The sequence below is a fragment of the Pleurodeles waltl genome, chromosome 6 (genome assembly GCF_031143425.1).
Source record: "Pleurodeles waltl isolate 20211129_DDA chromosome 6, aPleWal1.hap1.20221129, whole genome shotgun sequence".
Taxonomy (NCBI): Eukaryota; Metazoa; Chordata; class Amphibia; order Caudata; family Salamandridae; genus Pleurodeles; species Pleurodeles waltl.
In genome coordinates, this window is record NC_090445.1 from 722521250 (window position 1) to 722593338 (window position 72089).

A 72089-nucleotide genomic window follows, 5' to 3' on the forward strand; every position below is an offset into this window, starting at 1 on the left:
GTGCATGGAGCTATAACTAAAAATGGCAACACAACAGGAGAATGACTCCAGATCCAGACAAGGTGTAAACGCTGTCATCCACTTGCACCTCCCACAAGATGTTACCATGCTGCAATCCCTTCTAGGCATGGCCAGTTACTGCTCAAGATACATTTGTAATTTTGCCACAGTGAGTACACCATTGAGTGACTTGACAAAGTGGAATGTTCATTTTCAGTGGTCTCCTGAATGCAATCAGCATTTCAAAGAAATTAAACATGCAATTAAAAATGCAACTGAAATTGCCTGATTTGTCCCCAAACTGCATACTGAGGTCACAGTAGATGCAAGCCTGGTGGGGCTAGGGACAATCGTTGCTCAAAACAACAGCCATCCGAATGCTCAGAGACACATTGTAGCCTATGCCAGTCAAAGCCTGTCTGAAACAGAATGTGCCTAATCTCAGTCAGAGGAGAAGAGTATGGCAGTGGTGTTGGCCTGCCAACATTGTTGTGTATTCCTGTATGGGAAACAATTTACTGCCAAGCGGACCAGCAGGTGTTGCTCACTATTTTTGGAAACCCAAAGGCTAAGATGCCTCTTCGCATCAAAAGATGGGGGTTGAAGCTGCAAGTATACATCTGAGAGATTATGCATAAACCTGGGAGGGATCAGAACCCAGCAGATTACTTTTCACAAGCGCCGCTACATCATCCTAGTTCAACATCCAGGGCGGCCGAAGAATATCTTATTTTTTTTGCAAAGTCCAGCACACCTGCATCTCTGTCTGTGGATCAAATCATTGCTGCCACCAATACTGACTATGGCATGACTATCTTCAAAGAACTCATTAAGACGTGCAGAGCTCTTGGTCTGAGTAATACATTTATTAAAGCACTGTTAAAGGTTCAAATAGAGGAATCATGCAGGTCAAATGCAGCAAAACAAATACACTTCCAAAAATGATCACAGCAGTAGAATATTAATGATCATAGAAACAAACAATGAAAATACACTACTTTAATCACGGATTAAATATCTGCATATACAGTAAATATAAAATTATTCACAACGCAAAGTTAAAAATAAGAATTAAAAATGTATCACCATGGGGTGAAGTGAAGACATCATCTCTTTGCTGGGAACCCAGACGACTACAAAAGAGAGAACTGCCCTCAATGGGAATGAACCAGGCAAAGGCTCCTGGAATGAGTTTGATCTCTAACCCCAATCGTCAGATTTCCCTCTTAAATACCTTAAACAAGCTAGAGAGGAGAATTCTAGAAACTCCCCCCTCCCATATTGTGAGTTGCTGTTCAAACGCTGACTGTACCAGTTTGTTTAGAAAGAGGACGTTAGAGATTTGGCCACATCCAAAGGTGAGCTCCCAAGACGGAGCTGTGACCTATTGTACCATAAACATTCTTCTGGTACATCCTTATCTTACCCTCACTCCTCCATGTTATGTACCTACCCTTGGTGAGAAAGAGCACGTAGAGTGAAAACATGAGCGAAAAACATGTTGCAAAAGTTGTGCACATAAAAATACCTGCATCACCAATGTGACGGTGTTTGAAGCTAAGTTAAGCACAAAATGGAGTCAGTGGTCAAGATAGAGTAGTGGTTAAATACAGATATTACACCATCACAGAAGATGCAATACTGAGAGGCTTGAGAAGCGTCTGGCAACAAGTCATCAAGTTGGCCCATTAAGAACATTTTGACATTGTAGCCACAAAAGAGCACTGAGAGACAGTGTGTGGTTCCCTTGACTAGATGAGTTAGTGTCTGACCTCCCTGCCTATGCGTGGGAGAGAGTCACTGTTGACTTCTTCAGACTATTAGAAGGTGAACAGCATCTCATGGTAATCATAGACAAATATTCCCATTTTCCTTTGGTGGAAACACTGTCCTCTGCAACTCATGATAAGGTCACAGAAAGGCTTGATTACATCTTTGCAACTTGAAGAATCCCCAAGATCCTCAAATCCGCAGATGGCCCACACTTCAACAGCAAAAGGTTCAAAGAGTTTCTTGTACAACTCAACATCAAACACCAAAAAAGTACAACCCTCTGGCCCCAAGCCAATGGTATAGTCAAAAGATTTATTGGCAGCCTCAAGAGGGTAATTCAGTGAGTGTCCATGAAAGGAATCGATTTGAGCAAAGCTATGTGCCAGGCCCTTTGGGCCTATTGATCAACTCCTCACTCTACAACGGTTGAGAGCCCAGCTACCTTGTTCTTTGGGAGAGCCCTCAGAACAAAATTACCTCAGTGGACATCAGATCAACAAGTGAATGCTGACAAACTTCGTGACACCGGTGCTACTCATGAGAGAAAAATGAAAGCGTATGTTGATCAGTGCTGCCACTAGCAAGAAACAGTCTTTGACAAAGGCAACGGGTACTGGTAAAGCAGACACAGAATTGAAAGACAGACTCCCCTTTCACCACTGACCCTTTACAGGTGGTGGCGTGCAAGGAGCACATGGAGACAGCACATCATGCACACTTTAAACACTGACCTCAAACCTCCCCACCCCATGAAATGTGTTAGAGGCAAGCACACGCTGAGGTCCGGGGCCTGAGCCTATACTGCTTTTGCCTGCTATGGATGGACCTCGATCAACTTGGATAACCTGAACTAGCAGACAAGAATGAGCTCCTAACAAACTGACTGAAGAAGTGTGATTTCAAATGATGCCTGCCACCTTTTCATTTAGTGAATGAGGAGATGTAGCATACTGATCCTATACACACTAGGACCCTTGTGGTTCTGGGTGGACTGTGAACAGGAACTACATGATACACGAGAAGGTGTCCGGGTGTAGTTCTGGGAAGTATAACATAATGTGCAGTGTGTGAATGGATGTTGGAGAATAAAGATATGTTCAACCATGTACAGTGTAATCTATTTACATTCTCCAGGGCTGGGGTAGATGCTATAATTACCACTCACCAAACTTAGCTCTGTTCACTAGAGCTTCGGTCCAGTTGATGGCAATGCTGTCCATACATGTATTCTTTCTTGCATTCCTCCCCTGCAGGATAGTCATGCCATCCCCAGCCTTCTGGTTACTAACCCAGGTCCTATCTTCGCTGCTTTGGGGAGTTTCTTGCCACCTTACTGAAATAGGCTAGCTACGTAGGAGGTAAATAGGTGGCGATTCCCTAACTTTTGATATAATCGTTTCCATGCACCAATTGACGTCTGGTCTGTTGAGAACATTAGGTTGTAATAATAAATGAATGGGTTCTTGCATTGTGTGGTTACAATCCTTGCCTAAATTATCATTTCTACATGAGTGTGTGTCACACTTGCTTGCACACAGGTGCAAGTACCGAGTATATATATATTGTGGACCTATTATAGAGACTTGAATTGAGACTGACACATCTCTTCTAATTCTGAAAATGTCACACAGTAATTCTAATACTATTACTGATCTCACTTCGGATGGCACTGAATGATTTGTGTTCCCTAGAGATAGGTCAACCCTTGACTAATCCATTCAAAATTATGTCAGCAAGTCAGTGTCCTCCTCCTAGCTGCGCCTCACTAGCACAACAGCTAAGACCTTATTTTCTATTTTCCTATTCCCTCCTGCCCCTGCCTTTCTGCCTTCTACCTCATAGGGCCCCCCTTGGGTAAAGAATATCATTCAAAAACAAATAAATTAAGGCAGTCACCTGAGAAAGACTAAATAAGCATATCTCAATTCTTTGCCCCATACTTCTGAAGAGGAGACAGAGACCTACTCTGATGAACCTGTGGGACATGTCATTGATGAGGGAGATTTGGTTGCTTATGAAAGCAACTTAGAACATCATTGAGTTCTCAACCATAATACAATAGGCTGCAAGAGGATGCTAAAGAAGGTCCTTCTAATGCCCCCCTCAGCGTCCCAATCTTTTGCTTAACACCCTTGGCCCTGAGAAAACCATCCACCCTTGTTCCTCAGAATGGCATTCCTCAGCCAAAACTGAAGCCTATATCCAGTCTAGGCTCCGGAATCCTTTTCCAAAAGGAATATGAAACTGACTCAAAATGGAATGTTGCCAATACCCCAAAAATCTATCCTATGATTTCCTCTTTCCTGGGCAAATATGTCAAATAACCGAAGACAGGTATCAACAGGTCCTGGTGAGCCTGTCAAGAAAAACTGCTTGACCTCTCAGGACTCTTCCCCAAACTCTTGGACCTGGCCTTCTCAGACAAGGAACAGGCGACTTCTATTTACACTAACCTTCTGACAAATTGAGCCCAACTGTCCATTTGCTTGTTGGGGAATGTAAACTGTGCTCTTTCTACGGACACCCAGGATGATTTGCCTGTGTATAGGACCAAAACTATGTGATTTAGCAACTAAGGAGGGAGGTCAGGCTGCTGATGGTCTTCTACTGGGGAAGCCCCTTGTCAAGGTACTGACAACGTTTTTCTGTGCCTTTACTTCATGGGATACAGTGCAAGCAGCCCTCACAAATGGTGTCCAGCAAACTTTTTAATAAGGTTAGCAGCACAAGCAGGTGCTCTACTGGCCGAAACCCTTTCTAGTCCCATGTCACATTTTGTCCAGTGAAGCAAAGCACCTGGGGAGACGATCAATGGGAAGATGTCTTTTTCCCTTCTGGAGCAAGACCATTCAAAGGGCGTAGATACAGTGGTAACACCAGAGGACAACCATCCACCTCCACTTTCACAGGTGAGATCCAGCATTTCTTCCCCAACAGAACTAAGCAGCAAAGTTGCCTGTTCTTTCAGAACTGGGCCCACATAACTCAGGACTCTTAGCTTCTCCAGACTGCTCTGAGATTCCGTCTAGAGTTTTACAACACACCGTGTCAGACTTCTTACCCAAAATCGCTTCCTTTTACTTTAGAGAAGCAAATATTTATAGAGCAAGAGATCCAATCTTTACTCCAAAATAACACGGCCTGCCGCATACCACAATATCCCAACGGCTTTGTCAGCAATATCTTCATTGTGGACAAAAATGAGGAGGTTCAATCCACTACAGGTGTACAATTTTAAAGCTCCCCGAGTAACTCAGGGGAGGCACTTAGATATACAGGGTGCAAGCAGAGGCCTAAAGCAGGGACCAGTTCAGGTCCAGCTGCCACTGGTTAGTTGGGTAGTTGTAGGTAAAGGCCTCTTGTAGCTTGCTGAGTCATAGTGGCTTTAACAGGAGGCCAGCCTTATAACCCTTACATTCTGTAGGGTTCTTCTCAGGTTGCAGACAGCACGTTCAGTCTTTAGCAGCCTTTCATTTGTGTTCAGTTAGGCGCAAGAATATCGTGAAGGGTGACGACTCAGATACTTACCTGTCGGTTGGACCACTATTCTTGGTCCACTACCACAGAGGATATTTACCTGTCTTTTTTCTGATGTGGTACACATCATTCACTAAGTATCATTTTTTTTAGAGTGTCTCCCTTCTGTCTTGATGAAGACCCAATCCCAAATCATGTTTAAAAGTGTCAAAACCTCAACACCTATATATTTTAATGACTGATTAAATACAGTGACAAATGGGCATAACATCAACTGCTTGCCAATTAACATTTAGTTTGTATCATTGTATAGCAAGCACTTGTTTGCTTTTCTTAACTGTTTTTGTGTACTTGTCCCAAGTCACTTTCACCTTCAGGAGCACTACTCTGCTATAGCTCACCATTAGGAAAATCCTTATGTGATATATGCAATGTCTTGCTTAAGAAAATAGACTCAGGACCAGATTTAGAGATTGGCAGAGGGATTACTACGTCATAAATGTGACAGACATCCCGTCCGTCACATTACAAGTTCCATAGGCTGTAATGGAATTGTAAGACCGCCGACGGGATATCTGTCACATTTGTGTTGGAGTAATCCCCTACGCTAAACTCTAAATCAGGACCTCAGTCTTTTACTAAACCTAATGTCTGGCAGACATCATTCCTGCTTCATTAGAGTTGTCTAATGCTCTGCCTGCTTATTTCTAGGATAAGATATGGAAAATCTATGAGGACCTCGATTGATTGTCTGAGCCTCCATGTAACTGTGATCGATATGGCCATCCACCTACAAACTCACCTGACCAGTTGGGAATTTTTAATCCTATCGACCATATGGAGGTTCAGGAGCTGTTTTCTAAACTTAAGTCGGAGTCACCAGACCCTTTTAAAGCTCATATAGTTTTCTCCCTGGCCCCTCATTTCGTTCCTCACTTTACTGGCATAGTTAATATTTCCTTAAAAACAGCCAAACTACCTAAAGTCTGAAAGTTTGCATGTGTTTTGCGGATTTAAAAACCTTTGGCTAATCCGGCCTACTCCTGGCTCATTACCTTATTGCCGTTCCCCATTAAAGGTTTGGAGATAGTGGTTAATAATTAACTCTGCAGATATATTGAGGACAAACATATACTGGGTCTCTCACAGTCAGGCTTCAGAGCAACTCACAGCATGGAAACAACTCTATTAGCTGTCACGGACTCTATTAGGTCTACCCTGGACAAGTGTATCTCAGTGCTACTTATTTTATTTGATCTTTATGCTGTGTTTGATAAGGTGTTGCGTGCAGTGCTGATTGCCAGTCTTTATGCCATGGAGATGCATGTGTGTGCCTTGGCTTGGTTTAGAGAATTTTTGGATGGTCATTCCCAAGTAGTTTCTATTCCTCCCCGCAAATCCAAGAAGAGTAACGATTCCTTCAGGTGCTTCAGGGATCCTCCCTGAGTCCTATGCTATTTTAAACACCTATGTGACTCTGGCTAAGGTTGTTAGGTCCTTCAGCATTGAGATATTATCCTCTGCAGCTGACAACAAATTGGTGCTGTTCCTTGGTCAGGACATGGACCTTATGAATGCCAGATTTGGGGACTGCATGTGTGTCGTGGCTACATGGATAAAACAAAGTTTTCTCCAACTTAATGGAGGAAAAACTGAAATTTTGCTTTTTGGGCAAGCATCTCAAAACTGGTTGGAAGACTGGTGCCCCTGGAACTAAGCAATCTGTTTTGCTCAAAAAACAGGGGTAAACAAACCTTGGCATTTTAACAGATGACAAGCTTTTGATAGTAAGCTAAGTCAATGCAACCTGTGGCACCTGTTTTGGTATTTTTCGCATTCTGAGGGAGGTTTTTTTATTGCTGCTTTTGAACTGTAGGAAGATAGTTACATAGGCATTTATAACTAGTTGTCTGGACTATGGAAATGCATTGCTGGTTTATATGAATCAACCCCTCATGGCTCGACTACAGGTGGTTCAGAACATGGCAGCACGCTTGGTTTGTCACCTACCTGCAGGCTCTCAAATAGGTCCAGTGCTGAGATCCTTGCACTGGCTCCTGGTTAGGAAACAGTATATTTTTATTCTTCTCTGTCTTACTCATAAAGCTCTGCAAGGGGTGAGTTCACTTTACCTTAGTTCCAGAATTAGCTTTTACCAAACAGTCAGGACTGAGATTGTCGGATACAGCACTCCCCAAGCCACTGGTATGCTCTGAAGGGCACATTTGGTGCCCTCCTTGCATAAACTGCTTTGCATCAGTCCAGGGACCCCCAGTCCTTGCTCTGGCGTGAAACTAGACAATAGACAGGGGAGTGACCACTCCTCTGTCCATCACCACCCCAGGGGTGGTGCACAGAGCTCCTCCAGGTGGCCACTTGTTTCTCCCATCTTGAATCCAAGGTGGGCAGAGGCCCCTGGGAACATCTGAGTGGCTAGGTCAGGCAGGTGACATCACACAGCCTCTTGATAGGTGGCCACCCTACTAGATGACCAGTCCCCCTTTCTGGGCTATTGAGGGTCTCCCTCCAGAGTGGGTCTTCAGATTTGACGTGCAAGATTCCAGCAGGACTCCTCTGCATTGTTTACTTCATCTTCTGGCCACCAGGACTACAACTGGACCCTCCAGGAACCCACAATCTGCAACTCCTGCGACGACTCCGCTCTGCAACATTGCTTATCCGGCACCTACCAGCAACTGCAGCTTTTCCCTGGCTGTGCATCCTCAGAGGGGGACAAGTCTTCAACCCACACAAGAAGTAAGAAGCAATCTCCCTTGGAGCGAAAGAGTCACTCCCCTGCATCTGCAGGCACCAACTGCAACGATGTCCAGCTGCGTGGATCTTCTCTGCAAAACTGAGCGGATCCTGCAACACAGGTGGTGGTCTGGAGTGGTCCCCTCGTTCCTCTCTACCAACTTTCTAACTTGGCAGACAGTAAGTCCTTGCCTCTCCGTGCAGGACAGTATCCCTGTGCACAGAGACTCTTGCAGCTACCAAGGCTTGTTGGCTCTTCTTCCAAGGGATCTTCAGGCTCTGTGTAGCCCAGGCCTCCAGTACTCTTCCCTGCAAAGCAGAGTCTCCTGCCTGCTGCTCCAACGATGTGGGACTCCTCTCCAGGTGTGCTGAGTAAGCCTCACTGTGACTCCTGTGCCTGCTGCCTGTGAGTTGCCTGCGGAGGCTGCATCCTCGTTTTCCAACTCTCCTCACTGCTGAGGGTCACCTGGTACTCCCCTCCTTGGGTTGAGTCCCCCTGGACCTCCTTGGTCCCTGGCAGGTCTGCAACTCTTCATCTGCAACTCTTGCCTTTGCCAAGGCTTGTTGGTGTTTTTTCCACAACACTGACTGACTGAAACTCTTGTACCAACGTGAGACATTGTCTGCAACACTACTCCTGTGCTGATTCCTTGTCACACCATGAAACTGGTCCTGCATCTCTAGAAGGGTGGGTAGTGGCTCCTGCCCCAACCGGACACTGCAACTTGAACTGGACTTGGTCCCCTTCATTTGCAGGTCCTCTTCTGTCAGGATCCACCTTTTGTCTCTTCCAGGCTTGAATGGGTTTTTCACACCTAAACACTGGCTGGCAGATGTGGTAGAGCAAATGCAAATTTAGCCTCCTGGATCTTCAGGAAGGTAAAGGGTAACTTTCTAAAATGCATGTTTCCAAATTATTTGTATTAAAACCTGACTAATAACTATTAAAAATAGATGTTTAATTTTTTATAGCTAATCCCATTCCCGAGATGCAATATTAGGATTTTTAATCTGTACTCTGGTTTATAAAAGAAGCTTGCTAAATCTGCCACAATGAAAAATAGCCTTTGGATGCTAGTCACATAAAGAATATTAAAATTGAGTTCCCGCATACCCCACTTTTAAATATGGTGGATCCTGCCTTCTGGGATGACAAGGTCTACATAGGGATGACTTGTTAGTATTTAAAAGGGAGGTTTTAACTTGTCAAAAAAGGTTATTTTCACAGGGTAAATTGCGGTGTTTAAACTGCCAGAGTCAGTCTACAATGGAAGGCCTGGAGCCATGTTTTACACTGTCACTGCAGTAAATGATGCAATAGGTGCTGCAGTCTACTAGAGACATTTAACCTGCAGGCCCTGGGTACATTTTGTACCATATACTAGGAACATATATAAACATGTAGCAAGGGGGTCCATCCTTTTTGGATACTTACAAGGAACATGGACCCGTCTGTCACTTGTACTCCGCATCAGCACCACCTAATGGAGAAAGAAAAGCAAAACACCAGAGGGGAGGAGAAACTGACATTGTCCATCCTGCCAACAAAAGTGAAGACAGACTTTTTCCCAGGAACGTAAGGCGGAGACAAGGCCAATAAAAGTAAAGAGGAGCTTGAAAGGAGCTGTCTCTCACAACCTGGAAAGACGCCACCTGTAGTGAGGAGCGCCAAGTGAAGGAGACCGACATTGCTACTTCAGAGATGACCAAGCAAGGAAAAGCCCCTGTGAGCCTCGTGGAACCAGTGACAGGAGAGTGAGGAGCTGTAGAACAGACTGGGAAAGACCCCGACGAATGGAGTGAGGACAGATGGATGCTGCAAGCCTTCGTCTGCTAGCCCTTCACAACTCAGGAGAATTGTGGCTACTCGGGTGAGTGGTTCGGGCGTAAACCTCCTGGTGACATTACAGTACCCAGAGCCCTATCCAGAGCACTGATAGCTCTCTTTTCAGGCATCTTATTATTTGTTTATTTTTTTAAATATCATGGTGGTCATTACAACCCTGGCGGACGGCGTAAAAGGTGCGGTAATACCGCAAACAGGCCGACGGACAAAAAAAGGGAATCATGACCCTGGCGGAAACCGCCATCAAAGACAGCCACTTTAACACACCGCCCTCCACGGCGGTACAGACAAGCAGCGCGGCGGTTACCGCCAACAGACAGGCGGAAGACAATGTACCGCCCACACCATTACAACCTGCCAATCCACCACGTTTTCCGGGGCGGTTTTCACCGTGGATAAAAACACGGCGGAAACAGCTTTTGCTATGGGAAAACGCTCACCTGAACACATCCCACGAGGAACGAGGACTCCATGGAGCCGGAACTCCAAATACTACCTGCCCTTGTCTTTCTGCTCATTTACGACCAACAGCGACGTAGGCGCAGAAGATACCGGTGAGTACTGCATCTACGACACGGGGAGGGGGCAGGCAAAAGTTAGGGGGACACCCACCAAACACCCCCACCCTCGCATATTAAAACATACACACCAATGCAGTAAAAAATATCACATTAACAACCCACAATCCCCCCGGAAGAATGCAAAGACAAAGCGAATTTCGGTCAAACATTGTAATGTGCCAATATACATGTCATAAAAAAATATACAGATATATATCTCTTAATCACTCATAATTATATATACAATACAAGAAGTAGTGCAGATATGTACACAACAATGTCCGTGCACCAACAGTCCAAAAATGCATGGGCGAGGCCCACAATAGATATCTGACCAAAATCCGAGAGAACACTGCTGGGGCATCAGATAGAAACACTACAGGCACCTCAGGGGGAAGGGAAGGGGGGGCACCTCAGCCACATGAATGCGGAGCCAGATCCACGACGGAGCTCTATGCCCATTGATGTATCCTGGGGAGTGCAAAGCCACAGTCTCTCAAGTCTTTACAGTGGGTGGTTTGCCCACTGTGCCATCCTGGGGAGTGCAAATCCACAGTCTCTCAAGTCTACAGTGGGTGGGTTGCCCACTGTGCCATCCTGGGGAGTGCAAAGCCACAGTCTCTCAAGTCTTTACAGTGGGTGGTTTGCCCACTGTGCCATCCTGGGGAGTGCAAAGCCACAGTCTCTGAAGTCTTTACAGTGGGTGGTTTGCCCACTGTGCCATCCTGGGGAGTGCAAAGCCACAGTCTCTCAAGTCTTTACAGTGGGTGGTTTGCCCACTGTGCCATCCTGGGGAGTGCAAAGCCACAGTTTCTCAAGTAGATGCAGGTCTCCACTGGTTCTGGAGGGGGACTGGTGCCCAGACTGGATGAGTCTCCCTGTGAAAGTTCCTGTCCTTTCACTGTCCCAGCTGCACATGGGATAAGGATGCCTGATGTGGCGGTCCATTCATTCCTACACGGTGCATGCCCTGTTCAGCGGTGCTTTGCCCTGGCGGTCTTTGCCCTGTTCAGCGGTGCTTTGCCATGGCGGTTCAGGACTGTTCAGCGGTGCTTTGCCATGGCGGTTCAGGACTGTTCAGCGGTGCTTTGCCATGGCGGTCTTTGCCCTGTTCAGCGGTGCTTTGCCATGGCGGTTCAGGACTGTTCAGCGGTGCATTGCCATGGCGGTTCAGGACTGTTCAGCGGCGCTTTGCCATGGCAGTCTTTGCCCTGTTCAGCGGTGCTTTGCCATGGCGGTTCAGGACTGTTCAGCAGTGCTTTGCCATGGCGGTTCAGGACTGTTCAGCGGTGCTTTGCCATGGCGGTCTTTGCCCTGTTCAGCGGTGCTTTGCCATGGCGGTTCAGGACTGTTCAGGGGTGCTTTGCCATGGCGGTCCAGGACTGTTCGCCGTGCTTTGCCATGGCGGTCTTTGCCCTGTTCAGCTGTGCTTTGCCATGGTGGTTCAGGATTGTTCAGCGGTGCTTTGCCATGGCGGTCTTTGCCCTGTTCAGCGGTGCTTTGCCATGGCGGTCTTTGCCCTGTTCAGTGGTGCTTTGCCATGGCGGTTCTGATACTGACATTGGTGTGTGGCATGACGATCTACACACTGGACATTGGTGTGTGGCATGACGATCTGCAAACTGGACATTGGTGTGTGGCATGACGATCTCCACACTGGACATTGGTGTGTGGCATGACGATCTCCACACTGGACATTGGTGTGTGGCATGACGATCTCCACACTGGACATTGGTGTGTGGCATGACGTTCCATCATTGGCCAGCGGGGCTGTGGCATCCTGTCCCCTCCTGGGCTGTGACTCTGGCGGTGGTCTCCTGACCAGTAACGATACTTGGGCCCTCCTGGGCTGTGACTCTGGCGGTGGTCTCCTGACCAGTAACAAGACTTGGGCCCTCCTGGGCTGTGACTCCTGTGGTGGTCTCCTGACCAGTAACAAGACTTGGGACCTCCTGGACTGTGACTCCGGCGGTGGTCTCTGGACCAGTGACGATGGTGCTGGCGGTTGTGTCTGCACCGCCGGAAATGATGGTGCACTTCTCCGCCGTGACACTCACAACAGGCTGGGGAGACTTCCTCTGGACCTTCCCCACCTTTTTTGGAGTTACAGCTGACTCACCAATCCCCTTCGATCCCATTTCACTTGTTGTCCCACCAGGAGTCTTGACACGGTCCCGTCGTCCACTCTCCAATTTCAGAGCCTTTACAAGGGGTGGGCTACCAGTGCCTTGGCTCCGGGTCCTACTGCCTGCCCTGGTGGACGGTGCACTCCAAAAACCTGGAACACGCACCACCGGTACTGGAGGCTTTTTGGCTGAGGCGCTACGACGGGACTGATGAATTGGAGGGGGGGGGGCAAAAAGGTCAATTTGACATAGGGACAGTTTCTGACGGACAATGGGATGGGTAGCTGGAGGGGGTCTGGGAGTGGAGGAAGAGGAGGTGGTTGTAGGAGGTGTTACTTTAGCTGTTTTGGGTGCAGGTACTGGAGGCTGTCGTGAGGTGGATGGATGTTGGGTGAGTGATTGCCGGCGTTTGGGTACTTTGGGAGGGGGCGTCACAGACACACTGGGAGAGGACACAGGGGACGTGTAAATGGCAGTGGAGGTGGTGAGTGCAGGTGAGCGGCTTGTGGTGCTGGGTGTCCTGGTGCGAGTCCTAGTGCCTGTAGATGTGGTGCATGCAGGTGTGTGTGTATACGAGACTGGGAGGGAGGAGGGAGAAGAGGAGGAGGGGGACACAGTGGAGACAGTGGATGTTGCTGTGTCTGTATGAGTGTGATGCTTGTGTGAGTGCCTGTGGTGTGTGTGGTGCCTATGTTTGCTTGAGCTACTTTTGGGTGTTGACTTGTGTGCAGGATGGTCTGTAGGTGTGCTTGGGATGGGTTGGGGTACAGGGGATTGGGTCTGGGTGGAGGAAGTTGGAGGGGGAGGCTGGACACAGGGACAATGGCTGCCATCAGTGCTGAGGCCAGAGAGTGCAGGGTTCGCTGAAGGGCAGCCTGACCAGAATGAATGCCCTCCAGGAATGCATTACAGTGTTGCAACTCTCGTTCTACACCCTGGATGGCATTCACAATGGTAGACTGCCCAACAGTGAGTGACCTGAGGAGGTCAATGGCCTCCTCACTGAGGGCAGCTGGGGTGACTGGGACAGGGCCTGAGGTGCCTGGGGTGAAGGTGATGCCCACCCTCCTGGGTGAGCGGGCACGGGCGTATGCTGCGGGGCTGCTGGTAGGGCGGTGCTGGTAGGGGAGGTGGCGGCTGTACCTGTAGAAGTGGTGCACACAGATGGTGCCTCCACCACAGGGGAGCTCCCATCGGTGGACGAGTCCGTGTCGCTGGTGGGTGATCCGGTAGCCGACGTGAAGCTCCCATCGCCCTCCGTCCCACTGGTGCATTCAGAGTCTGTGGTGTGGCCCTCCATGGCCATGTGGGATGCAGCTCCCTCGTGCTCCAGTGCCACTGTACCTCCGCCTGATGATGCTGATGTACAAAAGGACAGGGAGAGCAGGAAAAGGGGGGGAGACAGAAGAAAGAGAGTTTTAGTGCATGGCATACCGCTGCAGTTGGCGGACAAGACAGACGCAGCAGCCCCATGCCTAACGCCATGCTCCTGGCCTCTGCACATGCAATTTCTGGGAAAAGGCCTACATGGCAATGGTGGAAATCTCAGCACATGGATGCCACAGGGGCAACTATACCTCAACTTGCCACTCTTCTGAGGTGGGGTAGAGTGCCACATGGCCTACATTACGGAGGGGCCTTGCCTACCGAACTCGCCCTGGCCTAGGGACACCCACAGCCCACCTCCCCCACCCAGACACCTCCACTGCACGCAAAGTCCGCAGAATGAGGTTGTACTCACCCCCTTGTGTCTGCTGTGATGTCCTTAAGCGCCCATCCAACTCCGGGTAGGCCACCGCCAGGATCCGGAACATCAGGGGGGTCATGGTGCGACGGGCACCCCTCCCACGTTGGGAGGCCATCCCCAGCTGAGCCTCCGCCGTCTTCTTGCTGCAGCAGCGAATGTCCTCCCATCTCTTCCGGCAGTGGGTGCCCCGTCTCTGGTGGGCCCCCAGGGTCCGGACGTCCTTGGCGATGGCTCGCCAAATGTCCCTCTTCTGGTGGGCGCTGACCTACATGACATGCACAAGGGAAGAGGAACAGTCATTACCAACTGCACCATCAATGTGAGTGCCCCCCTCCCTACTCTGACCATGAGGCCCATTTATTCGCATGCTTTACTGTAGTATGAACTCTGGCCCCTTCCCTCTTCCACCCAGCCCTCTCCACCCAGGCCTAGCCCATACAACGTGCTCCTTGTGTACTAACCTGTTGGTCTGGAGGACCGTAGAGTAGCATGTACTGGGGGAGGACCCCATCCACAAGTTTCTCCAACTCATGTGCAGTGAAGGCAGGGGCCCTTTCCCCAGACGCAGCAGCCATCGTCGTTTCCAGACCGAGGTCACAGCAGCACTAGCAGTGTAGGTCCTCTCCTGTCGAAGGTCAGGTATCTAGTGATTGAAGAGTCAGAAAATGGCGGTGACATCTGCGGCGGTGACGTCCGCGGCGGGGCGCATCATCACCGCCGGCGCACCTGTTCATTGGCTCCTGGGACCCATAGGGTCCAATGTTAACCAATGCAGCATTGCACCACGGTCTACGACCGCCTACCGCAACGGTGTGCAACGCCAGCGCAGTTACCCACAATCCCATTGTCCTAGTTTAGAGGTCAGGCAGCCGCCATTTCAGGGGCCCACATGGCTTCAGTTACTACTGCGTCACACATAGCTAGGCCTATACTCAACAAACATACAGGAAGGGTTTTGTGTTTGGTGCCGTGTTCTGTGTGACTGTGGGTACATACCTGGAGGAATAGTGACTGTTTCTTCGCTGTTGTCCTTCTTAGGCACCATCAGCTGGGACATATGAGAAGATGGCGGAATCCTCCAGTGTACCGACCCCTGGTGGACCTGTTGACAATGGAAGAGAGACATTTAATCGTCACCTACAGGTTTGACCGCGCCACAATCCAGGAACTATGTACCCAGTTGGAGCCAGACCTGATGTCACCAATCTGCCATCCGACTGGAATCCACCCTGACGTGCAGGTGCTGTCAGTGCTCCATTTCCTTGCAAGTGGGTCTTTTCAGACAACAGTGGCCATGGCATCAGGGATGTCCCAGCCTATGTTTTCCAACGTGTTGTCCAGAGTGTTGTCTGCCCTGCTGAAACACGTAAGGAGATACATCCTTTTCCCTGAGGTGGAGGATTTGCCTACAGTGAAAGGTGACTTCTATGCCCTTGGACATATCCCCAACGTCATAGGTGCCATTGATGAGACCCATGTAGCTCTGGTCCCCCCCGCGCAGGAGTGAACAGGTGTATAGAAACCGGAAGAGTTATCATTCGATGAATGTCCAGATGGTCTGTTTGGCAGACCAGTACATCTCGCAGGTAAATGCTATGTTCCCTGGATCTGTGCATGACGCCTACATCCTGCGGAATAGCAGCATCCCTGATATGATGGGTCAACTCCAGAGGTACCGTGTATGGCTATTGGGGGACTCTGGTTACCCCAACCTTTCCTGGCTATTGACCCCAGTGAGGAATCCCAGGACCAGGGCAGAGGAACGGTACAATGATGCCCATGGGCGGACTAGGAGGGTTATCGAACTCACCTTCGGCCTCCTTAAGGCCAGGTTCAGGTGCCTCCATATGACAGGTGGATCCCTATTCTACTCACCGAAGAAGGTGTGCGACATCATCATCGCCTGCTCCATGCTCCATAATTTGGCATTGCGACGCCAGGTGCCTTTTCTGCAGGAGGATGATCCAGATGACGGTGTTGTAGCTGCTGTGGAGCCTGTGGAGCCTGTGGACAGTGATGAGGATGAAGCTGAGGAAGAAGAAAACGACAACAGGGAGTCAGTCATACAGCAATATTTCCAGTGAAACACAGGTGAGTACATTTTCAGGTTTAACATTACATTAACTTTCACACGTCTACCTCTATCCTGTACCGACATTTCACTCAGTATTTGTTAACTGAGTTGTCCCCTTCCATTTCAGTTTCACAAATGTGGTAACCTATGTGTCAACTGCTTGCATCCTTGAAGGGCTTGTGATGTGTGACATTGGTATGTTAGCCTTCCAATGGGTAACCCATTATGACACTGTAATTGATAATACAAAATGACACATCATAGACTGACTCCATTTTTTTGTGTGTTTCAAGGGTGTTTATTCAAGTGCTAAAAAATGAAGGGGGGTTGTAAAATGGCGATGGGGGAAGGTGGAGGAATGTCCATGGCAGAGTCCAGTCTATTAGTCTCACAGGTACATTGCACATCTGCCCATTGGAAGTGGAGCTGGGGCAGTTCCGATTTGGACAGGGTAACAAAGTGGGACAGTGGGAGAACAATCAGGGTGGTCTTATTTCCTGGCGGGGTCTTGCCATCTTGCTCTGTCCTGTTCCTGGATCTCAGGGCCCGCTTGCGTGGTGGTTGTCCGTCTGCACGGGATGGGGTGGTGGTGTGGAGGTCCTGTGGCGGGGCGTCCTGTCCACTAGCGGAGGTGGTGGGCAGTTCATCGTCGTGGCTAGTGTCAGGGGCCCCTTGGAGTGCCACGGTGTCCCTCAAGGTCTTTTGAATGTCCGTCAGCACCCCTACGATGGTGCCCAGGGCGGAGCCGATGGTCCTGAGCTCCTCCCTGAACCCCAAATACTGCTCCTCATGCAGACGCAGGGTCTCCTCAACTTGTCCAGGACCGTGGCCATCGTCTCCTGGGAGTGGTGGTATGCTCCCATGATGGAGGAGAGGGCCTCGTGGAGAGTTGGTTCCCTTGGCCTGTCCTCCCTCTGTCGCACAGCAGCCCTCCCAGTTCCCCTCTGTTTGTGTGCCTCCGTACCCTGGACTGTGTGCCCACTACCACTGCCCCCAGGTCCCTGTTGTTGTTGGGGTGGTGGGTTACCCTGGGTGCCCTGTAGTGGTGGACACACCGCTGATTGACCTGTCCTGGGTAGGGAGGTTTGGGCCCTCTGGGTGGGTGCTGTGCTGGCGTTACCAGAGGGTGGAATTTCGGTGTTGGGCTGTGGCTGGGCAAGGGGAACCGACTGTCCTGAGGCCCACGATGGCCCGGGCTGGTCATCAAGATCCAGTAGGGCAGAGCTATCATCACTGTGGGCCTCTTCTGGGGGTGGAGTGGTGTTGTCTGGACCCTCTGGTGTGGTGACGTTCCTTCGGGTTCCTGCAGGGGTATAAGAACATGATTATTGCATGTGTGTGTTTCATGGTGTGCAATGGGTGGGTGTGCGTGAACCCCAGTGCAGGCATTCCTGTGTGGGGGCTTGTGTGCTGATGGTTGGGGGGTGTTCTGGGTATGTGCAGTGGGCATGCTTTAGTGATGGGTGTCATGCAGGGCTTGGTGTTGGGATGGGTAGTTTGTGTTATTTGTACATTAGTGAGGAGTTTGGGTGATAGGGGAGGGTGGGGGTGTGTGATAGCATGCAGGTAGGGTGGGGGATGTGATATTTAAGATTTGACTTACCAGTGTCCGTTCCTCCAACAACTCCTCCGAGGCCCTCAGGATGCAAGATGGTCAAGACTTGCTCCTCCCATGTTGTTAGTTGTGGAGGAGGAGGTGGGGGTCCGCCGCCAGTCCGCTGTACCGCGATGTGGTGCCTGGAGACCGTGGAACGCACCTTCCCCCGTAGGTCGTTCCACCTCTTCCTGATGTCCTCCCTATTTCTTGGGTGCTGTCCCACTGCGTTGACCCTGTCCATTATTCTTTGCCATAGCTCCATCTTCCTGGCTATTGATGTGTGCTGTACCTGTGAGCCAAATAGCTGTGGCTCTACCCGGATTATTTCCTCCACCATGACCCTGAGCTCCTCCTCGGAGAAGCGGGGGTGTCTTTGGCGTGCCATGGGGTGGTGTGGGTGATGTGTGGGGTGGTGTATGTGGTGATGATTGTGGTGAGTGTAGTGGTATGTGGTGTTTTGTGCTTGAATGTTGTGTGGGTGATGGTGTTGTGTGCCTTTGTGTGATGGGGTTGTCTATTCTGTGCTCTCTCTCTCGCCTTCTCTCAGAATTTCAGGTTGTAGGGGTTTGTGGGGAATGTGGGTGTGTGTTTTATATTGTTTTGGATGTGTGGTGTGTGTATGTGTATCAGGTATGTGTATTTTGAATTGTCCAATGTGGCAGTGTATTGTAAATGTGTGTGTATTTTGAGCGTGGCGGTGTGTACCGCCAATGGAATACCGCGGTTGAAAGACCGCCGCGTGGATTCGTGGGTCATAATGGCATGGACGTGTTTCTGTTGGCGTGAAGGTGGAGGATTTGTTTCCGCATGTTTCTCGCTGACCTTTGGTGTGGCGGTATTGTGTGGGTGTCTGAATTTCAGCAGATTCCGTTATGTGTGTCATAATAGCTGTGGCGGTCTACCGCCGCGGCGGCGGTGTATTTGCGGTCTTCTGCACGGCGGTAAGCGCCTTATACCGCCAATGTTGTAATGACCCCCTATGAGTTTTATTTTGTTCACTTAATTCTTTTGAGTGTAGATATAAAGCTTTTCTTTTCTGCTATTGAGGTACTAATATAAGTCTGAATAAGGGGAAGGGGAAAGGTGAGAGCGACATCCCTATCTGGCTGACTATCTCTTGGGGATTAAAGGAAGGAGAACCTAATCCACTAAACCAGCACCAAACCCTAATCTTCCTCTTAGCTCTGCATCCCTTTCCCTCAATTTCTCACAGGTGACTGGTGACAGGTTCCTCTTTCAGACTGCTTAGGACAAAAGATAGGAAGCCATTACTCATACTTACCCATACCCTTTTCCGGTTTCGCCAGGGTGCTGGCATTGACCATCCTGAGACTATAAGAAAAGAAAGAAGATCAGTCCTGAGTTACTGCACTCCTCATCATTTCCACCATTCAAGGAATGGGAATGTAACAGGCTCGACGGGGACAAACGAACCATCGACCAAGGTTGAGTATAAACCATGAAGGAGACTCTCAGGCTACGATGCGACTAGAGGTTAAAAGCCCAGTCTTTCCAGCACATGGTATCAACTGTCCTGATTGGCTGGAGGCTGGAATGAAGAGGGCGGAGACAAGAGAGGCGGAACTGCTATCCCGGATGATGCAAGTCGAGAAGGAGAGCGACAGAGACCAAGGAGCAGAGAAGGAGCAAGCAGGATTGAGAGAGGAACGGGCAGTACAAGAGACGCGTTGAAGGCAGACGCCAAGAGTGACCAGGGGACGACCTACGGCCGTTCAGAAGAGAACGACAGGGACATGACATCCAGCAACGTCTCAGGAGGGACGTGGCTTCACAAGGTACAGAACAGTATACGTGGCCATAGAGAGTGGTTCCTGGGTGGAGGGAAGACAGAGAATGGAGGAGGAGTGATGCACGGTACTAGAGGCCAAGGTAGATACTGTGCATGCACAACAACAGTGACACGTGTGCCCATGGGAGTAGGCAATCAGGAATATAAAGGCATCAGGAGGCACGTTACTGAAATAGAGTGCACAGAGACAGGGGTGAGACCCTTCCTACACCGTAATCCATCATCCCATCCTTTCTTCCTTTCCCTTTCTTCCTTACTTTTTGATGTTCAGAGGCTATTCTTGTATCACTTACTGGCTATCCTACCTTCTTTTCCTGAGGTGTTGGGAACCGCATGATGGTCCTCGAAGTACAACTCCACCTACAACAAAGAAAGAACTAAGAAAATTAGCAGATACCAGAAAATATAGACATATAGAAATAATAAAGCTACCAAAACCCCAACATTCAAGCCTTCATGGTCCTTCCATTTCCAGCATGGAAAGCAAAGACCAGCCAAGGGAAATGCTCTGACCAAACCACCAACCCTCTTCCCCCACTACAGGAACATACAATAAAAGACACTTTGACTGCCTGTTTGCATTGCCAGAATTCTATTTTTTTTGTTTTTTTGTTCCATCTTTCATTTGTGTTGCTAAAAAAAGAAAAGCCATCATTCAGAAAACAGACACGCATCCAAAGCCATAGTCTGTCTTTCTATTCACAGTAAGTTAAATATACCAATTAGAAATATGACAATTCAACTATGTATAGAGGGGCGCAAAGGCACTTACAACTGGTTAGCAGGGGTGAAGTGCACAGGGTTCAAAAGACAGCAAAAATATAGGGTGCAGCAAATGCCAAAAAATCTGTGTTAACTATACAGAAAAGGCACATTTCATACAGATACTGTACAGATGCTTAAATATGGAGGGTATCCACCTCTTAAGAGATATATTGAGAGAAGGCAACTTCCTGGTCCATCTAGACTTGAAAGATTTGTATCACTCAGTCTCCATCTTCTAATCAGGAGTTTTTGGCCTGTCCATCTGGGCTGTCCTCAGCTCCCTGGTATTTCATCAAATTTATAAAACCAGTAGTTCAGTTCCTGATGGAACAAGGAGTTTGGTTATTTATCTACCTAGATAATATTCTGTTAATCGCTCAGGATCCAGAGCTCCTATTTCAACCTCTTCATCTGGTGATCTGTCATCTGCAAGACCTAGAATTTGTGATAAACCAGAGCCAACCTCTCCTGATTCTGACCACTTGAATAGAGTTATTAGGTTTCTTATACATGCAAACTCAAAGACCTGGTCTCTTCTGGATCACAAACTCTAGGTTATAAAGCAATAAATTTGCAAAGACATTTGCGAAAGACACAATCATCCTACGACGGATAAGTCGTTTGGTGGGGCTTCTTTCGTCCTCCATTCAAGCGATTTTCCCATGGCTACTCCACTACAGGGCCTTATGATTGAAGAGTCAACTTCTTTGATGGGTACTCCCTATGCTGAATCAGTTCTTTTCTCTCCGAGATGAAACTTCAGTGGTTTTTAGCCCACATGGAAGCCTGGAATTAATGGGCTATCTTTGGAAGTGCCCTAGATCTAACAATCAAAACGCATGCCAGCTGTCTCAGCTGGGGAGTATGGTGCAGAGCGATCTCCACAGTGGGCCAATGCTCTCTGGAAGAGAAGCAGATGCACATCAACTGCATTGAGCTTCTGACGGTGTCCCTTGTAATCTGTTATCTCAACCCCAGGAATTCTCAGTGCTGCATTCTTCACCACATGGACAATGGTTCTGTAGTTCAAGCCATCAGCCACTTGGGGGAAAGAGATCTCAAGTCTTAGTAGACATTGTTTAAGAGTTCTATCACTTTTGCCTGTCCAACAACATTTCAGTCCTGGCAGTTCATCTCCCGGGTGAGGACAACCGAGTTGCAGTCTTGAACTCTTGACTTCTCTGAGATGCTAGCAAGTGAAAACTTCATCTACTTTTCTTCTCTACCTTAGTTTACAAATGGGGTCCTTGCCAAATTGATCTTTTTGCTTCCAGAATGGCATATCAGATTCCATCATTTTATAGCTGAAGACCAGATCCTATAGCCCCAGCAACAAATGCATTTCTCCAGATATGGTCAAAACACAATTACACATTTACACCATTCACAATGATTCCCAGAGTGTCCTCTAAGATCAAGAGATAACTAGCAGAATTCATGCTAATGACTCATTTATGGGGGGGCAAAATTGTGGTGCCCAATGCGCATGAGTTATTTTGTGAGCTCTTCTGCTTCTTCCTCTATTTCTGGACCAAATTCTGGACCCTCCTGGGCAACTGCGCACCTTGTTCTTACTGAATCGTTTCCATTTGGTGGTATCTTTCAGATCTCGTTGGCAAGTACCAGGACTTTTGAGTCAAGCTCCCTTATTCATGGATAACACCTGGTCAGACTACATCCACAAACGTTATCAATCAGCATGAGCTAGATCAACATGCTGGCGTTCAGTATGGAATCTTGATCCCATGGGGCAGATGCAACCTTTGTAGTCAATTTTTTTGCAATTTCAGCAGCACAGAGTCTTACAGAATAGACAATACCTGCAAATCAGAAGTTTCTGCGGGACATATTCTAGTTGCAGATCATCCAGCTGGAGAACACCCCTTTGTTTTGCAAAAGCCTTAGGATAATTAGATGTGTGTCTCCACCCAAGCCTAAATACTCAACTCTTTGAGAGGTGTACATTGTCCTTCGGTGTCTTCAAACATGGACACACAATGTTCATCTATCCAGGAAACAACTGTCAGGTAAATTTACAACCAATTTATTTTGTCTGGCTTCCTATTGGACAGCCTCTGATGTCAAAGCCTTGGACTGGGCAGTTAGCTACTTTACTCCAGAAGGAGTCACTTTTATCATCTTTGGAAGAACTAAAATTGATTAAAAACAAATTCCTTATCCTTCCTTTCCCAGAGTTTCCAAGTTAAGTGTTGTGAATTGTTTACATTCTTATGAAAATACCTATGAAGATTTCAGATTCCCCTTCTGGTTAACTCTTTATTTTGCTGGTTAGACCTGACAGTATAGTTTCAGTTCCCATGTTAGCTTGGTAGGTTTGTTGGATTTTGCCTCAGTATGGCATTAATGTATCTATTCATTTGATTAGAGGGCCTGTGGCCTCCACACCCTTTTCATTAGGTGCAAGCCTCCAGGATTTTAGGCATATAGTTGATTGGTCATCAAAATCCATCTACAAACAGTTATACTATCAACCCATAAGTAATACATTTTCAAATAATATTGAACAGCTTTGACCTTGCATTATCTGTAGCCTCTGGTCTTTACATAGAACTGAACATTTTCTAGCATTTTATAAACAAGAATTTTCAATTCCATTAAGGAAACAGCGGGGGGATTATCCTGGCCTCATCATTATTGTTAATAATTATGTGATTCATGTTCCCCAGTGTATGTTTAGCTACTTTTTATTTTCCACCGGTTATTGAATTGGATAACAAAATATGTGAGTAGCTGTTCTTGTTTTTAGGCTAGAGATCAGATCCAGCATGAAAGTTCTGCAGGTTATATCAGGATGTCCTTGCAACAAGAATGAGGAAGAACGTCAGTCATCAAGATGATGTCTAATTCTATGTCAGGACTGGAGGCTTCAGATTATGCTTCAAAGTCAAGAGAGGAGCCTTGAGGATGTGACAAGTTTGAGGGGGATGGGGTGTGGCCTTGTGGGTCGTGTTTATGACGTTTGGCAGCTCTGTATGAGTCAGTATCGTCGGAGTCCGAATTGTTGGAGTATGATGCCCCTGTATTGCTGTCTGGTTGGTGATTGTAGGGGTGGTGCTGGCGGATGCTTTGTGTGTGGAATAAGTGTGGTCTGAGGCGAAGGCCTTGGGGATACAAGCCATGGTCCTGTCATGGGGCCATTTAGAGGGATGGGAAACTTTGTCTCCCTGGAGAAGAGGGGAAGGGGAGATAGCGTCATAAGGAGGTACCGAAAGTTTTGTATCTTTTTAATTGGCGCACTAGAGGTTGAAGAGCGACCGCCAAAGCTCTATTTACTGATTGCGTGACAGAAGAGTATAGGGCATGGACAATTTTGCCTGCAAGGAGTAGATCCTCATCGTCTTGAGGAAGGTTGTCTGTCAGGTCTTTTTGGGCCACCAGTAAATTGGCTTGCAAAAAAAAAAAAAAAATATATATATATATATATATATATATATATATATATATAGGTTGCTATGGAGGCAAAGAAATTGCAGGCTCATAAAATATATGCCCCTCAGGATCAACCTGTAATAGCCTGCACTTGTGTAGGGTGTAGGGGAGACATTTCCAAACAGCCGGGGTGCAGATTACCGATGCTGGCAGAGGGCTCTGACTTGCTGAGCCAAAGCGTGGAGCTCGCATCCCGATATGCCCTGGAGAACGCCTTCTGTGAGGAGAACGTGCAGGCCAAGCTAGAAATAGGACTGGTCGTCCTCACGCTAGATCGCGTCTTCTCCCACCCCAGGCGCCCACGTCGGGTGCTGGTAGCGACTCTGTAAGCGGAGTGCTCAGCCGAATGAAAACCAATATGTGATCATACACAAGAATAAATTGAATACAATGTGTGGATCTACTTGTCTGTCTCTCGGAAGCAACAAAGAAAGAGGAGGAATATGGCGCCGAACAAAGCAAATATAGGGCGAGGCCAGTCATTGGCGCAGTGGACATGACGTTGTGTTGATGGGAAATGTAGTTTGTTAAAAAAAGTTTATTTTGATTGTCTGCTGTGTTTTTTCGTAACAATAAACAGCAAAGAAGGAAGGCATAATCCTTGTCTTTGTATCCTTAATAGAATCTACAATTCTTGATGCAATAGCTAGAAAAAACAATTGTGACCAGGGGCTATGATTGGAGGATGACCTTACATATTGGCAGTTGTAGTTTATCATCTACAAACTATGGGGGTTTTACGAAGACACTGCTTTCTTTGTTGAATAGATTTCTTATAGATTTCGTGGATAAGTAGTACAAACAGCCAACACCTGCCAGATTCACACTTTGACTCGCCAGTTCATTCTAATCCCATAGTAACCATGGAACACCATGACATCATGGCTAACCATAGGTATCCACAGAATGTAACACCCCCCCTTCTCATACAAACAAAAATACATAGATAATGAAATAACACAGTAGATATGAACAATACAACTATGAGTATATATGAATAAACTACTTAAATTTTATGTCAAGACCGGAGGCTCCTATTATGCGTTTCTTTTCTTACTTTAATAAATAGCAGCAGTCAAGAAACGTACTACGATTCCCAGAAGGCACAAGAACAAGAGCCAATGGGAATAAAAACGTAGTCAGAACAGTATACACCAATCACAATGCACAAAAGGGTATTATGACATCACTTGACTGCGAACAGCCCTCCTTTCTTGCTGCTCGCAGTCAAGTTAAGTACCCTTTATGCTTGTGTACACATTTCATATTGTAATTTATTCTGTTTTACGTCTTATGTATTATTTCCACTTTATAATATTAGGCGTACTGCCTTTGCGCGTTCCTCACAGGTTTTTCCTTTAGTCAGCACGTTACTGCATATCCCACAGCACGCTACGCCTCGCGCGCTTCATTTTTCAACTGCCCAACGTTTCCTCACGCGGCAGTTGCTTTCGCTGCGCCTGAGGAAACGCTGGGTTTGTTTTGCCTTCTGCTGCCTTGCCGGCTATCGCGCTTGTTATTTTCACTCAAAAACGACACTTCTTTTCACCTGCTGTTTTTTCACGTTGCTCCCTTCCTCCTCCGACTGCTGAGTGCCGTATACGGCTTCCTGATTTAACAGGCGACACCCATAGGCGGGGCTTCAGCTGTTTCTCGGCTCTCACTTTATTTTAACCCCTTATTAACCAGCTCCTATTTTTTCCTTCTTCATTATGGACACAGATAATTCCCCTTTACTGCATGATGATGCCGAGGATATCAGACTGGAGCTCACTGCCTTCATTAAATCCTCTGTTTAACAGGCGGTATCCTCTTCTTACAAACATTTTCCAAAAACCTAAATTATCGTTTTTGGACATGATTTCTAGGTCTATGTCAACCCAGGCTGCGGAGGAATGCAGACAGCGCCTCTCTCCCAATAAAGATCCCAAAAATTAAGAAAATTGGCGCAAAAGAAAAGTGAGGTTTCCTTACATGTGGCAGAGGATGTGGTTCCTCACAAGGCTCCCACCAAGGACTATAAAAATTTGGACAACGGGAAACCAAGTTTAAAACACAAAACTTGATTATTTCGTCCATCCCTGATACGGACGACGACTTCCCTGATTTGGACTCTGATTCCAATGTTTCGGACAATGAGGACAATAGTACATTTTCCCCCTCTCCCCCAAAGAAATCCAGGTTATCCTCCAATCCTATTCCCCTTCTAGACCCTGAAGGTTTTCCGATGTTTGACCCTTCTAACATCCTTCATCCCAACTCTACTGAGTGGGTCCCTGCTGACCATGTTGCTCAATATGTTTCTGCCAAAATTAACTGCCCCTTGGACAAACAAACCAGGGCTAAATTAAAAACGGAATGTCCCCGCCCCTCTCTCTCCCGTAATATCTCTGTTACTCCCTCTATTGATCAACCTCTGTTAAAAAAAATTACGAAAATGGGCAAGGATCCACGCAAAGGAGTGGATAAGGCGTGGGCTTCTTGTCAAGACAAATTGCTTGATGTTCTGGGTCATCTCACCCGTATTTTAGACATCACCGCGGCAGCCAGGATTGGCAGCTCCTTCATCGACCCAGAAGAACTTACCCTATGGGTCCAGCGCACCTTTTGCCTCCTGGGGAATGCGAATTCCGCGCTCACTCATGGGAGACGAAAGGGTTTGCTTTTGAAACTTGATCCTAAGTTGGTCAACTTGGCTACTGTACAGCCTAACACTCAGACTGATGGTGCACTGTTTGGGGAGAATTTATCAAAGACGTAAGCAAATATGTGGCAACTTTTACATCGTTGGACAAGGCTCAGCAATCGCTGAATAAGATGTTTTCCCAATGTGTTTTTGCAAGGGCTGGCAGAGGAAGGAACCGCTTTGCCGGCCGTTCATACCACAACCAAGGTTCCAGAGGCTACCACAACGCGTCCTACCAGGAGTCTAGGCCGCAATTCTATCCTCAGAGAAGCAGAGGTTTTTGCTCCCAAGGCTTCAGGAATTCAAGATCCTCTTCACAACCAAGTAAGTCTTATTTCCCTTCCATACCCATAGGAGGGCATCTCCGTTTTTTCCTAGCAAAATGGTCGGAAATCACGGCAGACCCTTGGATTCTCAACACTGTTCAAGGTTACTCCATAGAACTCTATTCAATTCCTATTCAAACACAGCTACCCACCTTCCACATTTTTCCTTAGACATGGCACTCCTTATTTCTTCAGAAGTGCAATCCCTCTTGCAAAAACAAGCCATCGCTCCTACCCATCCTGATCCATCAGGTTTTACCAGCTCCATTTTCTTGGTTCAGAAGAAAAACAAAAAGATGCGCCCTGGAATAAATCTCAAGGGTTTCAATCACTTTGTAGTCTATCATCATTTCAAGATGAAAACCATACTCCATCCCAGAGATACGCTCCTTCAACTGGTTCGATTGGATCTTCAAGATGCATATCTAGGTATCCCAATCCACCCTCATTTAAGAAAGTTCCTCCAATTTCAGTGGTAAAACCAGTATTTTCATTTTACCTCTCTACCCTTCGGTCTATCATCGGCTCCACAGTGTTTCACCAAACTCATGAAACCTGTAGTAGCTTTTCTCAGGGCTCAAGGTGTCAGACTCATCATTTACCTCAACAACATTCTAATAATGAGCCAATCTCCACAATCTCTCTTGTCTCATCTGTCCCTCACATGTTCCCTTCTGTCGAATCCAGGGTTCATCATCAACAGGGAAAAATCCATTCTAATCTCTTCTCAAACCATAGAATTCTTAGGTTTCCAAATAAATTCAATTTCAGCCACTCTTATGCTTCCTTCTGCAAAGATCAAGACCATAAAGTCAGAAATTCTGCAAATTCTACGCAGTTCTCAGATTTCTCTTAGAACGTTAGCGCAAATTGTGGGTCTCCTCTCCTCATTTATTCAAGCGATATTCCCAGGTCCCCTTCATTACAGAGCGCTTCAGAGGTTAAAAATTCGTCATTTAAGGAAAGGCCTCTCATATTCAGACAACATCCCTTTAGACGTCGATTCACGCACAGAACTTCAATGGTGGATAGACCATTTAGATGCTTGGAACGGAAGGACTATCTTTGCCTCAGCCCCAGATCTAGTATAACAATCAGATGCAAGCCGGTCCGGCTGGGGGGCCCGATGTGGACCAATCTCGACTGGAGGCACATGGTCGTCAGAGGAGTCCAAAATGCATATCAACTGTTTAGAGATGCTTGCCGGCTCCTTTGCAATCAGAAGCCTTGCAAAAAACAGGGTTCGCTGTGCCATCCTGCTCAGAATGGACAACATCTCTGCGGTTCGCTATATCAATCATCTCGGGGGCACAAAATCCAAACCCCTGACGGAATTAGCCAAGGGCTTTTGGGAATTTTGCCTTTCAAACCACATTTCGGTTCATGCAGAGTATCTTCCAAGATCTCTCAATTCGGTAGCAGATTGGCATTCTCACCACCTTCGAGATTCAAGCGATTGGAAACTCCACACTTAAATCTTTCAACACATTCAGAGCAAATGGGGCCCTCTAGTGATCGAACTTTTTGCATCATGCCTTAATACTCAGCTTCCCCAATTCTACAGTTGGCGTCCAGATCCATTGGCCTTAGCATCCGATGCCTTCTTACAGGACTGGTCTCTTTCCCTCAATTACGCATTTCCCCCTTTCCTCATGATCAGCAGAGTACTTGCCCATCTCAGACGACAACAAGCCTCTTTAATACTCATAACTCCCTTTTGGCAATCACAAACCTGGTTCCCAACTCTATTAGAACTGTCAATAGACTTCCCTGTTCTGATCCCTTCCTTCCTGAATCTGCTGCTAGACTCTCTAGGCCGTCCTCATCCCCTCATTCTGGACAATTTTACTAACTCTTTCTGCATGGAAAATCTCGGGCAATCCCAATCTTTCCCTAGCATTTTGGCAGAAGCTTCACAATACATCTCATAGTCTTGGGCCCCAGGCACAAAGAATGCTTATAAATCAGCCTGGTCTATTTGGCACAGCTGGTGTTTGGGAAAACACATTGATTCCTTTTCAGCGGATGTGACTTTTATTGTTAATTTTTTAGTGGCTGAAGCCAGCAAAGATAAGTCTTTTCGTACCATCAACTTATACAGATCAGCTATTTCTTCCATTCGTTGTTTCATTAATAGGAAACCAGTTGGTGAACATCCTCTAATATGCCGCTTATTAAAGGGAGTAAAGTTTGCTAATCCTCCAATGCCTAAGTATACTCAGTTATGGGATGTTAACATTGTCTTGAAATTTCTTTTGTCATGGCCTGATAATATCATGCTTTCTCTAAAAATGTTATCTGCAAAATTAACAATGTTATTGTACCTTGTTTCTATCAAACGTATCTCAGATGTTAAAGCACTGGATATTTCCAATCGTCAAATTACACCTTCTGGAGTTTTGTTTACTGTGGTTCGTCGAACCAAAACTAATTTATCCTCAGTTTTCTATACTTTCTTAACCATCCAAAACTATGTGTTGGACAATGTTTAAAAGTGTATGAACTAAAGACTGCATATTTAAGAACTCCTTCCAGTTCCCAACTACTAATTTCTTTTAGAAAACCCCACAATCCTGTTTTGGCCGCTACTCTGGCTCGGTGGGTCAAATGGCTTATGTCTTTGGCGGGTATAGACACTTCTGTGTTTGGAGATCACTCTTCCAGAGGGGCTATGGCTTCCAAAGCTTTCTGGGCAGGCTCCCATTTAGAGGATATTCTTAAATCTGTAGATTGGTCTAACGACAATGTATTCAAAGTTTTTTATTGTAAACCGGTTGATAATGTCTCATTGAATGTAATAAATATGCTTTAAACTCGCATAATAGGAGCCTCCGGTCTTGACATAAAGGGGGTCATTACGACCTCGGCGGTCTTGCAAAAAGACCGCCGAGGCCGCGGGAGACAGAATACCGCCATTGCCGGCGGTATTCCTGGCTCCCTATTATGACATTTCCGCTGGGCCAGCTGACGGTAACAGTGTTACCGTCCGGTTGCCCAGCGGAAATGTCACATCAACATTGCTGCCAGCTCGTAATAGAGCCGGCGGCAATGCTGATGTGCAGCGGGTGCAGTAGCACCCGTCACGCATTTCACTGCCCGAAATTCGGACAGTGAAATGCGCGACGGGACTATGCCTGGGGGCCCCTGCACTGCCCATGCCAAGTACATGGGCAGTGCAGGGGCCCCCAGGGGCACCCCAAGTCCCGTTACCGCCAGCCTTTCAATGGCGGTGTTTACCTCCACGGACAGGCTGGTGGTCGGGGACTCATAATCCCCAGGGGAACGGTGCTTGCACCGCTGCCCTGGGGATTGTGATTGCCAGGCGGAATCCTGGTGGGATATTGGAGGGGCCGTCGGTATGGCCGTGGCAATTCCACCACGGTCATAATTGCTGGCGGAACACCGCCAGCCTGTTGGCGGTGTTACCGCCACCTTACCGCCGGCCGACAGGGTCGTAATGACCCCCAAAATGTAGATTTTCCTAGTCCCTTGACGGAAAGTCTTAATTTTATTAAAGACACGGAGGCGAGTATTATCCCTCCACTTTTCTTAACTTTGTTCATTTCTTCGTTTCCCACCCTTTTTAGCGCCATTGGCCATCACTCAACCTTCCACTTAAGATATCGTCTTCATCATGGATTTCCACACTTCAATCCTCTATGGCTCCGTTCAAAGCTGGCCTTCCCGCCGAAGTTACTCGCCAGGATCCTTCTTGGCTGCCTGGGATTCTGAACTTCTGTTCTGATGTGTTATCTTTCCTCATGGCAATTCTTATTTTATTTGCTATTTTTCCATTGTTTAATTCTAACTGATTTCTTTCGCAAGAAAAGAGGGCTGTTTGCAGTCAAGTGATGTCATAATACCCTTGTGTGCATTGTGATTGGTGTATACTGTTCTGACTACGTTTTTATTCCCATCGGCTCTTGTTCTCATGCCTTCTGGGAATCATAGTACGTTTCTTGACTGCTGCTATTTATTAAAGTAAGAAAAGAAACGCATAATAGGAGCCTCCGTGTCTTTAATAAAATTAAGACTTCCGTCAAGGGACTAGGAAAATCTACATTGTCTAATATACATTTATGAAGTTAGGTCTCATAATCATCAAATTTGACAGGTTTTTTTTATCACTCTTTTTCCCACACTACTCATAGGTGTCTGGGGATCCTCACGCCAACTTTCCTTCTCATACAACTTCTTATGCAAACATGAATACTCCAGCTTGCCGCACTTCTCAGCTACAAACTGTGGTCCATTGTCCGACACCAACCATTCTGGATAACCATCTCTTCTAAACACTTCATCACAAATTGCTATTATGTCTGTAGATTTTATTTCCTTGGTAAATGCCACTTCCAGCCACTTGGCATAATAATCAACAAGTACTACAGCATACTTGTCTTCAAGTAAGCCGTTCCCATGCTCTTGATGGAAACTCCAAAGCTTTGATGGGGGTTTCAACCGTGATATGCGATTTGTCCCCGCTAGCGCACACACAACAATTCCTCATAAACCTTTCAATCTCTCTGTCTGTTCCTGGCCACAAGAAATCCATCCTTCCCCTCCTCTTCATGGCAGACATACCACTGTGCCCTTCATGTATAAGTTCCATGAGTCTTGGACACAATTCACTAGGAACCACTAACCTATCCCTCCTTCTGACAATACCATTCTCCACAGATAATTCCAACCATATTGTAGCATATTCACACAACTCTGGTCATTTCTCTTTGTTGACTTTAGGATGTGATATGTTCAATAATACCAATTGTAAAACTCTGCCCCTAGACACAGCCTGTTACCACTCTAATTGTGAAATTGCCCCTTTTAATACATCCTCAATGCTAGCTACTAACCATTCTTCATCATTACTTGGTTCCCACTCACTCTGTATGGGTAAACACGACAAACAATCTGCATTTACATTTTTTGACCCAGGAACATACTTAACTTTGAAATTATACCCCCGTAACCGGAACAACCATTTAGCAATTCTTGGAGTTGCACTTGCTGCGCCTTTGGTGGAAAACAAATCCACCAAGGGTTTATGATCCGTCTGTAGTTCAAATGGTGTACCCCAAACATATTTTCTAAAGTGTTGTACTCCCCACCAACAAGTTAAGGCTTCTTTCTCATGGTGGAGTACATTTCTTCTGCTCCTTTTAGAGTATGAGATGCAAAAGCAACCACTTTCTCCTGATTTCCACACTGCTGCATCAACACTGCCCCAAAACCATACTTGCTAGCATCTGTAACAACCACCATCTTATCTTGCGGTTTCAAGACAACAGCCTCACTAATGGCTTTCTTTATGTCTTCAAAAGCAATTTGACATTCATTGGTCCAGTCATAACGCACTCCTTTCTTCATTAACACTTGCAAAACATGCACTCTGTCAGAAAAACGTGCCACAAATTTTGAATAGTACTCGGCCAAACCTAAAAAAGATCGAAGCTGTTCCCTATTTGTTGGCGGAGGTGCCTTCTCAATAGCCTCCACCAATTTTAGCTTAGGACAAATCCCTTCACAAGATAAAGTATACCCCAGGAATTCTACTTCCTGAACACAAAATTGACACTTTTTCTTGCTCAGAGTCTAATCTTTGTAACACAGTATACAACACCTCATTGTGTTTTGTTTTTGTCAGGTCCCCATACTAAAACATCATTTTGAAAGTACATTACCCCATTTACGCCCAATAAAATGTTCTGCATCACACGCTGGAATACAGCGGATGCAGACACTAAACCAAATGGCATGTGTACATACTGAAAACCACCTTCTGGGGTGATAAATGATGTGAGATGTTTTGACTCCGCATGTAGTTTTACTTGATGGTAAGCGCTAGAAAGATCTAAGGAGAAAAACTATTTAGCATCTCTTATGTTCATCAACATCACATTTATGCATGACAGAGGATGTCGATCTACCCATATTCATTCATTTAGATCTCTTAGGTCGACACACATTCTAAGTTTGCCATTAGCCTTGGTTGCCAAAACCACAGGACTTAACCACTCAGATGATTCTATAGGTTCAATTACCCCCGCATTACATAATCAATCAAGACCACTCAGAAAGAAATTATGGCTCAATCATATTCCTACCATGAGGTTGAATATTTTGGTAGTGAAGTTCCCTCTTTAGAGAAAAACCTGGTTGGGGCCTTAAATAGCAGTGTATAACTATCTGTCAATAAAGCCTTTGCGAAGGCTGTTGGACCCCTTACCCAACATTTTGAGAGTTTTACCCGACATAAAGGTTGGCTGCCCCCCTTCACTCCATCAGATGATACGCAGTCTGGACAACCGACTACCTCTAAGAGTAAATCAAAAGCCAAAACATGGGCCCATTCAGAGATCTTCAATAGATTATCAGCCTCCATTCAGAAAGAACATGGATATAGTGCCTCCCAACAACAAGATTGGCAAGGGACTGATCATTCTTCAGACCAGTCAGCCTTGGATCCCGCGTTGGATTCCGACTCAGGGTCTCATTATGACCCTGGCGGCCGGCGGTAAGCTGGTGGTAACACCGCCAACAGGCTGGTGGTGTTCAGCCAGCTATTATGACCATGGCGCTATAGCCACGGCCATACCTCCGGCCCCTCCACACTAGGGCAGCGGTGCAAGCACCGCTGCCCTGGGGATTATGAGTCCCCGACCTCCAGCCTAGCCACGGCGGTAAACACCGCCATTGAAAGGCTGGCGGTAAGGGGGACTTGGAGTGCTTTATCCATGGAATTAAATGTACCTGCAAATCATGAAAGATTCTTGATGAAGGGAGCTCCAAAAAGAAGTCCCTTGGCCACTGGCGGTATTCTGGCTCCTGCAGCCTCGGCAGTCTTGTGAAAAGACCGCAGAGGTTGTAATGAGGGCCTTAGACTCAGATCAAGGGGACCGTCCTGGCCCAAGTAAGTGAAAAAAGGCTGACAAGTCCAAAGGCCAAACTTTGAAGGTTCCCCGAGTTTTGACATTCAACCCTGAAGACATTGTCCATCCTCGCTCATTTAGTTGGATCCCACCTACTGGGATTATTGTTGGATTATTGTATCCAATAATACATCAGAGCAGGTTTCGATAAGGAAGTGAGAGCCAGACTTCGAGCAGAGTGCCCCAGATCAGACCTGGAAGGAAAGGTCACCGATACCCCTGATATCGATCCCACGATGGTCACTTTCATGAAGAAATGATCAAAGGATCCTAAGAAAGGCCTCTCACAAAGATTCTGGAGCTGGCCTTCATGGCTAATGAATCTAACTCCCCTATTAATCCTGATATTTTAGTGGGATGGACTCAAAGAGATATATGCCACCTGGGTAATGCTAATGTGGCAGTCTCCACAGAAAGGAGACGATCCATCCTAATGCGAATAGACCCCCAACTGAATGAACTTGCTACCTCAGAGGCAGGGCAGTGGCCCAGGGACTTCTTTTTGGAGCTCTCTTCATCAAGGATCTTTCATAATTTGAAGGTACATTTAATTCCATGGATAAAGCCTAGTTGTCGCTAAAAAAGGTATTCCGGGATACTCTTTTTCGAAGGGCCGGACGTATGCGGGGTCGCTCGTCGGGACGTTACTATTACCAAGGCCCCAGATGTGAGTCCTTTGGTTGGGGATGAGGTTACGAAAGAGGGCAAGCTACAGATCCAACTTTCTACCCCGCTCGTCCCTGTGGGGGACGGTCTAGATTCCGCAATAACTACTATAAAGGACAGCAGAATGTCTCGCAAGAGTCCTCCAATGCAGGTGAGAATCATTCCTTATACAGAGGTTATTTTTGAAGGCAGAGTTTAGTTATTTCTGACAGAATGACAAAAATTGACCAAGGATCCTTGGTTGTTGGAGACAGTGCAGGGCTTCAAACTGGAATTTTATTTGTCAGTTTTCCCCTCCCCCATCTCCATTTTTCCCTTCACGATCAAGAGATCATAAGCTTAGAAGTCCAAACTCCTTTAAAAAAGGGGCCATTTGTCGGTCTTTTCCACATCCCAGGGGCTTTATCAGCCCCATCTTTCTGTTAGACAAGAAGGGAGGAGGGTCAAGGTTAGTTTTAAACCTAAAAGATTTCAATGCCTGGATAGTTTACAGGCATTTCAAAATGGAAGGAATTCATCTTCTAGGAGATATCCTACAAGTAGGAGATTGGCTGGTTTGTTTGGACCTAAAAGATGCGTATTTGAGCATTCTGATATTTCCTCATCACCAAGGTGATGAGACCTGTAGTAGGGTCCCTTCGCGCCTGAGGGGTAAGGTTAATCGTTTACCCTGATGATCCTCATGGCTCAGGACCCCTTAGTTCTCCACGAACACCAGTCATGGACGATTCAACTCCTCCAAGACCTGGGTTTCTTGATCAACCAATTGAAATCTTGTCTTTTTCTCTCCCAGTAGATAGACTTCTTGGGATTCCAGATAGACCCTGTGAAGTCCCAGTTGGTTTTACCCCAACAGAAAGTTCACAACATAAAGAAAAAATGACGCCTCCTGTTGTCAAAGCAACTTGTGTCCTTAAGGAATTTAGCTTGGATGGTGGGACTCCTATCGTCCTCAATCCAAGCTATCTTCCTGGGCCCCCTCCACTACAGAGCTCTTCAGAGGCTCAAGATATCTCATCTTCAAAAAGGGATTGTCATATGCGGACAAAGTCCCTCTTTCAGAGGAAGCAAAGACGGAGCTAGCATGGTGGCTCGAACATATGGAGCCCTGGAATGGCAGGGCAATCTTCGTCAATTCTCCAGATGTCATTCTGGAATCCGATGCCAACAGATGGGGTTGGGGAGCACGTTGCGAGACCCTGACCACAGGAGGCTGGTGGTCAGAGGAGGAACTTCAGCTCCACATCAATTGCTTGGAACTACTACCGGTTTCGTTTGCAATCCGGAGCCTGTCGCCCCTTCGGTTGGATTGTTGCATTCTGCTGAGGATGGACAACATGTCAGCAGTCAGGTGTGTCAACAGGGTGGGTGGTATGAAATCAAAGATTCAAGTGCAGACTGCCAAGGAATTCTGGGAATTTTGTCTACAACGCCGAATTTCATTATCTCCCAGGGGTGAACAACTCTGTAGCGGACTGGAATTCCAGATTTCTCTGGGATGGCAGCGATTGGAAGCTCCATCCTGGGGTGTTTCTCAACCTCAACCAGTGTTGGGGTCCATGTTTCGGTGGACTTGTTTGCCTCGCGGCTGAACCACCAACTTCCAAGGTTCTTCCGTTGGAAACCGGATCTGGAAGCAATAGCCTCGGATGTTTTTCTTCAGGATTGGGCCCCTCTCCTAGGTTATGCATTCCCTCCTTTCAGCATGATTCCACGAGTTCTGGCACAGGTTCACCGGCAGAAGTCAGAGAATCTCCTAGCAACCCCTCTATGGAGGGCTCAAGTTTGGTTCCCTCTTGCTTTGGAACTATTATGCGACTTTCCCCTTCTGATTCCTTTTCAGGACAACCTATTACAGGATCCGCTGGGGAATCCTCATCCCTTGATTGTGACAGGCAAACTCCGTCTGGTAGCTTTGAGAATTTCTGGCAACAATGGCTCCTGCCAGGCATTTCAGTGCAGGCTTCATTCTACATCCACCAAGCTTGGTCCACTAGCACACACAAGCAATATGCTTCATCTTGGAGACGATGGGTATATTGGTGTGTAGAACGACATTCTGGACCCTTTAAAGCCGATGCCAATTTAGTTGTTAATTTTCTGGCATCTCTGGTAGTATCTGGTCTTGCTCATAGGTCTATTAATAACTATAGATTGTCAATTTCAGCCAGGCATGTACCCGTCTCTGGCCAACCAATTGGCGAACACTTGGTGATTTGTAAACTTATGAGGGGTATTCGTTTATCTAACCCTCCTCAGCCTTGTTATTTGTCTCTTTGGGATGTTAATGTGGTGTTGTCTTTTCTTATATCCTGGCCAGAGAATAAATATTTGTCGCGCAAACAGGTGTCGGCCAAACTCACTTTACTTTTATGTCTTATTTCTTGCAAAAGAGTAGCGGATGTTAGGGCTTCTGATTTAGCAGGAAGGATTTTCTCCCCTGACGGGGTTTCCTTTTCCATTTCCAGGCGTACTAAAACAGGTACTAAAGCGGTGTCTTAGCCAGCGTTTCCACACAATTCTAAATTATGTGTAGTGCAATGTCTGAAAGCATATGAGGCAGCTGCGAGTGACTTCAGGAGGGACCCAGGTAGTCAGGTCCTTATTGCTCTCCAAAAACTGTTTAATCCGGTTTCTTCTGCTACCTTGGCTAGGTGGATTAGATGGTTACTATCCGAAGCAAGTGTTGATATCTCCATTTTTGGTGCCCATTCAGTTAGAGGAGCTATGGCTTCTAAGTCTTTTAATTTGGGGGTCAGGTTAGAGGATATTATGAGAGCGGCAGACTGGTTGTTTGAGTCAACATTTAAAGCCTTCTATTACAAGCCTATTTTAGATATTCCATCGGTGGTGGTGGATCAGCTGTGAACTAGCATAATCTGAGCCTGACATAGAATAAAATGTTTTCTAGCTTACGCGTCAAGAATTTTCAATTCTATTAAGGACAAAAGAGGCAAGGATTATCCCACCCTATTGTAATTGATGTATCGGCTTACAAGTTAAGAATTAACTTTCCCTTAAGATGTTCACTTTTTTTACTCTCCCTGTTATGATAAATGATATATCAGTGATTTTCACATGTTTAAGCTTGTTACAACCTTTTGTGGATTCTATGATTGGTTTTATGTTGTTTTTTCCTAGGTTTTGAGCATAAATAATTCTGGAATCTACAGTTCGTGGTGGTCGTTGGTCTATGTTTGTTCGCCCTGAATGGCACATCTTATGTGGATATGGCTCTTCATGTTCGGTGTGGGACTCTTTTCTTGTTGGAGTACCTGGCTCGATTTATCAACTTTGTTCTACTGTGCTTATTGACTCTTTTGTCTGTTAAACCCATTCGCAAAGAAAGAGGAAGGGTTTTGGTGTTACAGCCATATATTTATATATATATATATATATATATATATATATATATATATATATATATATATATATATGTATATCTATATATATATATATATATATACATACATACATACATACATACACACATCTCTATGGTTGGTCATGTGATCTATTGAATTATGGGATATATTTTGTTTAAGATAAACTTCTCTGATTGGCTGCTAGAATAATAAAGCATAGAAAGAGAAGCATAATCTTCGCATGTCCTTAATAGAATTGAAAATTCTTGACTCGTAAGCTCGCAATTTTTTTTACTGTGATGCCCATCATTTGGGTACTGCAATTTGTGTTTCACAGCTATAATAGAAACCCTACAATCATTGGGACTACACTTCCCAGAAAAGAATTGGGTGACTAAAATAGCAGAAATTATCGTGGAATTGCACTTCATCATACTTTTTTAAACTAAGGAATACACAAAGCGTTGTCCTGTTTTAGTAAGGTACAAGGCCTCAGAATACCTACTGTAGGTTTGACACTACTTCCGATCCTGAAGCCGCTACCTGCTCACCGGCTACTTAACCCCTTCTGTGCCCACGACTAATGGTTAAGTCCTGCAGCACAGTGCTCGTGTGCCCAGGACATAACCATTACATCCTGGGCACAGAGCACAGAGGGAGGGCTAGCGCTCCCTCTGTGGGGATCTCCCCACCCCCAAGGCAGGGATGGAATGGGAATTTATTTTAGGCCATTTCTGCCCCCCCTGGGGGCAGATCGGCCTATTGTTATTAGGCCGATCTGCCCCCGGAAGGGCCAGAAACCTCTAGGCGCCAGGGCAATTTTTTTTTTTTGTGTTTTTTTTTTTGTTTGTTTGGTTTTTTTAGAGATGGGGAGCGACCCATTAGGCAAGGGTCGCTCCCCTGGGGGGCAAATTGTATTTAGACCATTTCTGCCCCCCTCGGGGGCAGATCGGCCGATTTTAGGTCAATCTGCCCCCAAGGGGGGCAGAAACCACTAGGCACCTGGGATCTTTTTTTTTGCGCCAATGTCATGCAAGTGGAGCGACCCCGTATGCAAGGGTTGCTCCACGGGGGGTGGGCAGGGGTGGGGGGCAGGGTGGCAAATATATTTTAGGCCATTTTTGCCCCGAGGGCAGATCGGCCTATTGTTATTAGGCCGATCTGCCCCCAGGGGGGGCAGAAGCCTCTAGGCGCCAGGAATAAATTTGGGGGGGATTTTTGTTTTTTTGTTTTGTTTTGTTTTTTAAAGGTGGGGAGCGACCCCTTAGGCAAGGGTCGCTTCCCGGGGAAGGGGAGGCAAATTTATTTTAGGCCTTTTCTGCTCCCCCTGGGGGCAGATCGGCCTATTGTTATTAGGCCGATCTGCCCCCAGGTGCGGCAGAAACCTCTAGATGCCAGGGATAAAAAAAAATTATTTTTTTTTGTTTTGTTTTTTAGTCAAGGGTCACTCCCCTCGGGGGCAAATTGTATTTAGACAATTTCTGCCCCCCTTGGGGGCAGATCGGCCGATTTGTGTTAGGCCAATCTGCCACATGGGGGCAGAAACCACTTAGGCACCAGGGATTGGTGTATGTGTATGGCTGTGTTTTCTTTCGGGGGGCAGCACCTTAGGTAAGGGTCGCTCCCCATGAGGGCACATTACTGTTGGCCATATCTGCCCCCATTGGGGGCAGATGGGCCTATTTTTGGAAGGCCCATCTGCCCCCAAGGGGGGGCAGAAAGCCCACCAGAGGCCAGGAAAGATTTTTTTTCAAAAATAATAGGGTGGGGGTATGGCCATACCCCCACCCCAAATAAATGGGGCCAAAGTTGTTCTGCCCACCAGTGGGCAGATGGGGCAATTACCCCTGATCCACACCCTGGGGGGCAGAAAGTCTACTAGATGCTAGGGAATTTTTAAAAAACAAAACATAGTGGGGTGGTGGCTACCAACCAGTATGGGCCTGGTTACGCCCCCACGTCAACTGAAGGGGGTAACAGTCTTTCAGCTCTCCCCCGCACTCTAAAACATCTTATCCCACAGCAAGCAAGAAGACATTTGAGTACTTTGGGTTTAAGTTTTACATTTGGGCCATGAGAGCTTGGCTTACTCTCAAAATCATCCCACTTGGAATGGTGAGGGCTGCACTTTATGGACTTTGGGACGCTGCCATGTAGAAAAATCCACAAGACCTAGACACATCTGAAAACTAAACATCTGGGTGATTCCAGGGTGGTGTGTTTCACATGCACCCCACACGATTTTTGTACCCACAATCCCCTGCAAACCTCTAACTTTGCTGGAAATCACACATTTTTCCCACATTTTTGTGATGGAATCTTCCGGAATCTGCAGGAATCAACAAAATTCCTACCACCCAGCATTGTCTCATCTCTACCGATAACAATTCTGCTGCACTTGTCAGCCTAAAAATGTTTTTTTGCAAACTGCCCTTTTGGAACCCCTTTGTTCCCCCTCAATATCGACATGTTTTTGACTCTTCCCTTTCACAAGCACTTGGCCCACCTACACAAATGAGGTATCATTTTTACTGGGAGACTGAGGGGAACATTGGGTGGTATGAAATGTGTCCCAATGCGGTGATCCCACACAGAAATGTGGGAAAAAATGTGATTTGTTTAGCTAAATTTGAGGTTTGCTGAGGATTCTGGGTAAGAAAACATTGGGGAATCCACGCAAGTCACACCTCACTGGACTCCCTCAAGTGTGTAGTTTTCAGAAATGTCTGGGTTTTGTAGGTTTCCCTAGAAGGCTGCTGAGCCCAGGACCAAAAACGCAGGTGCCACCCTGCAAAAACAGGTAGTTTTGTATTTGATAATTTTGATGTGTCCAGATAGTGTTTTGGGGCATTTCCTTTCGTGGGCAGTAGGCCCACCCACAAAAGTGATGTACCATTTTTATCGGGAGACTTGGGGGAACGCTGGGTGGAAGGAAATGTGTGGCTCCTCTCTGATTCCAGAACTTTCTGTCACCGAAATGAGAGGAAAAAGTGTTTTTTGGGCCAAATTTTGAGGTTTGCTAAGGATTCTGGGTAACAGAACCTGGTAAGAGCACCACAAGTAACCCCATCTTGGATTCCCCTAGGTGTCTAGTTTTCAAAAATGCGCTTGTTTGTTAGGTTTCCCTAGATGCCGGCTGAGTTAGAGGCCACAATCCACAGATAGGCACTTTGTAAAAAACACCTCTGTTTTCTGCGAAAAAATGTGATGTGTCCACGTTGTGTTTTGGGCCATTTCCTTTTGTGGGCGCTAGGCCTACCCACACAAGTGAGGTACCATTTTTATCGGGAGACTTGGGGGAACGCTGGGTGGAAGGAAATTTGTGGCTCCTCTCAGATTCCAGAACTTTCTGTCACTGAAATGAGAGGAAAAAGTGTTTTTGGGCCAAATGTTGAGGTTTGCAAAGGATTCTGGGTAACAGAACCTGATGAGAGCCCCACAAGTCACTCCATCTTGGATTCCCCTAGGTCTCTAGTTTTCAAAAATGCACAGGTTTGGTAGGTTTCCCTAGGTGCTGGCTGAGCTAGAGGCCAAAATCCACAGGTAGGCACTTTGCAAAAAAACACCTCTGTTTTCTTTGAGAAAATGTGATGTGTCCACTTTGTGTTTTAAGGCATTTCCTGTCGCGGGCACTAGGCCTACCCACACAAGTGAGGTACCATTTTTATCGGGAGACTTGGGGGAACATAGAATAGCAAAACAAGTGTTATTGCCCCTTGTCTTTCTCTACATTTTTTCCTTCCAAATATAAAACAGTGTGTAAAAAAGACTTCTATTTGAGAAATGACCTGTAATTCACATACTCGTATGGGTACCCCATAATTCAGAGATGTGCAAATAACCACTGCTCCTCAACACCTTATCTTGTGCCCATTTTGGAAATACAAAGGTTTTCTTGATACCTATTTCTCACTCTTTATATTTCAGCAAATGAATTGCTGTATACCCGGTATAGAATAAAAACCCATTGCAAGGTGCAGCTCATTTATTGGCTCTGGGTACCTAGGGTTCTTGATGAACCTCCAAGCCTTATATATCCCTGCAACCAGAAGAGTCCAGCGGATGTAACAGTATATTGCTTTCAAAAATCTGACATCACAGGAAAAAGTTACAGAGTAAAACGTGGAGAAAAATGTCTGTTTTCCCCTCAATTTCAACATTTGTTTATTTCAGCTGTTATTTTCTGTAGGAAACAGTTGTAGGATCTACACAAATTACTCCTTGCTGAATTCAGATTTTTGTCTACTTTTCAGAAACGTTTAGCTTTCTGGGATCCAGCATTGGTTTCTCATCCATTTCGGACACTAACTGGAAGGAGGCTGAAAGCACAAAAAATAATAACAAATGGGGTATGTCCCAGTAAAATGTCAAAAGTGTATTGAAAAATCGGGTTTTCTAATTCAAGTCTGCCTGTTCCTGAAAGCTGGGAAGATGGTGATCTTGCCACCGGCAAACCCTTTGTTGATGCCATTTGCAGGGGGAAAACCACGAGCCGCCTTCTGGAGCCCTTTTTTACCATTTAAAAAAAAAAAAAAAATGTTCACTGTATTTTGGCTAATTTCTTGGTCTCCTTCAGGGGAACCCACAAAGTCCGGGTACCTTTAGAATCCTTAGGATGTTGTAAAAAATGACGCAAATTTGGCGTGGGTAGCTTATGTGAACAAAAAGTTATGAGGGCCTAAGCGGGAACTGCCCCAAATAGCCAAAAAAAAAAGGCTGGTCACAGGAGGGGAAAAGGCCTGGCAGCGAAGGGGTTAAGGTGACGCGCAAGAATGGAACATTATATAAAAGTAAACTAGAGCGTTAACACTTTAAAAGTAAAGCACAGTGGCACCGTCGTTTTTGAACAGAAAGGGAGTCGGGAAAATCAAAAACAAGTCGGTAAATCAATATAAATACGGCAATTGTGAAAAAAAAGCACTCATTTTTTAAATCAAAAGAGGCTTTTCAAACTATTTTGAAATCAAAATCGTTCATAAATATGTAGTGTTACTTTAACGGATCGGTACAAAGCTTCTTACGAACATAAACATGTTAATAAATAATTATCGCTGCTCATTCTGGTTTGCCTGTTACAGACGGCCACCTATCAGCGTTTCCCTGTCACATACTGACAGAGACTGCAAAGAGTTCTTGTCCTTCTTTAGTCTCCATGGACAAGGATGGCTTCGTAACTTAAAAGGCAGGCGCGGATCTTTCGCGCTTGCGCTGAAACCGGCTTCCTTACTGGATGCCGGTGGCCATTTTGTTCCCCCTGACAGTGGCTCCTGAGTCTGCAGAGCCTACAGTCTTTGCTGAGAGGTCTGGGACCTTTCTGCTCTGGGCTCGCTCTCTCGTTTGAGAGACGCGTTCACTGGTTAAAGGGGAAACCATGGAGGACGACGGGCAGCCGAGAACCCTGTGAGTTTTGAAGTTGTAGGACTGCGGGGAATAGATATACACATATGTTTGTAGTGTGTTAATTCATGGTGCAGCTTTCGGGCATCAGACGCCAAAGCGCCCCATTGATGTAGCTTTTCCTGGATGAAACCATTCAATTAGGTATGCTATCCTTCTGGTTTCACGGGCAGTGTTTTGGGTCATGGGCTGCATTATACCAAGCCAATTCATTCTAAAACCCAGACTCTTTGATTAGCTTTTATTGACCGGCTCTGATTACCCATCTTGGCAGCACAGATTTGTGTGTTAAAGACCCCGGGTTTGAAGTAGTCACCCGAAATTGCCTATTTGAGGAGGCGCGTTACCTGACGAGGTAGGCTTCTAGTTTTGAGAAATGCGGTGTAGGGGATAGGCAGTTTGATGTTCGTGTGACACGGGCACTGCATGGAAGAATGCGAAATTTGAGGTGGTAGTATAGCAAAGGGTATTAAGTAAAACATAGTTTTGTCAAGTTAGGGTAGCTTTCTTTAATGAATTTACGCCGAGGGCACTTGAAGTCTGGCGGTATTTTGAAGTTTCGTGCTTTATTCCTGGTCCATTCTCCAGGTTTAACGGTTTACTACATCATACACATCTCGGATCAAGTGCCTTGGCTCATTGTTTCTATTTATCCTTCATCGCTTATAGAAACTATGTGCTGTGGTAGTGACGTTCTTACCGTTGCTCTGCCCAGTTACCCTTTTTTGTGACGATCTAGTGCCGAACACAGAACACCTGCGGAGGTCGGTAATGTGGCGCTTCTGTCTTATTTACCTAGTTACATTTATGATCATTAAGTTCATTTTTTTTTTTTTTTTTGACTCGCATCATCCATTCTTTTGGCATTGTTTTGCTGATCTTATTGTTTTGAATGGGACAACCTGACGTGTTGTCAATAAAATGTTTTATTTTAGCAAGCAACAGCTGTTCATTTTTCCTTATAACAAATACTACACATTCTGCAGAAGTATTCGGGTCCAAGTGTCTTAAAGAAGGGGTGCTTCCATCTTTTCTGGTCTCAAAGATTTCTCCTTCTTTTACCAAAAGTGTTTCACTTTTTGGGACACGTTTTCTAATCTTTTCTTTGTCTTTTTGAGGACTAAACTTTCCTGCCTGATAGCAACTTATTCAGGGCCCATTGTCGGGGAGATTGGATCTTTGTACATTAAAAGGAGTATGTAGGGTTAGAATTCATGACCGTAGTATGGCATTACGTTTTTTAATGCTTTAAGAAACTGTAGGTAAAGAGAAGTAACAATATAACAATTTTCTTAGCTTTCCTCGCTTTGATATTTACACTATCGCAGGGCAGGTTTATCAATTTCTTACCTGAGCCAAATATGGCTTTGTGGGATATTTGGAAAGGGACAGATAAATACAACAAGAAATCTGTTTCTGAGAAGATGTTCTTCTAGAATGAATTCTGGAGGAAACGTAATAACGAAACCGGATGTTTACGAATAAGGGTTGAACTGATTGATATATTTGGACGATCATACATTGTACCCTGAGATCCTGAGGAAGTACTGAGATGTGTGGATTAACTCTGTTATAGTGACACCTTTATTACCCACCCCTTCTAATATGTTAATTCTCCACAAACTCAAAAGTTACATAAATATCATGTAAAGGCACAATGAAAAATCCTCCTAAAGGTGATTTGGGGAAAATGGGCCATAAATAGATGGATCATCTTTGAGACCGCATACAATTTGAACATGATATGTTTCCATCAGGTATTTGACATTTGATTGTGCTGTGCATAGCAATTTGCCATTTTGGGTTTTGCCCGACCCTCTCCATGAAAGGTAAAAATACTTAAACGTTCTAATTATTTGGTGCCCTGTGTTAACTGATCCTTAAAGAGTAGGACTTTAACAATCTAGTCGTTCTGCTGACTGTTAACAACGCAAAGGTTTTCTTGTTCCTAAAATACTACTTTCAAAGCTACATAAATACGTTTTTTTATTCATTTTTTTTTTAAATTTTTTTTTATTGAAGGCAACCGAGAAGTACAGGCCTCCATCTCACTTAAATATTTTCCTTTCTGGTAAAAGAAAAACAGCTTTTCTAGCTAACGACCCCAAAAGACACATGTAATATAATAAATACTTAACAAGTACCGTTGTCCTCTATTGTCATCTCAGGGTTATAGTGACATTTAATAACAACCTGGCGTTCGGCTCCATCGTTTGTGATGGCACCATAACAGTTTGATGGCAGTGTACCACCGGTCTCCTCACTTAATACTTTTTGTCATCACTTTTCATTCAGGAAAGACGTTTATTCTCAAGTTAGGCACAAATGTATTGTGGCCATAAATGTCTTGTTCACAGTAAAGCAGCAGGTTTGATCATGTGATTTAATAAACTTATTTCACATGGTATACAGTCAGCAGAGAAGATATACTGAACATAAAAAGCTACAGTCAAGTCTACATTTTTCCCGGGTTATATTTCAAATAAGGTATGCTTGTCCAATACTGAGTTATGTACAGTTTTTATTTCAGAGGGCAATCATTGGCAATTCTTACAGCATATTACCTTGTAGGGGCCACTTACATAGATAGTTGCTTACATGTTTAATGTTGTTATAGGTGGACGATCTCTGGTAGTTAATGACTACATTGTTTTTGTGTATGGGTACATTGTGATAAATTTACAGATTTTTGTAAAAATTAAGGAAAAAACAGGTCTTGCTTTGAAGGAGTGTTATGGTAATGTGAAGCATACAAGTAAATAGCATGAGAATAGATTTGTATTTGTGTGGAAGGAAAGAGCTGTTGGGTAATATTGGTGTACATTAAAAGGTCAGATCACAGTTGCACAATCAAACCAAACCTAAAAATCTATGTAAGTTAATAACTGCCCTCCTCCCAGCTCTGCTGTTGCCGAAGAAAAACAACATACATTATCTATTTATCTAAGGCATTTTAATAGCATTAGAGTGTATTGGGGGTGCCAATGAAAGTACACGCTTAAGCATTTGTTTAAATAAATAACATGATCACATCACCGTGGAGGGAAAGCACTTTTTGTGGAACCACACAACTTCTGCCCAGTCGAAACATATACTCCTGGCTACGAACATGTGGGCAGTGCCAAATCCCCTGTCTGGTGAGGCTTACATAATTGTCTGGTGACAGCTGCTCTGTTAAGTCAGACAATTAAAATAAGATTTCACCTTAGTGAGTTCTCATGTCCTATTGCCTTATGTGGATACTAAATTATATATTTGTCCAAAATAAAGCATGACATCTACATTTCTCGTGGAACAAGATGGCAATTCATCAAGTGAGCGGTTCTCGTGTAGCTATCTCCCTTTACGATACCAGTCCAATAAAATTTATAGTGCTCTAATGGACTCCACTGATAAGGATAAAACACATTTATATCTCATGAGAAAGCAGCTGGGAACTAGATACACCGTTATCCTATAGCCTTTCAAAGAGTCATAATTCTAGTGGTACACTTAGTTATCAGCATAAAACTGAATTTGTAGTGTATTTGGTCTTTAAATTTTAATTTCGGTATTATTGCAGATACTGTACACCAAAATTTACATTACTATTAATATTTTTCACAATATCAGTGTTTAACATACTAGAATCGCTCCCCTCTCCCCATCCCGACAGTGTACTTGGTAAGAATCATTAAAACTATTTAAAATAATAGGTCATGCTTCATCTTAATTGATAGTTTCAGTTGCTCATTTCAGTGTACATGCAGTTTAAAGTAATCATAATCCTCATTTCATCATCAGACTAAAATGTTTAGGTTAATCAGTACATAATTATCTGTTAGCTATCTTTTACTTCTCTTTCCTTTTTGAGAACATTATAAGTATTTCTGTTCTTCGTCAGACTTGTTACCAAATATGAATAGATTTTTTTTTTGTCTCGGTTCATGCTATATAAATACCACATACATGCGGGTAATATTATATATTCCTTGTGGTTGATTGCCTTTGGGAACAAAAATCATTTTCATATTTTGTAATATTATATGCTACTAATTGTTAAATACCATGTCTTGCATCTAGATTTATCCTGTTGGGGTGCACAGTGTTCAAACTGCAGTAGTATAAAACTAATTTTTCACAGGAGCCCATAAAATAGTTTCCTTGATTTGCGGGAGTAACATAATGACACACTGCAGAGTTTCAAGGTTGCCCTCTAAGGAAACCTTCATACATATCGGAGCTCAACCATAGCTCATTGTTTACTTAGCATCTTTTGTGAAGGCCATGCAAAGCTTTATTCCAAGATGCATTATTTATGCCGTGCTGGCAGTAGCTTCAACAATCTCTGAGCAGAATCTTTATTGAATCAACAGCCTATTCATAAAAGCTGAACGCTATAATTGCAGTATGTGTCCACTGTTAGCTCTGCTTTACTAGCCGAGCACTTATTCCTATAGGCAACTTGTGGCTTTTAAGTAATCACTTCTCTCAGTATTGCTTGATGAAACCCCGAAACTGTCCATTTCAGCTAGGCCTCCCCTTTTCCCCCTTTCCCATTTTTTTGTATTGTGGGATGCACTTATCTGGACAGTATTTGCAGTTGTGTTAATAGAAATGCGTTCCTAAGGTATTTTTATTGATTGAAATGCGCTTAACCAGACCATAGGCTGGATTAGTGCTTTGAGACTGTTAGGTGTGTTCTGTGCAGTAATGGTGACTTTAAAAAGCATATTTATTATTTTTGGTTTGTAGGAATTTGCACTACTACAAGTTTGTATTTTGTCTGAACTTGCATCCCTAAAACCTTTAAATATTTTCTTTGGTCCCTTGGTGGGGGGTGTTGTGAATATTATAGAAGAAGTGAGTAAAATAAGCCATAGCCCCAACTACCGCCTGAGATCACTTGGTGCGTGTTGTGCGTTTTTAAGTGTTTTTAAAAAGAATAATAATTTGTTCTTTGGTATTTGTGCTACTACCACATTAAAATATATTTAGTAGGCCTTTACCATCCCTTTATGGAGTTTATGAACTATGTAGTGTGTATTACTAGGTGCCACTTGCAATGCTTGGTACATATATGCTTTATCAGACTCCGGGCTTTTGCTTTGTTTGTGTTTTATATTTGTCGGGATTCATATATTTTGGATGTTCCTTAAGCATGAAAGGAGGAGTGAGTTCTGCTTATTTTGCACTTTTTGGTGTGTGCTGTATGTTTTTGAATTTAGCTCCATTTTAATAGCGTTAACTTGGATAACATAGCAAATTATGGTGCCTGTTTTTATGGCTGATTGAGCAGCACGACTATAACTCCTATGGACAGAGGTGGCTGTGGAGTTTCACACACTCACCTCCCACTCCACCCGACATAGAATTTTAGCCACCTGCTACCTTTTTGCTATTTATGGCTTTATAGTTTGATATTGTTTCTTTGAAGGAATATAACTTTACAAAGTAAAAATGCACAAAGAAATGGAAATAATACTGTGCTAAATAATAATGCCTATAGAAGGACACAAAAGGTACATCAAACAAGAACATAGTATAAGAAGCCTTCCTGGCTGCCTAAGCAGCAGGGCTCCAAAGCATAGGGATAGAGGTGGCTGCTGCTCCTCAACTCCCCATTCCACTCCCTGACTGTGTATAACATAGCGAGTTAAAGGGTAATGGAGCTGGACTTCCTGGCTCCACATGCAGCAGGGCTCCAACCCCCAGAGAAAGAGGTGGCCACAGGGGCTTCACACTTTCACGCCCCAACCTCACACCTGATATAGACTTACAGTTGCCTTCTACCTTTTTAGCTATATATTCAGATAGCCAGATAACAACTCTACAAAGTATTTATTTAAACCACATTTGTTTTTGGTTTAACTGGAAGCACTCCCAAAAGGAAACATACATTTATTTATATATAGGTAATGGAACACTTTTTTGTGATTATGTATATAATTTTAAAATTTGCATCGTGTCCATATTACGGCCTCTGTTTTTATATATTATTGTGGGATATTTTGCAAAACATTTAAGCAAAAGACATACACCGGAATAGTGCCTTCAGAGTAATTGGCCTTTACCGCATGCTTTAAGTCACTTCAAAAAACATAATTATTTGTAATATTCCTGTGTATATATGTGAAAGGGAGTGTGAGAGTGAATGCTTTTTAACAGAAAATTATCGTGTTTCGCTTTACAGCTATATTGTTGGAAAATACTTTTATTACTTCTGGAGGAATCTGAATCAACGCTGTGCTATTGGATAGCAAACATGTATTTACATTATTAACCACGTCAAATAGCGGCGTTCATAACACCTTGTTCGCAAGCAGATGTTAGCATTTGCTTTCTGGTCGTAAACATTCCCTTAACTGCTTGATGTTGCTGTTTAAGTTCACAAACTGCTTTTATCTCCTATTTATACTGCAATCTTTTGTTAGTATAGGTGTAGCGCACCCCCCATGTTTCACACACAGGTAAAATACAAAGTTTTTAACCCCCTGCTGCTGCCCTTGCTTACACTTCTTTGAAAATCACCACACGTTTCCATCCTTTTTATGGTAAATATGTTTTTTTGTTTTCTTTGAATTCTTTCCAGCCAGCAACTCTGGTATTCCATTGCAGTTATGTCCGATTTAAATTTAGGATGCTAAATAGCAAGCAACATTTTAATTTTTGGCTACAGATACAGGAAGAAGGTAAATGGAAATGTTTTAGTTATATGTAGTTGTTTATATACAGGACCACTGAAGTTATATGACAAAGCACCAAATTATAAGGCAGGGTTGACCAATTTATGTGGCAAGAAAAGCATTTATAACACCAATAGCTCAAACTCTCAAAAATGCAAGACCTATTGCATTGCATATGCTTGTTTAGTCTTGTATGTGTTTGAACTGCTAACTTAACTTTTTGTAAATGAATTTCACAGCTGCAGTAATCAATAGGTGTGGCTGTAGACCTTACACCTAACCCTGTGGGATGGACAACTCCAGCTACACAGGTGGATCAATCCTTGTCAAGGATAAGTTACTGTATAAGGGAGACTAGGCAGATTACCTTGTTTCGGGAAGAAAATGATCTAAATCTGACAGATGTATTGTCCATTGCATTCTCCCAGCCAGTCTGGGCATTGGAAGTCTGGCTTACGCCCCTAGATTCCTTAAATTGTACAGAATTAAAAGAAATATTGTTTTCATACCTTCCCTACAGTCTTGAGTTGGAAATACCATCAGATATACAGTGCACCATACACATACAACAACCTTTTACCATCCCCGAAACTACTGAAAAGATGTACACCATACCACAAAAAGCATAATCTGCACACCAAGATCTAGCTTCCTGCCAAATTTGGTGTAATTCCATTCAGCGTTTCATACTTTAGACTTTTCTATAGACCCAATTGGGAAACAGTGATTGCCCCCCCCCCCCCTTCCCCCTCCCCTCTTTTCTCAGTCCCTGCTTGGTGGCTCATTCGTCAAACGGCATCTTTACCTATGGAAACTGGGTGCTAACTGTAACTACCTACAGACTTATACAACTATAGATGTATTTCTAGGCAGCTATAGCTAGGTAGCTACAGTTAGGCCCTAGTTTCCATAGACAGAGTTTTTTTTTGTTTTTGCTAATAACTTTGGCCCCATTTAACGAATCTTCATGAAATTTTCATAACTAGTATGCCACTCGCTTCAGCTGCTGTCTTGAAAATTTTGCATTGATTTGTCAAGCAGTGGCAAAGAAAAAGGGGGGGTTCCATGTGCACGCCTACAGCCTGAACCGCTTGATGGAATTAAACCACTTTTTGCAGGAAGCTAGATCTTGGTCCAGAAAGAATGCTTTTTATAATTTGGTGCAAATCTGTGTAGTAGTTTTGGAGTTATTAAAGGAAAAATAAATTGATGCGTCTAGGGCTGCAGAGAGTCAGCAAATCTAACATATCCCATGGTGAGATCTGATTGGCTGCCAGAACTTCAACCAGGAAGCCATCTTGGCTCTCAGTCAAAAAATGTAGTTTTTTTTTTCCCTGTGAATATTCAGCAAAAATTGAGATTTTCCTAGCCTTGGTGTCTACAGAGTAAGTAGAGCTGAGAAGAAATCCTTAAAGAAGTCCATCAGGAGCGGAGGAGGAAGAACTGACGACCCAGAACTTCAACAAGGAGGCACCAGGCAAGGTGAAACCGGATGTGGATCAGCTGGATGCAGCTGAGCTCGTTGAGGGCATGGCAACTGCAGAAGCAGCAGCAGGGAGGGTTAATACAAACGCGTCGGGATAATACTCGCCTCCGTGTCTTCTTAATAAAAACTAGCCTTTCAGGCACCCAGGCTAGGAAAAATCTCAATTTTGCTTTAACAAACTCCTATTATGCTTGTTTAAAGCGATGAAATAAGTGTCCAATGGATGATCTACAGGTTTACAATAAAGTTCTAAACGGACTAACGTTTGGCTAATCTAAAGATCAGAGAATGTCATGTAAACTAGCCCCTGCCCAAAAGGCTCGAGAGGCCACAGCCCCTCTCACAGAATGAGTGCCATAAGAAAGGGTAGAGACACCAGCTAGGGACATGAGTCATCTTACCCAACGAGCCAAGAGGGGAGCCGAGACTGATTTGTGGGGTTTCTGAAAGGAAATAAGTAATTGGCAAGAGGAGTAAGTTCTGAGATCTGTAGTTCGAGGAAACGTACGTTTTCAAACAATTAACAATTACACAGTTTAGGTTGGGGGTGGGAAGGAGTAATGTACAGCGGATAAATTAGTTTTGGTACGCCTACTGACCTGAAAATAAACACTTGGAGAGGAATAACAGAAAGAGGAAAAATCGAGGGCGTTAACATCTGATACACGTTTAATAGAGACTAAACACAAGCATAGTCAATCTGGTAGACAAATGTTTCAGCGATAAATCAGCATTATCCGGCAATACAAGAAATAATCAAAGTACTGAGTTCACATCCCACATAACATTGTGTTTAGGAACTGGAGGTTTAGCAAAACGTACTCCCTTTAAAAGTGGACAAACCAAAAGGTGTTCTCCAACGGGCCTTCCATCCACTCTGGTATGTTCTGAAGAGATCGCAGACCTGTAAGTATTAACAGTATGATAAGCCTTACCCTGCAAAGCCAAGGAAGCCTGAAACTTCACCACTAAGGTTACAACTGCTGAAAAGGGGTCTGAATCACTGTCCAAACACCAGCTACACCAAACCAACCAGGTGGATTTGTAATCCCTTATTTTACCCAGAGCCCAGGATTGCTGATTGAACTGGACAGCTTCCTCTGAAATTCCTGGGGTTCTCCAGTAAGCCCCAAAATTCTCAATGCTATGAGATGCAGGGAGCCCTCTAAGACCAGACTGTGGGGAAGACCCTGAAGGTTCAAGAGCAGATCAGGAAAAGGAGGATCAATACTGGAAGATCCTGAGGAGAACAGTGAGTACCAAGGCTGGGACTGCCAGAATAGAGTGATCAGAACAAGGTATGAGCGCTGTCTGTGGGCCTGAGCTAGCACCTGAGGAATAAAGAAGGAAGGAGGAAAATCATAGAGGAGAAGAGGAGGCCATGACTGGAGGAAAGCATCTGTGGCCATAGCTAGCGGATCTGGCCTCCAGCTGAAGAAGGCAGGAAGTTGAGTGTTGATCTGGGACGCAAAGCGGTCGTTTGACATGGAACTGAAGAAAGATGACTGAATACGGAAGGATGAAGTTTCCAATCGCTTGAGTTGTAGATATGCCTGGAAAACCAATCTGCTACCACTTTAAGTTTGCTTGGCAAATATTCTGCCCTGACCGAGCCATTTATTGGGAGACAGAATTCCTACAGACTCCTGGCCAAAAGAGCCAGAGGTTTGGATCTCGTTCCGCCCAGACTGTTTAGACAACCTGTCTTCAGTCGGGTATATATTCTCAGAAGATCTGAGCATTTTACTCTGCCTTATATAAAGGACTGAATGGCAAAGGAAACTGCAAGCATCTCTAAACAATTGATGTGCAGCAAGGACTCCTGAACAGACCATGGACCCCCCAGTTGAGAGTTGCCCACATCTTGCTCCCCAACCTGTCAGACTTGCTTCTGATTCTAAGACCAGATCTGGGGGGGCAGAGAAAATCATTCTCCCGTTCCAAATGACTCATCCACCAGCAAAGTTCTTCTCTGGACTCGGAATCCAGAATGACGGGTTCCGAGTAAGCCAATCCCTTTCGAAGATGACAGATCTTCAACCTCTGTAGAGCCCTGTAATGAAGGGGCCCCGGAAAGATGGCCTGAATGGAGGAGGAAAGATCTGAGGGAACAGCGAGGGATAGATAATGCGTGACGTTGAGAAGGAATTGGAACAGACTTTTGAAGATTTCTAAGAAACGCCAGCATTGACAAAAGGTCCCAGCAACTGTTTAGGTGATCTAGCAGGCAAGACTTGTCTTGTGCCATGATGAGGAAATCGTCCAGATAGTCTGAGTCTTATCTCCTGACCTCTGAGGAAGGTCACTACTGGTTAAAGGATCTGAACTGAAAGAAAGACACACACACACACACACACACACACACTCACACACACACACACACACACACACACACACACACACACACACACACACACACACACACACACACACTCACACTCTCACACACTCACACTCTCTCTCTCTCTCACACTCTCTCTCTCACTCACTCACTCACTCACTCACTCACTCACTCACTCACTCACTCACTCACTCACTCACTCACTCACTCACTCACTCACTCACTCACACACTCACACACTCACACACTCACACACTCACACACTCACACACTCACTCACACACTCTCTCCCTCCTAGGATGAATGGGTACTGAGAGATGCGCTTCTTGAAGGTCCAGACGAACCAACCGTTTTGAAGCAGAAAATCTCTTAGAAGGAGAATAGTCTCCATCCTGAATTGGTGATATACCACAAAATTGTTGAAGAGCTTCAGGTTTGTAACTGATCGATTGTGTGTTTTTTTTTTTTTTTTTCTGAACCAGAAAGATGGTATTGAGGAACCCTGAAGGGTTGAAGGAAACCTTTTCTGTAGCCTGTTCTGTCAGTAAGAATTGCACTTCCTCCTGAACCAGAAGGAACTGATCTTGGGGAAAATGAAGAGGTTGAGGCAGGTGAGTCTGACAGGGAACCTGATAAAGCTCTCTGCAGTAACCTTGAACGGTTTGGATAACCCAAGGATCCGAGGTTAGGGAGAACCAGGCATCTAGACGAGATCCCAGTCTGCCTCCTATGGGAGGAAGGCCAGAATTGAAAGTCCTTACCTGGAAGCTAGGCTCCTTCGAATCTGTATCCCCTGTTACAGGCTCCACGGAAACATCGAGGATAGAATTGAGGTTTAGGCCCCTGGTAGAATTCTTGGTAAGTGCCCTGGTTGAAGGAGCCTGTGGCGAGGGATTTCCCTCTTGAAAAATAATGGCTTGCAAATAGACCCCTTCCTTTGCTGGCCCTTCCAAAAACACGCTGGGGGGAACAAAAAATCTTTATCCAAAGAAGTAAACGCAGAAACATATCTGCTCATCTCCTTTATTAAACGAGTTTCCAAAGAGCAGGCCATCCGCATTAGGCCTTCCTCTTTGGTTACCAATGATCTGAGTTTGGGGTCAATTTTTGGCAGAAGGCCTTTTCGCTGCTCCTGGGAAATACAGGCATTAGCATTGCCTAGCATTCATATTGTTTTCTGAGCCCAGTTAGAGAGCGCCTCAGGGTCTACTTGATAGCCCTCCATCTGGGCCTCTTCGGCCAAATCAAATATCCCAATTAAAGGTGCAACTAAGTCCAAATGTCTACCCTGGTAGTTAGATCAGTCCCCATTGACCCCCCCCACCCCTTCTTGGGATCTTTCCTAAACTTGGTTAAAAAATAAATGCCATGTTTCGGTCACTCGTCTGGGTATCAGCCACCTTGAAGGGAAGGTCCAGGACACTCAGACTTTAACTTGTTCCTAGACGACTTAACAAGTGCATGCCTTAAATAAAAGGACACACTATCAGAAACCTGATAGTATGGGAACCACTCAGAAGAATTTGGGTTGTGGATTGACATTGGGTCAAACATGGGTCACCAAAATGATCAACTAGATCATCAGACACCAGATGAGTGGAGAACACAGAAGGATACATTTTACGACTTTTCTCCAAGGGCCCATTATCATCCATTGTTTGTGTGGCATCATCTAAATTGTCATCCCCATCACTGTAAGTGTCTCTAATATGGAGAATATTAAGGGGAGGGGAAGGTAGCCCCGAAGAATTAGCTTCCTGATTGGGAGGCCCCAATTTAACAGAAATGCCTTTGGAAGGCACATAGGGAGGTGCCACACATTTTGTCTCTCTTTTAGAAGGATCATCCTTGGGGGTTCTGCAACAATTTTGATAGAGAGGCTTCCAAGTTCTTTTAAATGTGCAGGATGGATACAGAGACCGCCTGCTGGAAAGAGTCTTTTAATGAATGATTCCACATTATCCTTTATAGGTTTGCTCATCACCAGACATAATTACAGACAAAAGTGGTGATTTATAATGGGGAAAAACCCTGAAAAAAGTATAAAAATTATGAAAGGGTTAACCAAAATGAAAAGGAAGCCCAGAAAAGCTGTTATACAGAAAAACCTAACAGAAAATTAGTTAATTCTGAAGGAAAAAACCGAGAGGGCCTTAATTTAAAAAAAAAAAAAAGTGGGAGAGGGTCGGTCCCTGACAAGAGCGAAGGCAGTAACCAGGAAAGCCCTCACCAGCCGTAATGCTGACGAGCAAGGGGCAATGGGCTTTATAAAAGGAGGGCCACTTGAACTCCGAGGCAGCAGCGCTTGACTGGAGCAACATGCAACTCTCTTCCAGAGGCAGTAATACCGCTGAGGGGAAGAAAGAATGTTATAGAACATTCGTGGCAATTAAATAAAAGGGGGAGGTGGGCTCTACTCCCCTCCCCCTTTCCTTTATGGGCCCATTTCGGCCCATTGAACACCACCCCAGCCATTAAAAGAAAGGAAGCCGCAGGGATACCAACACCTGAGACCTAGCTGTGCTTCTTTTTGGTAATTGGGGATCATGCAGCCCCCGTCATGGAGCCACTAATAACCCTGGGGACCCCATCCTCCTGCCGTGTCCCTGGGGGCCAGAAATTGGCCTGGGAAGGGGGCTGCATGCCCGACTCCCCATTTACATGGGGCCTGCATGCTGGGAGTTGGATGCAGGGCCTGGCCGCAGGCCCTGCGCGTCAGGTGTTGGCTGCATGGTGGGGGGTTGGCTGCTACTGACAACCCTTTGCTGCCCACAGCTGAAGAGTGTACACGGCAGGGGCTCAGCAGTATGCAGGGGGTGGTCCTCATACTGTAACAATACCTGCTGAATTTCTCAGGTTTTGTATGTATAAATTATGAACCCAAGTATGTCCCTGTAACCTTATGGTTTTCTTAGTGAATTTCTAAGGTTTTTAAGATTCTATTTCTTAACCATAACACAGAACGTCCCTGTAACCTTTGTGGATTTTTTTCAGTGAATTGTTAAATCACCCATGATATGGTTAGTGACATCACTGACATCTCAAATGACATTACTGACACAGGCCTCAAAATCATGTTACTAGACCTGCAGGTCCAGTCACTTAGATATTCAGCTTGACCTAACTGTAATGTACTTGACCCATAAACTGGTCTCATTGTGTCATCCTAGGCAAATATTTGATTTTACAGAGCCAACTTTTTCTTCATTATCACTCATGAGAGCCCCTCCCAGTGTGTGCGTGCAGTATTACTGTTGTACAAAAAAAATGTAGTTGGCTTGATTCAATTGACTAAACATTTGCTCAGTGCTTAATAAGAATCTAGCCCACATATTGGGTACACATGACTCAGGACTTGCCTCTTAGTTCTCTAATAGCATTGTTATCAGAACGAGGAGAGAAATATTTCTTAGTTCTTCTTTAAAATCTCACTTTAAATAAATATATTACTAAAGCATGAGGTAGTGTCATTTACAGACTGCATATTTTCCATTGAAATGCCTAAAAAACATTCCCACCAACATGCAGTTTTACTTATAAAAGTGGATTAAAAAAGGTGTGGAAATTAGGTTTCAGCAAATAGTGTTCTGAATTGTTTTTGTTCTAAAAACTATTTTTGCATCACACAATTTGTTTAAAAAAAAAAAAAAAAGGGCCTGTGTTTCGATTTTTTTTTTTTTTTTTTTTGTTCCCTCGCCGCCCCCCCCCCCCCCCCTTTTATCCCCCCTGAAAATGGCATAAACCAAAGGGTTTGCGGTGCAAAAAATCACCAGCTTTCAGGAACAGGCAGACTTGAATCAGAAAACCAAATTTTTCAACACAATTTTGGCATTTTACTGGGACATACCCCACTTTTACGTTTTTTTTTATTGTGTGTGCTTTCAGCTTCCTTCCAGTCAGTGACAGAAATTGGTGTGAAACCAATGCTGGATCCCAGAAACCCAAACAATTCTGAAAAGTAGACCACATTTTTAATTCAGCAATGGGTAAATTGTTGAGATCATACAAGGGTTTCCTACAGAAAATAACTGAAATAAAAAAAATGTTGAAATTGAGGTGGAAAAAAAACTACAATTTTTCTCTACGTTTTACTCTAACTTTTTACAGCGGTGCCAGATTTTTGAAAGCAATATACAGTTACGTCTGCTGGACTATTCTGGTTGCGGGCATATATAGGGCTTGTAGTTTCATTAAGAACCCTAGGTACACAGAGCCAATAAATGAGCTGCACCTAGCAGTGGGTTTTCATTCTATACCGGGTATACAACAATTCATTTGCTGAACTGTAAAGAGTGAAAGATGGGTATCAAGAAAACCTTTGTATTTCCAAAATGGACACAAGACAAGGTGTTGAGTAGCAGTGGTTATTTGCCCATCTCTGAATTCCGGGGTGCCCATACTAGCATGTGAATTACAGGGCATTTCTCAAATAGACGTCTTCATTACACACACTCTTATATTTGGAAGGAAAAATGTAGAGAAAGACAAGGGGCAATGACACTTGTTTTGCTATTCTATGTTCCCCCAAGTCTCCCGATAAAAATGGTACCTCACTTGTATGGGTAGGCCTAGCGCCTGCGACAGGAAATGCCCCAAAACACAACGTGGACACATCACATTTTCCCAAAGAGAACTGAGGTGTTTTTTGTAAAGTGCCTACCTTTTGGATTTTGGCCTCTAGCTCAGCTGGCACCTAGGGAAACCTACCAACCCTGTGCATTTTTAAAAACTAGAGACCGAGGGGAATCCAAGATTGGGTGACTTGTGGGGCTCTCACCAGGTTCTGTTACCCAGAATCCTTTGCAAACCGCAAAATTGGGCTTAAACTTTTTCCTCACATTTCGCTGACAGAAAGTTCTGGAATCTGAGAGGAGCCACAAATTTCTTTCCACCTAGTGTCGGCCCCACCCCCCCCTTCTTAAGTGTCTGATTAAAAATTATACCTCACTTGTGTAGGTAGTGCCCGCAACCAGAAAGACCAAAAACTTGTAGAGATTGAGGGGATAGCACAGTGAGTTGAGCACATTCTTATTTTATACATCTTTAGGCTGACTCTGCTTTGGGGACCCACACAAGTGAGGTGTCATTTTACTTGGGAGACTGAGGGGAACGCTGAGGAGTAGGAAATTTGTGCTGGAGCGGTGATCCTACTAAGAAAAGGTAGGAATATATATATATATTTTTAAAAGGAAATTGTGAGGTTTGTAGAGGAGTCTGGGTAAGAAAATGGGGGATCCACGCAAGCTACACCTCCCTGGACTCCTTGTGCTGTCTAGTTTTTAAAAAATGTCTGGGTTTGGTAGGTTTCCCTAGATGAAGGCTGCACCCACAACCAAAAACATAGGTGCCCCCCACCCCCAAAAAAAACACAGCTAGTTTTGCAATATATCATTTTGATGTGTCCACATACGTCTGTGATGTGCCAAACACTAAGATTGTGAAAAGAAATGCACTTAGGTTATGTGAAAAAGACCCCACACCCCCTCACCTTGGTGGCATGCTTCATTATCGGGGTCCCACCTGAAACCCCTTGTGTCACAAGTGTGCTGCGATGCCTGATTACAGCGGAGCAGGTTTTGTCATTTGTACCACACATACTGGTTGGATTTTGCACGAGGGTGAGTGATGGTTCAGTAGATGAAATTTTTTTAACAAGAGATTTCACAAAAGTGAAATGCACTGTTAATAACTGAAAGGCCAAAAAACTGAACCAATGACTCACAGCTCGTGAGCTGTAAAGCTGTGTCAAGGCACCAACCGTTTTACAGTCCATTCACACACCTTTCATACATGACATGCACAAGACCATTCACACCACCAGCCACGGGACCAGCACATTACAACACTTGCATCGACAGACAGCGCCACTCAAGGGCCCATCGCTTACATATGCCCACATGCCTGATACAGCAGTCACACTAGCCGATGGGAGTGTGTGGACTGACGTTTGGCTGCCACCGCCAGCAAAGCGCTACCCCACGCACACCGCCAGGCAAAGGGCCACCCCACGCACACCGCCAGCCAAGCGCCACCCCACGCACACCGCTATCACTTTTTGTTTATTTATATATATATATATAAAAAATAAAAAAAACACTAACTAATTATAAAATAAGTACAAAACTACAAACACAAAAGCTCTAACTAAATACATGACAGTAATGCCAACCGTGAAACTGAACATATGAAAATATAATATAGGCAGTTTACGTTCACGGTATTTCCCCAAAAATGTTCTTAGTGTGTTAATTTCTGGAACAGCCGGCCACACACAGCCCAGGCTTTGAAGGGCAATCGGTGCAGCACGTCCGGCTCTCCCTCCGGATACCTCTTTGGGAACATACTCTACATTTTAGTGGGCAAGACTTTTCTGGGAGTGGGAGGAATGTGATCTGGAAAGTGGCGATCTTTCAATCTAGCCACATCCTCCACCACTGCTACTCTAGGAACTCTTGGCTGTTCCACCACAATAAGGCTCTCTATCACTGACTCCTGAAATGTAACAAATTTCTTCCTTGACTCAAGTGAACAATCCTTGAACACAATAAAAGCATTAAAAGTTGCCGGATTGAACAAATGGATGGCCAACTTTTTATACCACACTTAAGACTTACGAAGATCAGTGTAAGGTTCCAACCTCTGATCTACTCTATCAACACCACCCATGTGCCTATTGTAGTCCAAAATGCACACAGGTTTTACACACTTGGGCAACCTGACCTGACCCCAAACAGTCACAGGGGAAGTAATCTCATCATGGATGGTAGATAGCATGTACACATCCCTCCTGTCTGAAAATTTCAGAGCTTGCAGCTCATTATTCCACAAGGCACTGCACTGTCCCCTCAAGTTTTTTTTACAGACATGCTCCCTTGGATAGCCTTTCCGGTTAGAACGGATTGTGCCACAAGCAACAGTGTCCACTCTAAACAACTCCTTGAACAACTGCACTCCAATATAGAAATTATCTACGTACAAATGGTGACCTTTGTTAAACAGTCGTCTACAAAGTTCCCACACAATTTTTTCACAAACTCCAAAAGTGGCCGGACAACCAGGAGGGTCAATACTGGAATCCCTACCAATGTAGACCCGGAAATTATACACGTATCCTGTACTGCTTTCTGACAGCATATACAATTTAATCCCATACCGTGCCCTCTTACTAGGAATGTACTGCTTAAAAACTAAACGCCCCTTGAAAAGGACCAAAGACTTGTCCACACTTATCTCTCTGCCTGGAACATAGACCTCTAAAAAACGATCTACAAAATGATCAAGGACAGGCCTGATCTTAAAAAGACGGTCACAATCAGGGTGATCTCGTGGCAAGGCTAAAGTATTGTTTACAAAATGCAGCATACGAAGAAGCAAATAGGGATTACGTGTCATAGTTGCAGGAAATAGACAGTGGCATCAAGGGACTAGTAGATCAATAAGAAGCCAGTGACAGCTTCCTTATCAACCCCATCAAAAGGTCAAACCTAAAAACTTTCATCTCTTCCAGATATGTGGGAACCCACTGAATAGCTCTACACTGAGGCCTAAGTCTGGCAGCGTTGTCCCTCAAATATTGCTCCACATACAAATTAGTCTGCTCCACAATATCTTCTAAAAATACATCGTCCATAAACAAGTGAAAGAAATTGACAGGCAAAAAGTTTTCCGTATTGACTCTACACCCTGGGAGACCAGTAAATGCAGGTAACTGTGGCTGCTCCATGTTTGTGGCAATCCAGGTGTCAGGTCTTCTAATGGGAAACCCTTAAGCCCCAGGCTGCTGCACTCTTGGCACATAAATGTCCTCCTCTAAAACAGGCTCTTTATCTGCACTGAGTGGCTTCCTCATCAGAAGAATCCTCTCGGACAGAAAACTCACTGCCAGAATCTCTCACTTCCTCCTCTGCCTCAGATGTAGAGTCAGTCTCGTAATCATGTTCTGAAGATGACTCAAAAAGCATGCCAACAACCTGCTGAGCGGTCACTTTGTGGCTAGCCATGATCCTCACTAACAACAAATGGATTGCCAACAACAACCAGCACTAAAATAAGTAATAAAGTGTAGCTTTATCACAGAGTTATGTACTAAAAAACTATACCACTCACTTGCCTGAAAAAGCTACTCACCAGCAACTACTCTGCACAGCCAGCAATCCCCAATGATATCCCACTAAAAAGAAAAAAGCAAATTAGACATATGACCACACAAATATCATTGTGCTCAAATCTAAGGGCAATTTCACACACTACTGCATTTAGTACACCTTTGGAGTAAATTGCTTTCACTTATCTAAAACATGCAACTATGCAAACTGCAGGACAACTACAGCAGAAGCTTTGAACTAGAACAAAAAGAAGAAATAAACTGGTATAATCACAAATACTTTGCCAGTTGACAAACACCCTGCCACCAAGAACTTAGAAATTGTCCCTGGTGCCCAAGTGGCTTCTGTCCCCTCTTGGGGGCAGGCCTAAAAAAATGAAAAAATAGGCCAATCTGCCCCCAAGGGGGGCAGAAATGGCCAACACCTCTGTACCCTGTTTGGGGAGGGGGGTGACCCTTGTCAAAGGGGATGCCCCCAGCACAAAAAAACTAAGGGGAGGCATAAAAAAAATCTCTGACATCTTGGTGCCTTCTGCCCCCATGATGGGCCTAAAAATAAGGCCAGTCTTCCTCCAAGGTGGGCAGGGATGGCCATCAGTAACGTTCCCCCTTTGGGGGCTGGGGTGACCCTTGACAAAGGTGCCGCCTCCCCCACACAAAACACACGCAGGATCCCTGGTGCCTAAGTGGATTCTCCCTTTCCATCCTCGACTGGGGGTGTGTGGGTGGGAGGCCCATGGGGGAAGCGCTAGCCGGGTGCAGGACGAGCTGGTTTCGTCCAGGACACACGGGAACCGTGTTCCTGGACAAGATCAGCTCGCCCCAGGCACCCAGGGGGTTAATGCTCCTTCACTTTTTTAGTTAACAGAACACCTGTTTGTCAGCTTTCCAGAAGGGACTAGCTAGTTAGGCCCTAAATATAGATCACCCTGATAAAATCTGACTCGCCATAGTGAGTGGGTGAGTAGGTTTATTGAGGCCTATGACATCATCCAGTGACTATTAGTAAACATTTTCTGAGACTTAGAAATAAAAAAAATAAAAATATATATATATATATATATCTCTACTGCATAAGCTAAATTACTATTCTTTCTGCACTACTGATCAGTGATACTATTTCTAACATGTCATCTGATCTATAATCCCATTTTTAAAGTGGGTGTACTATTTAGTTAGTGAACTAGCCTCTACACTGACACGTCTTCTGCTGATGCATGCATATTGTAGTGCTCTGTGGCAGTCTAAGCTGTTCTTGGAGACTTAACTTCATAGAGATGGCTTGTAAAGTTATGTTTTGACATACTGACCAGTTTCCTTAGACCTCTCTCCTTTGTGATGAATGACTGCAGTAGTGGATTGCAATAAATTAATCTGTACACTAAGGCCTTTCTCTAGGATGATGACTCAGTGCAGTAGACTTTTACAGTAGACTCTCTGATCACACCTTTCTCCAGGATGAAGAATTATTTTACTCTTGGGTTTTGACACCGTATCCGGTCCTCTAAGACCTCTGCACTATTTGTATGTTGTAGTTTGTGCACTAGCTCCTTTTTCCAGTTTGACAAATGTTGTGGTTGTTTGCAATGGACTAACCTATATGGTTAGACTTTTTACTTTGGTCATTAGTGTTTAGAGTAGTGGGTCAGAAGAGACATGAATATCCACTGAGTACTTTCTCTTAGGTGGTAAATGAGTGTAGTAGTAGTAGTAGTTCATAACCTTACCATGAGCTGTGTGCTGTATGTCTCTCACCTCTTATATTATATTTTTGAATTAAATGGTATATTAAGTATATTGAAGTTTACCTTGCTGGGTGATGTCACTGACTGTCATGAGTGATGTACTATGTGAGGCCATAAGCTGGTTTCTGTGCTGAGTGGCAGAAACCGCAGAAATGTGAGGTTTCTGCTGGTCAGCCCAGTCAAAACCATTTACCGGCATTGGCCTTTGCTCCATGAGGAGCCGAAGCCAAAGCCATTGCACAGAGGGTGCTCCCAGCTCCCTCAGGGTATACACTGTCTGCAGTAGAAGACCGTGTGCATTGTGAGGGTGCTGGGCAGGGGGGCCCTGCACTTTCCATGCCATGGGCAGTGCCCAAGCTCTCCTCTCGGCCCCCAGCACTAACTTTTCTGCCAGCCTTTTCATAGCAGGGTCCCTGCCATGAAACGGCTGGCAGAAACTGGACTCGTAATCAGCACGGTGGCTGCCCTCTGCACCACTGCTTCTGATGACTGATGCTCACCATCGGGAACCTTGCTCCTGGCGTTGGTGGCGGTCCCCTGGTGGTCTGACCGACAGGGTTGTAATGTGGAGGTCGGACTGCCTGGTGTGCAGCGGTGGCAGTCTAAAGACTGCCAGACTCTTAATGCGGGCATAAGTCTCCACCCATCCACATGGGAAACCATTGTTTTTCTGGCTTTCCTTAAACAGAAAAGAGTTTCAAAGTTAAGTTGTTTTCTGCTGAAGGTAGAAGAGAAGGGGAAGAGCAGGATGAAAAAGACTTAGCACCGCTGAAGAAGTCCACCAACATTTGTAAATATTTCTCTATCCGTTCAGGAGAAAAAGTTCTTCCAAAATTAGTCCGGTGCAATATAGAAAGCAAAAAACTGTCTAGGTACAGTGAAAAAGACTTCACATAGCGCATCCTCTAGGACGTGTCGCAGGATAAGAGCGGGAAGATGGTGCATCGTCATCAGCAGCTGGACTATCTGAAGGACCTTTACCACCTGACCACATGGTTACCATCCCCGCTGTTTAACCAGAACTGCAAGACATGGTCACTCATTGTGGCATATGCCAGTTGTACAAAAAATTTCATCTGTTGCAAATGTTATGAATGCTGTCAAAGTAGATATACGAAAAGCAAATATAGAGTACATTTAACTTTACATTGCATACTATAAGTAAGTAGCTACATAATGGTTATGTCAGTGTATTACAGGCTGTGTAAGTGTCTGAGTATGTGTATAAATGGGTATATAAATGGCTGTACAGGGTGCATGAGTGGATGAGTGGTTATGGGAATCAGTGTATCAGTACCTCTATGGACTGTCACTGGATGTGTAGGTAGCTATGTGGGTGTGTGACTCGGTGTGTTAGTGACTGTATGGTTGTCTAAATGGGTATGTGGAGAAGTGTGGCACAATAGTTAGAGCGGCAGACCCTGATGCAGAGATCTGGCCCAGGAACAGGGTTCAATTCCCACCTTGGTGGGTCTTGGGCTCAATTCCCTTGGACCAGATAATTCTCGCCTTGGTGCCTAATCTAATTAATGGGTCCCACTCTAACTCTGGGCAATAGCTTGCCTAATCTCCAACGGCCTTGACAGCGCTTGGATGCCTGGCTTCACCCTGGGGGTTGTCCAGGAGTGGGTGCCTCACAGGGAAAAGCCAGCAGGGGTTCCACAGCGGTATGCATACAGCGCCTTGAGACCCTAACGGGTGAGTAGTGTGCTTTACAAGTGCGAAATTTATGTAAGTAGCTGTATGGATTGGTAACTGGTTGTGTTTGGGTGTGTAACTATGTAAGTGGCTTTGTTAGTGGTAAAGTGCTGTGTGGGTGGATGTGTAAGTGCCTCTGTTGCGGTCTGACTAGGTGTGTGAGGCTGCATGGGTTTGTAAATAGGTATGTTCGTGGCTGTGTGGGTGACTAGGTGTTTACCTGGGTGTATGGGTATGTGACTGTGCTGGGTACATGAATAGCTGTTTAGTCATGTGAGTGGGTATGATCGTACCTGCATGGGTGTGTGAATGAATATGTAAGTGGATGCGTAGGTGGGTAAATAGGTGTGAATTTTTTTATTTTTATTTTTTTTAATGGGTGTGTGGTAAACACTGCATAAATGACTGTTGGGTACATAAGTGCTTTTGTAGTAGTGTAACTGGGGTTGTAAGTGCCTGCTTGATGGTATAAATTACATGGTGTAAGCAAGCACTCCCATCTAATTTCAAACACTTTAATTCATACTGGCTTTATAAAATAACTATTTCAGTTTATCAATTCCCCTTCCCTTTTTGTTGCTCACTATGTTTTGACTTAATGTTCTCTTCTAACCTTCCTTCTAATTTGCCTTTTACTGCAGTGTTCCAAAGTTACGCATTTTTCTTTCAGGTCATACACTTGGTTTTTCTAAATATGTACTTTTTATAGTGTAGCCCAATTAATACATCTGTACAGTCTTTGCTGTTCAACTTTTATTTTAACATCTGTTAACCTCATTTTCCACTACAAATCTCAAGGCAGAAAGATGGCATCGCTCCTCAAATATCGGTAGGAAAGTACTAATAATGGCTAACCATCCCACCGTGCTCTCGGACTCCTGTACTTAGCACATCACAGACTTTCTTCTATTTTGTTCTGCCACTTCTAAACTGTAACTATTTTTAACCCTTTCCGTGTTTCCTGTGATGAAGTTCAATTTGGTAGGGTTTTTTGCAGATATACCGTGGGGATCCGCATAGTCCCCCTGTGTGATCTGCAGATCCACATGACAGCCTTTAGCAGCATTCAGCAGTCCACTGCCAGTGCTTTTCATTTACATTTTATTTTTTAAATAATGTCAGTTGCAGACATACTCTCTACTGAGCAATTTGTGTACACTACTATGCTTTTCAGTTACATACTGTAGACTTTTGTGTTCCCTTCCCTGACACTCTTTTAGCTCCATTTCCATAGTAATCAGGATTCCAGTGGTGTCTGCCTACCACTAGGTCAACATTTTTCAAGACTTTCTTGCAACACCATACTAGCTGCACATTAACTGTACCAGGATTGGTTGTCTGTCTGCAATTCCAAGCATATCCCAAACAGAACTGTTTATTTTTCCAAAGTAAATCAGTTTTTTTGTTTTGTTTTCTTAGTCACTACCTAATTTCAGTTCCCCGCACATCTCACCATCCAATCAAATAGGTTCTTTTATGTTATACTTGCTGGCCTCCTTTTAACTGCCGTTCATTTTCAAAATTTTCTTATTCTGCTGCAGCCTTTTCCTGTGTGTTACTGTTGTTTGCCTACAAAATGGTCAGTCTAGATTGTGGGTGTAGATTTGTGTTTTGGGCCATAGCCTGCTAGGAAGAGTGGCATTGACAGGAACTTAAGTTCACCCAGTGTACACATTACTTGGGTTGGCCAAAGAGTGGTGAAGTGGTGCTGCCTTTGATTGAAGCATTGTGAATTGCCAACATCCAGATGACATGATAGCGCATTGTTGTAACAATGAGCAAGGATACCTTTGGTAGCTTAATATCGCTTTTCCCACGTACTGCCTTGGTGTTCTAAAACATTTGCCAGAGACAGAATAGGCAGTGGTCAACCAAATTGTATCCGTAGATGGGGAAATCCAATAAACATACAAATAAAGCTGTTCCTGCATTTTATCGAGACCACAACATAGGCTCTATATACCGCAACAACTTAAACTTCAATATAGACCGTTTATATTGAAAAACAGAGTCCGTTTCACAGATGATGGCAAAAGGGTATTTGTCAACTTTAAAGACAGCATCTTGTTCTGTGTAATTATCATCTACACATCATAAACACAAAGGCTTTTTTTCAGGGCCAGTCCTCTTCCCAAACACTTCTTTTTGTTTTCAGATTGTGTTTTAAAAAAAAAAAAAATTATTTTTTATTTCTCACTCAAATCTGTCGCTGATCCTCTTCCAAATAACAGGTCTGCTGGCTACCTTACAGGTGGATCTGTGACTGCTCTGTAGATCCGTTCCCAACCAAAAGCATATAGTAGATATAAAACAACACATCTAATATAAACATTTCCTACTGCTTTTATATAACTGTATCACTGTCTCTGTGTAGATAGCTGGGTTGGTGTGAATAGCTGTCTAGTGCCTGTATAGGTGTGCTAGTGGTATTCTGCATCTGTGAGAGGGTGTGTTAGTAGCTGTGTGAGTACATGTGTGAGTGGGTGTGTTAGTGGTTCTGTGAGTGGGTGTGGGGGTCCATGTGTCATTGGCAGTGTGGGTCTTTAAGCAGGTGTTTAAGTGGCTGTATAGGTGTGTGAATGTGTGTGTGTGTGGTTCTCTAGGTCTGTGAGTGGATGTATGAGTTGGTGTGTCAGTGGCTCTTTGGGTGTGTCAGCGTTTGTGCTGTGTAGGTGAGTGAGTTCCTGACAGAGTGCAGCAGTGACTGTATGGGTGTGTTAGTGGTTGTGTGAGTGGCTGTGGGTCTGTGAGTAGATGTGCTTGTGGATTTGTGAGCAGATGTGTGAGTGGAAGTGTGGGTCTGTGAGTGGGTATAGTGGTTTGGTGGGCATGTGAGTGGCTGTATGGGTGTATTAGTGGTTTTGTGGTTCTGGAAGTGGGTGTTTAAGTGGTTGCATATGTCTGTGTGTGTGTATGTGTGTATATATATATATATATATATATATATATATATATATATATATATATATAATATATATATTTTTTTTTTAGTTTGAGCATAGCTGTGTGCAAGCACTGCTTTTTGACCTGTTGTTATCTATTCTGTGGGCTTTAACCACGAACATAACGTTTCTTCCTGGGGCTGCCTTTCAAAAAATCCCTTGATGTCGTTGGTAAATGCTTTGTGTTTGTCCCACCTTGAGGTTGTTTTGTTACCGTCCTGGTAGCTGGCCTCGTTACATGAATTATTAGCAACTGCACAATGACAATCAACCTTTTAAGAAGGGCCTTGTATTGTTCCGGAACACATGTCAAGTTTTATGTAACTTTTCACCTGGAATCGTTTTTTTTGTTTGTTAAAAACTGCCGATTATGAATCATGTAGCAAATGTGGTAAACCCATAACTATTTTGAAAACGATGCTGCCTCATAAACTCATAATTTTAGTGGCCCTGGCTTTAACTAACTCAATTAATGGCTGGTAACAATGTTTGTTTCTTCTTTAACTCTCTGCACCCCAGCCAACCTTACTTTCAGACAGAGGCACTTCAAAGTCAGCATTAACTATTCAGGGGCAGTTGTTTTTGTAGAAGGTAAGTCTAGTGGTTGGCAAGAAAGAGGCCAACAGGGTTGTGCTCTGATGCACATCCCTGATCCTCTCGACCCCTGGGACCTCAGAGTTATGGTCCAGGTGAAAGAGGAAAAGAGCGAGATTCTAAAATATTGTCAAAGAGATGGCCCTGAAGAGGTAGATATTGGGGTGGGGGGGAGGGTGTCATTTGTATGTTTACAAATGGCAACTGACCACTTCCTCAGTGAGACACCCCAAGGCAGGAGACAAATAAAATATGGCTTTAAAAAAAAAAAAAAAAAAAAAGTCCATCCATTATTGCTGCAGGCGTGTAAGTGCTGCTCAGTTATGGCTGCCTTACCATGAAGTGCAGAGGGGACCCATTTTCCTTGTTGGCCTTGGAGCCTAGGTCACCCTTGCTGCTTTTTTAACACAAAAGGGCAGAAAAGGTAATTGGTACTGCAGGTACAGTGGCACCTAGGCCCAAAGGTAGGAGGAGCGAGTTAAACCTGTTTACTATCCTTCCTTCCTTCCTTGCATTAAGGTCCACTGCACACCTGCCAGTGCTCAGTTAGGCCTAGGAGCAATGGCCCACGGGCGGGGAAAATTAAATAGTGGAGACATCTTTGTGCTCACAGAAAGGGGAATGGCTAGATAGGAGTCCGTGTTTATAACAAAGGATAGAGGAGACTGCCCTCTTTGCAAAGCAGTAGGTAGCATTAGTGAAGCAGGTGAGGCAGCACTGGGGCCCAGGAGTCAGGGTGGCCACTGCATCACAGTTATGTCTCACCTTAATAAATTTAAAGAAAAGAAAAAGGGCAAGGGAACTTATTTATCTTTCTTACATTAAGACTGAGGGCACCTTTGCAGAAAAAGGGGAGGCAGCATGTGGGAGCTCATTTTTTCCTGAAGGAGACAGAGTGCCGGTTTCAAGATAGGAGTGATGGTCTGGCATGGTGGCAAAGGGGCTGAAAAGGCAGAAGACAGATCCTGCTCCCTGGGAATGCAGTTATCATAAGTGCAGCAAATATAGTTGAATTGAGGTCCGCGAGGGGCTCTCAACACCCCTGTTATGAGGGGGGAGTATTATTTGGCCAATACCTGTTTCTTTGATGTGTTTGCTGTTTTATAAATCTCCTGTTTAGTGTGGTTTATAAGCTATAGAAAAAGTACTCCTAAAATGATCTCATAAGCCATGCCCCCGGTGCTCACCCTTTCCGTCCCGCTCACCTAGTCTTTGAAATAAAGTTTTTGAGGGGGGCCTGACTTCAAAGAGCCGTACCATCGTGGAAAAGATACATTCAGATATACCAGACGCAATATCTTGTGAACATCTTCTTTATTTGGGCATATGCGATCAAACAAATCTCTCCCTCTCTCACCACCTCGGACTTCTTTCATGCCGACCACCAAATAGGATTGAATGAGTGCTTCAAACATCTGTCAAATTGAAAAGCCTCTTTACATAACGTGTGTGCGCGCGCGATCTTTGGGTGGGTGAGTACTGCTCCAAACAATAATGGAAGAGATGCTCAGCAGTCTATGCAGTGGCTTAGATTTTCAAGGTAAGTTTTTGATTCCCTTGACTGGGCTTTTCTGTATCAATTGCTCCAAAAACTGAACTGTACTCCGGCCCCCTTTTTTAATGTCTTTTATCATCTTTCTGACCGCCTGCAGAGTAGAGTGCGACTTAACAATCTCCCGCGTACCACCAGTTTCTGTTTTCCTTCAGGCATGGATGCCACTTCCCCACTGTTAGCTCTTGGTGCTGATCCTCTGGTGTTTTGGAAAAGATGGGTTATCGCATGGCTTCAAATGTAGAGGGGGCTTCCAGTACAATGCGCCACTATATATGTGGGATCTACTCCTTTCATGAATTCACCTAAATGGACAGATCAAAGACTAATGCTCATTTTAGACTTGCATAGTCAGGACTCCAGGTTAACTACGATAACTCAAGCCTTGTCCCACTGGTTGTAAATGGGGTGACTGTGTGGTGCGCTAAATTTGTTGTCAAAACATTTGACTTCAAATACCTCAGACTATACTTTGCCTTAGATTCAGCCTGATTCCTGGAGTAATGTATGACACATGTGTGAAGAAATACAGTGGAGCACGATGAATTGGAATAAGGTATTCATGAGCATTCTGGACAAGGTCAACCTATATAAAATGATTCCACTCCCCCAAATTCTTTAGTTTCAAACGTACCCTTTTGCGATCTCTAGGACATTGGTTTACTGTATAAGCATTTGGGTTTCTTTGCACGAACAAACCTCTTCAGATTGCGTTTAAAAAATATATTTGCTATGCTTTTGAAGGTTGTTTGGGAATGGCAAATGTGTATCTGTATTATTAGGCAACCCAATTAATTTTCTATAAGTGATTGACCCGATCTGAAAAGTCATTTCTGTTACACAAAAAGCAAGATCTTCTAGGAGAGACCGAGGTGATGAAAGCTCCTATACGGCTACAAGATTCCAGGGTCACTTCATTCAAAAACTAAGGTTACAATTGAATGCTGGTCTAAACAGTTTGATTTATCCAGCAAACATCACTGTGACATGGGGCATATTTGACATACACAGCTACGAGGGTTTAGGTCATGGACCTCGATTTGGCTATCCCAGTTGGGAGACCTATGGGATGGAACTCGCACTAAATCCTTTTACACCTTACAGGGGGATTAGGAACTTAATAAAACAGTATTTTTCAGAAGTTTGCAGTTGAGACATGCATTGGCATTTCACTATTTTGAATGGTACCAGAATTCAGCCCTCTTTGCACGGAACGGAAATCGAAGAATTACAGTGCCCAATGTTTCGTTGATATAAATAGCATGCTTCTATTGCTTCCCTATACGATCAGCAGCTCTCTGTGTGGCATTAATGGGCAAAGTAGGCCACTCCAAAGAGTGGAGTACATGTAATCATATTTTTTATAAAGATTTAATTATCAGGAACTTTTAAAACATGTGAAATAATTTTAAATTACACCTACTTTTTACTTGAGTTATGTACTTTAGGATAAGGATGAACATTTGGTTTGACCATCCTTACACTGAAATACATAACTGAACAAGAGTATTAATAGCTTTCTCCAGTGAGCCGCTAAGGCACATGGAACAGGTGACATGGGTTTGAAACACTATTGGAGGATTTGCCTTTCAGTTAATAATTTGTACAATATGC